Source organism: Diadema antillarum, unplaced genomic scaffold (genome assembly GCF_040938485.1).
Source record: "Diadema antillarum isolate AM-2024a unplaced genomic scaffold, OU_Dant_1.0 scf00000062, whole genome shotgun sequence".
Taxonomy (NCBI): Eukaryota; Metazoa; Echinodermata; class Echinoidea; order Diadematoida; family Diadematidae; genus Diadema; species Diadema antillarum.
In genome coordinates, this window is record NW_027270951.1 from 975,025 (window position 1) to 1,035,972 (window position 60,948).

General features: G+C 37.3%; 1 protein-coding gene across 1 annotated transcript; it reads left to right on the plus strand.

The window, feature by feature from the left end:
- The first annotated feature begins 4,089 nt into the window (after nt 1–4,089).
- On the plus strand, nt 4,090–44,482 carry LOC139716171 (phenolphthiocerol/phthiocerol polyketide synthase subunit C-like). Its single transcript, XM_071627732.1, has 5 exons — nt 4,090–4,161; nt 25,402–25,717; nt 30,728–32,187; nt 35,548–35,641; nt 38,844–44,482. The coding sequence occupies exons 1-5, from the start codon at nt 4,090–4,092 to the stop codon at nt 44,480–44,482; spliced, it is 7,581 nt and encodes a 2,526-aa protein (XP_071483833.1).
- Nucleotides 44,483–60,948: the final 16,466 nt, after the last annotated feature.

The following is a 60,948-nucleotide window of genomic DNA, read 5'->3' on the forward strand; positions in this document are numbered from 1 at the left end:
GCTCTCAGCACAGATGGTTCTGTCAAAAGATTGTTTCTTTTTATTAGTATATGTGACCCTGCACCACAAAACAAACAAAAAGTCGCCAGACATAAAATTTTAGTTAACTCTTTATGTGGCATGGTGGAAACCCCCTGTGTGCCACGTTATTCTGACACACGAAGATAGTCATGCTTAGAGAAAGAATTCTGTTTTTCAATCTGTATAACTTCTACAAATTTCTGTTTAGCTGGACATAATAGTGAGCAAAGTTAAAGAGGAATGCCAAACTTTACTTCCATATACAATGTATAACAATTATATTTTCAATTTTTCTTTTGAATTACCAGTTGCTACTTTGCTGTAAAGGAAAGACTTTTGCACATAAAAAAGTGACAGAAACTTAAAGTGTATATGCAAAATCTAGTCGGGAACACCGCCTGATAGTCATTCACAACATAGAATGCAAGCCGTATGTGAGAGGAACAAAAGCGTGAGAAACGCTTTGATTGTACCGCGGGATTAGTGATTTATCAATCGGTTTTGGCGGCTTTGTTGAGCAGAATATGCGAAGTTTGCACGCCGTCGACTGAGTCGGACGTGCGAACGTGGCACATAAAGAGTTAAGAGCATATTCTGAAAGAGCAGAATTTAAGCTTGAAAATGATGTATAACTCAAATGAAATGGACTCTCTTAACTCTAAATATTGGAAAGAAGGCACACACTCAGGAAAAGTGTGAACTGAGAAAAGAGGCTCTGAAGTACAGTGTCCATTCAAACGCGTAATATTTTACCAAGCCGTGCTGGCTGTGCAATGAATGGAACAAAAAACATAATGTAAGCCACCGGAGTAACAACAATGAAGGGATTATCAGATTAAATTAAAATTGATCATGCCTTATTAACACATTCTGTCCATAATTAATGCCAACTTTCAAAGCAGTAGCGCTACCCTATAAAAATTTATATCACTTGAAAGCGAAGAGTGTGTACAAGGTTTTTTAGAAATGAAAACGGGACTCTACAGACACACTTAATCACACTATTCTGCCAAATAACGTTCCAGAAAAACGACTAAAAAGCACACCTTCCTACCCGTTTTATGATCCCAAATGTTAGCATAATGTAGCAGAAGACTTGCTCTTTCAACAGATATGAAAAAGTCAACATCGGCTCGGTTGACCCATTTCACCTATTTTCAGTCCTCACACAAAATCAGTGTGTGCGACTTTTTGTTCGTTTTGTGGTGCACGGTCACATATGCAAGGTTGAGCATCAGGGAAAATATGTGAAGATCATTAGTGGGGCAGATATGTGAAAAAGCTGCTCACATCCGGCGGAAAGTATGAAATTTTACATATATGGGTATTTTGAGGCGCTGATTTCAAAAATTGCCGGATCCAAGAGATCTGGCTAAGGGGTCGGCCGCCATTTTGAATTCCAATACGGCCGCCGTCAAAGATCCCTATCTTCAGTTCTGAATGACATTAGCCATTGGAATTTGATACATAAAAGCATGATGATATGATGACTTCAATAACATACTTATTTGATATGTCTGACAAGCTGCACGGCAGCCAATTTGAATTTTTTACAAAGTTGCCATGTTGGAGTGTTGAAAATCTCTGTCTCGGGTTTGTAAATGAGGCTACCTGATTGAGCGCGCGTTTGTAACTTATAGAGTGCGCGCTGCTGTATTTACATTGTGACGTCAGTGAAAGGTGCATTATGCTTCCTTTTTGCTGCACTTTTTGACATGCCCGTGAATGTTAGTCGTGATGTTTGTCTTCGTAGCCACATTGGAATTCAAAATAGCAGGCATTGCGTTTGTCAGACACATCACATCAGTTAACATTTTAACTCAGTGTGTTAAAATACCTGTTTACACCTAATTTCAGCGTCACTCACCACTTAGAAATCGAGATAGGGATTTTGAATATTTCGTCGAGGGGGCCACATTGGAATGCAAAATGGAGGCCATTCGATGTTTGTCGGACACTCCAAATCAATCTGTCATCAAATTCAATGTGTCAAAACGCTCATGTGTACCAAATCTTGGTGCAACAGGTCATTCAGAACTGAAGATATCTGATAGGGATCTTTGAATTTGTCTTGTAATGGCGGCCATATTGGAATTCAAAATGGCGGCCGACCCCGTGGTCAGATCTCTTGGATCCGGCAATATTTGAAATCAGCGCCCCAAAATACACCTATAAGCAAAATGTCATACTTTCCGCCGGAAGTGAGCATTTCGACCAATTTTTGCTACATATCTGCCCTACTACATGTTCTACTTGAGAAGTCAAGTCTATGTACATAAGGAAGCGCAGGGGCCCTAGTCACTTCCTCGTGGCACACAAGCAGATAGGGTCTTGGATGTTGAAGTGCAGCCATCTTGGACAACAGACTGACGATTATTGTCCAAGAATGATGAAATCCGTCCATATTGGTATGTCTCCGTGTATGCCAAGAGATGATAATTTGGTTAAAAGGTCTTGGTGTCAAACACTGTCGAAAGCTTTCTTGATGTCTAGAGCTAATCCTGACTTCCTGTTAAGAGTCTAAGGTGTCGTCCCACCATATGGGTGATACATGAAAGCATGCCAACAGTGAATCTTTTCCCCGAACCCAAATTGTTCATCGCTCAGAAGTTGTTGTCTTTCAAAATGTTTCCGAATTTGGTCGCCAATCATGCTCTCCATTACTTTTGAGATCATAGAAAATGGGGATGTGGGTCTGTAGTTGGATAGATCTTATTTGTCCCCCGCCCCCTTTCTTTTAGGCACAGCTACAACATGAACAATTTTCCGCTCTGGAGACATGGATTTGCCGTTCTAGGATATCTCGAAGAGCTTTGAAAGGACAGGTGCGAGCTCTGGCGCGCAGTTCTTAAGTACCGTGGCTGACATACCATCTAGACCAGTCGCAGTGGATATGTCATGATCACGGAGTTTCTAGAGGAGAACCCTATAGACCATAATCTGGTGGTAGAGAATTGATGGATTCATCAGTTTTTAAGTTCAACTTGGGAGGAACTTTGCCCTTGTCATTTGACGTCAAGATGAGCATTTCTAGCGTAGGTGTTGTTCAGGGAGCTCAGCTCTGTCTTCAGGATTATTGAAGATCTGTCCGCTATCACTTTTCACTTCTTTTGTTTGGCTATCAGATATAGATTTGACCGTTTCTACCATTGTTTACTTGTTGGCACACAAAGAGGTCCTGCTCCAGGTGATGTGAGAATTGAAAACGAGTGCTGGGTATGGTTACAGCTCGTTATTCCGAAGGTTCGATATTCTGAAGGCTCTTTATTCCTAAGATTCGTTATTCTGAAGGTTCGTTGTTCCGAATTTCAATTTCGGATTGACCAATCTTCGGAATAAAGAACCTTCGGAATAACGCCACAAATTTTCGGATTAACGAACCCTTTTTCATTTTCCGATTATCGAACCTGTAGGTATAGGGAATTTGCGTTTTTCGGATTAACGACCTTTCGGAATAACGAACCTTCGGAATAGCGAACCTTCGGAATAACGAACAACACCCGCTGGGTATAGTGCGCTGACATTAAGATTTAGATTTCATGTAAAGGACAAAGAGTTCATTTGTGCGGTTCTTTTGCCACCATTTGTAAGCCTTCTGTTTGGATTTGACAGCATCATGACATCTGCAAACGTACCATTGTTTATCCGAGTACTTGTGTTTGGTAGTTCTGGATGGTATTAAAGGTTCATAACATTGCCAATGTTGTCTTTCACACTGTTCAAAGCTGCAGTATCAGCACTATGTGCCTTTGAAAGGGAGGAATCAGCTTCAGATAGAAAAGAGGGCATACCATCCCAATCAGCTTTGTCGTACAACAAGATTTAGCGCTTGCTAGGTTTGCATGTAGCTTGAAATCTGTAGTTAGCTACTGTAAATTCATAACCGCACAGTGGTCAGAAGATGGGGGTGGGGGATGGGGGAGGGACAACTGATATTACATGATTTTCAGGGGAAGTAGTTAGGGGTAGGTCCAGTTCGGAACAGCTTCCGTCCCTTCCAATTCTAGTGGGGCCATCTACAAGGTGATGGAGGTTGTTGTTTGTAGCAAAGTCGAATGCAGATTCACCATGGACATCCGTCTTTGTGTTTCCTACCAACTCTTCATGGTGGGCATTGAGGTCACCCAGAACAACGGCCAGGTAAATAAATCTTCAGGCAGATTAATTTATGATGTAAGCTTTCATATTTTGTAGGCTTTCTTGTGGCAGTAAAGGCATCATTTGAGTACATCAAATACCACCTCAACTAGAATCGTCTGGTCGGTCGCGTCTGATAAAGGAGTAAGCAGGCGCAATAAAAAGAAATAAGATCGCCATCAATCGTGCTATTTTAGAAGGCTTCTGATACACAAAAAATATGAGGTCGGGATCAAAAAGAGTTCCCAGTTTGAGCAAAGAGCACGTATATTTGTGAAACATACAGTCAATTTATTCTGTTGCTGACCTGTGTCTAGATGGATGTCTCCGCAGACAAGTGATACAATCATAAGAGAAAACATAAGAACTAGGAGTTAAAAAAACATTTCCCACTTTTAATCCTTAATAATTCAAAAACTATATATCAGATAACACTGTCATTGATATGAGTGATAGCTGAATAGTGTACAATTATGTTGGAGGTGGTTTCAATACACTCAGCAAAAAAAAGAAAGTAAACACTTTTTCGAGATTATATTTCTCATACAATATTTGGCTAAAAGTTAATGTATTATACATCATATCAAAGATAATTTAATTGGCTATCAACCCGGTAGGTCAATAAAAAGGACAACTTTACGCATGAGTGAACACCTTTGTTTTTCTCTTCCAGGGCACAAAGTAAAAATTGCAAAACTAAGCAAGTTGTCATTCATGTGTAGGCGCTCTTCCATATAACAATGAGAACAAACAAAAAATTCCACACAAAAAGCAACATGAATTAACTTGCGAAAATAAACTTATGATCTCTATGATATCTTTAAAGCCCAAAAGATCAGGCTAAAAATAATGGAGGAAAATGAAGAGTCTTCTGTCAAAACTGAATTCAAATGAAATAAGAAACGAAGCAATAATTAACAAAAATGGCAGAAATTTTAGTTGTTTCTTTTTTGAAATTAGAAAATTGTCAATAATGTTTAGTTCTTGAATTTGTGTTATGAATTCTTTAAAGAAATGAAATGAAAAAAAAATCTGTTCATTTAACCATATTTATGCATATTACTCCCTATATCATTTGAAGTTTGAGTTGACAGAAAATTCTTATTTTCCCTCTTTACTTTCCAATTTTGTTTTTGTTGGAGGTTATAAAGAGATAAAGAGAAGAAAACCTTATATTTGCTATTTTATTCATGTCTCTCATTGTGTTAAACTGGTCTTTTGTTGCCATTGTTATCGTGAGGGGCATTTGCAATTAAAAGGCAACATGTCAATTCTTGCAATTTTTACTTTTGTGCTTTGGAGGACAAAAACGAATGTTTTCACCCATGCATAAGATTTCCTTTTGTATTAATCTACTAGCTTGATAGACAATTAAATGACCTTTAATATGGTATATAATACATTGGTTTTCATCAAAATCTTCTATGAAAAATATGAACTCGAAAATGTGTTTACTTTCTTTTTTTGCTGAGTGTATGAAAGCATAAATCAGTTTCATGAAATCCAGGATTAATTTCATACTTAAGTTCCAGATTTTGTTCTATTTTCAACCCTCAGTACAAAACTTTCACTTTGCACAGGGGTCAATGGGTGTGTATGGGAGTGTGTGGTTAACACCCTGACAATGGTAATGAACAATGGCCAGGGTTTGAATGCTTCATTATTCATTCATGAGAAAGTCCACTATCGCAACTAGTCTTTATTCAGCCTCTGGAAGTATCTGTGTAAAGTCACTTCACTGAGATGTCATTCTAATGGATTTTGAAGCAATCAAAGTATCGCGAAGTGATTTAAGTCATTCAAGGGGTAGGAATATTGATGTCCTTGATGATGACGATACTGACAATGATAGTGATAATGATGATGTAAATGATAGTGACGATTATGATGATAACGATAAGAATGATAATTATAACAACGATGTTGATGAGAAATGACGGTGATGTTAATGCTGCTGCTGCTAATGATGATGATAATCATGACAGTCACAGTTATGATAATGATGATGATGATAATGATAATAACGCCGATGTTTATGATATACATTTATACCTAACTGCCATATTTTGTATAAACACATTCGAAATTTATTACAATTTTCCATAATGCCCTAGTAACCAATGACCATAATTCACCCGTACCCTACCCGTCGTTCCCATAAGTTTCATTTAAGTAATCCAAGGCTTTTACTTGCTCAAAAGTCAATTAGACATCACGGTCCGGATACATGGAACACTCTTCCTGAGGAGTTGAAAGAGTGTGCCTCCTTGTTTTCATTCAAAGCAAACTTAAGGAAACATATTTTACTACAGTACACTTCAAATACGAATTAAGCACGAATAATTTATATGACTCATGTTGGTCTCCCGATAGCAGCATCGTAAGTCGCTCTCTCTTCCAGCAAACCAATTTTATTATTCTAAATTCCAGCCTATCTGCCCCTATGCACTTTCAAGCACTTGCACGCACATTCACTATACCATCACACATCAGAGTTTATTTTCCCCTGCTATCTTCGCAGCGGAACTTGTATTGTTACGAATTTAATACGTCCCTACCTTTTCCTCGGGCCGGCCATCTTTTCAAGCAATGCTTACAATGGCGGTCCTCTGTTTTATATTGTTATTGTAATCCCAGCTGCATAGACATGCATAATGTAATATAATATGTGACCCGCTACAACAAAATGGTCCTAAAGTCGCGTACGGTCGAAGCCGTGAAAATCGAGTTTGAAGTTAGAGCATCAAAATTGGTCAAAACTTACGATTTTCTGAATTTGGCATATTATTAGGGTCTGACATGTCTTCTATCATCTGTCGAAATTTTGAAGCAAAATGATGAAAGGAAAGACCAAATAATAGCGTTTTTCTGGGCCATGTTTTTTTGGCGTTTCAACGAAGCAGAAACTGGTTCGAACATTTGGATTGAGCGCCACACATAGGCTCCGCCCCTAACAACGACCAGAGTGATCTCATTGGTCAGTGTGCTGCTTGCCGCTAACCGAAGCGTGAAGCTCGCACACTGCCCAGTCGACTGGTGCGTGCGGGCGGGTTGCGCTACGCCTAGCCGCTTCTCCTGACATCCTGGTCACTGATTGGTCGGTGAGGAGACCGCCGACGCTGTGTTTGAATGAGCATTTCGGGGGTTGCTAGGGCTTAACTTCTATTGTCCGGAGGTGAATACTGACTTGCGTGTCTCTTGTTTGTGATTGCGTCGCAAGGAGAACTTTTAGGGCGCTTTTCTCGAAACAGTGATTTCCCAGACGTCTTGATATGCTCTTTTTTAAACATTGATATCTCCGCAGCCGATTATTTTTATAAGACGTGTTATATATCAATTCAAAGCAGAAAGATTAGGGAATTGTGTCATGCAATTTTCAAATAATCGACCTCGCCCAACTTTAGGATCATTTTGTTGTAGCGGGTCACATATCATTAATTTCCTTTTATATCGTTGTTTATGCAAGTCAAACGACTCTGTTTCAAACATACTTTGTATGTTTGCCATGTTCATGATTATGTAATTTGTGTATATATTGATTTGCAGAAAATAAAGTATCTATTAAACAAACAAAAGTGGTCGACCTTGTATTAGTCGATATATCTGCGTTCCTCTTGGCAACTTTCAGCTCTAAAACATGTTGGATTCCATAAACCTTTAAGAGATATTTGCTTTGTTGTTGTTTTTTACGCTATAGTGTACTAATGATATGAGAATAAAAATCATATCATTCTGAATGTGCAATTTTACGAACCGATGCCTGGAGGATTAAACAAGATTGTGTGTGTGTGTGTGAGGGGGGGGGGGGTTATCGGTAAAAAAAAAATACACCACCACAATAACAACACATGGAATGAATGAGTTGAAACAATCCTCTCTGCTGGCAGTAAAGCAGAAACATTTCTTCTACAATAGAGCATGTTAAATACACTAGTGATGATCTTCTTTCTCAGCAAAATTAACCTATAAAACGTACTTGATATCGAGTATACAACAAGCTTTGTGGAGAACATGTTTGCATATCACTTAATACAATTGGTGTCATTTTCTTTTTATACACTTTATGAGCTTTTTTCATTGGAAACCTTCAGCTCTAAAACATATTTGATGTTGGATTCCATAAACTTTAAGAGATATTTGTTTGGGTTTTTATTTTTACGCTATGATGTACTCATGATATGAGAATAAAAATCACTTCATTTTGAATGTGCAGTTCGCCGATCAGACACCTGGAGGATTAAACAAGAGGACTGGGGAGGATGTTCTCGGTGAAAAAGAAACACACACACAACAAGAGCAAAACATGGAGCGAATGAGTTTAAACAATCCTTTCTGCCGGCAGTTTACAAAAGCAGAAACATGTCTCCTTTAATAGAGCATGTTAAATACACTAGTGATGATCCTCTTTCTCAGCCAAATGCAGCTATAAAACGTGATTGATATAGAGTAAACAACGAGCCTTGTGGAGAATATGTTTGCATATTACACAATACAATTGGTGTCATTTTCTTTTTATACACTTTATGAGCTTTTTTTTATTGGCAACCTTCAGCTCTAAAACATATTTGATGTTGGATTCCATAAACTTTAAGAAATATTTGTTTGGGTTTTTATTTTTACGCTATGATGTACTCATGATATGAGAATAAAAATCACTTCATTTTGAATGTGCAGTTCGACGATCAGACACCTGGAGGATTAAACAAGAGGATTGGGGAGGATGTTCTCGGTGAAACACACACACACACACAACAAGAGCAAAACATTCAGCGAATAAGTTTAAATAATCCTTTCTGCCGGCAGTAAAGCAGAGATGTGTCTCCTTTAATAGAGCATGTTAAATACACTAGTGATGATCCTCTTTCTCAGCCAAATGCAGCTATTAAACGTGATTGATGTAGAGTAAACAACGAGCCTTGTGGAGAATATATTTGCATTATTACACAATGTATTTTTGCAGGTAACCGTTCTGTGCTCAGACACTTATCGTTTGAATTGTCAGGCGTTTTCCTCAGTATTCTATCCAAACTTGACTTAGTTCTGTATAGAGTCAACAAGCCCACTCAGGTACCATTTCTGTGTCTCAGTCCAAAATGAAAAACGTAGTGACAAATTAAGGATTAGGATAATTAGGTTATCTCTATCCATTGACAATGAATTTCCAGACATCTGTGCCAATCAGCGAACGAAGCGTGTCGCGGTTTGATAGCATAGTTATTTCAACGCTAAGGTGGACGTCGATAGAGAATCTTGATTCAGTAAAATTTTAGCTCCACGTTTCCAAGGAATCTGAAGAGAAATAACAAAATAATTGTTATGAAACGTACTGCATTTATCCAAATATTCTGTTGGTCATAATTTATGAATGATGATCAGGTTATTATATCAAAACAAGTCAACATGCATTCTCAGTGCATATATATATTAGATGCATTTATGTTTAGTGTTTGAATTCTTCGAATATATACATTTACGTTCAAGAAAACCATTTGAAGTATTAACGACATGATGAATGAATTCGGGCACATTAAAGATGATTTTTTTTCTTCCTGGCGAAAGCGATGTCCCGATGGCATGAAAAATATTGATCGATTCTCCACATCCATTTCTACATCTTGGTTTGCTGGTTGTTTATTGCAAATGTTTGATGATAACATAAATGATAACATCATAAAAAAAAAAGAGGAACAGCGGCAGCAAAACCTTAGCGTGCATCAACTTCAAGGTTCATTTTTCTCTTTTTCTGTTTTTGCCAAACGAGGGTATTTGTGGAAGATTTCAATACAATATGGGGTTATAGTCTGGTGAGGGTCATCCATGTGGTTAATGAGGATGAATAGAATCTGCCATTTCTCCCTTATTTGTGCATCTCAATCCATGAGGAGGGATGGCGGGAACAGAAAGGGAAAAACCCATCAAGGTATTGTTCGTAATGACATCAAGCCGCCTGTGCATCAATATACGCGCATTCAGTTCTCCATTATCTGCCGCTCATTTATTTCTCCATCTCGGTGAAGGTGACTCTGAACACATATACGATATAGCGCAGGCACGATATTTAAAGGGAGAACCCCTGCTGAAACATGTTCCTCTATTCCTTGGCAATGCCTGTACTCGTGTTGCGAAATATTGCCATGGCAACATCTGTGCTTGTTTGTTTGTTACTTTGCTGTGTACTTCCTATTGCCTCTTCAAACAGCACGCTATGCTATTCTCATATTACATGTACTCTTTGTGTGTGTGTATAATGTTACCAAAACACTTATTGTATTGCAAAAAGATGAATTAAAGCTGTAGTTGTTCTGTACCATCACGCGTTTGTACGATTACTGTAAATGTAAGCTAACATAACAAGAGTCCATTAACACAATTATACTTTGAATTACTAATCCTTTGTTTCTTCATTTCTGTAAAGTCAAGAGATACAGATAGGTTACCCCTTTCAACAGTTAACTCTTTTGACATTCAGAACACTCAATCGCCGGAATAAAGACTATACTAATGTTCAATGCAACAATGAAACTGTCATCTTAAAGGTATATTTTACCATAATTTATTCCCTTGTAGACACTTTCATTGCTATTATTGATTGGTGTATACCAGCTATCACCATAATACAATACCTCTCATGCATCAAGAACGAATTCCCTTTATAGTCCCATTTAATCTTTATTGTCTTCTTTTCACATTGTTTCACTCCCTCTCTCTCTCTCTTCCTCTTTCTTCTTTTATCTCATAACTGAACTGAACTAAATTGAAATAAAATGAACTGCGCAATACATCTGAGAGCTTGGGGGGTCAACAGGAATCATGAAATATAATAAAAGGCATGGATAAAACATAAAGCACTGTACTGCGCGGTTACTTTTCGAACATAACTGACATTGTATCCCAAATTATGAATGAATGAGACCTTCGGAAGAGCATTAGAGGAAATTGCATGAGTGAAAAGGAAGAGAAAGAGAGTGAGAGGGAGGGGAGACATAGAGTGAGCAACGGGGGGGGGGGTAATTGAGAGTGGGCACTGTACGCTTTTGAACTTTTGAATTTTGCTTTGTGGCGCCCATTGTCTGCTTGGTCGTCATTCAACGATGCGTCGTCTCTTACCCACATGCGAGAGCGGTCGCATGACTACAATACAAATTAGACACGATTAATTAGCTATCTGCATACACAGTTACTCTTGCCACCTATGAAGTCGCAACACGACACCTCAGCTAATTCGCTTGTGGCGAAGGTTGATCTTGGTATCAGACCGTCCGAAGGGATGATGAGGATGATGCGAATAATAACACACACACACAAGAGACATTACAGTTTGACCCTGTAATTGAACATGTTTCTCGAAGGAAATTAAGATTTGATACTTAAAGTGCATGTGTTGTAAGTCCCAACGTAATGTTTTTGTCGTTGTTTAATTGCATACAAGTGTGACCGTGCATCACGAAACCAACGAAAGTCGCACGCACTGATTTTGTGTGAGGACTGAAAATAGGTGAGGTGGTCAACGTAGCCATTCTTGAGTTCTTCATATTTTCTGAAAGAGCAAGTCTTCTATATTATGCTAAAGTTTGGAATCTTAAAACAAACGGGAAATTGTGTTTTTAACAGGTTTTCGCGAACACCTTTTTTTTTTGTAAAATAGTGGTGTCTCCTTTTCATTTCTTATAAACCCTGCACAAACTCTTCACTTTCAATGCCTTCAGAAAAAATGATGCTACTGATTGAAAGTGGAAATTAATCATGGATCGCATGAGTTAATAAAGTATATTCAATTTCAGTTCAATCTGGTGTAATCCCGTCATTGTTTTTGCACCGATGGTTTACATAATGTTTGGGTTGTTGTTGTCGGGTTTTTTTTTTTTTTGCCCCATTCATCGCACGGATAGCACGGTTTGATCACAAGATTAAGCGTTTGAATATACCTTGTACTTTAGTGCCTATTTTCTCAGTCCACATTTTCCGGAGTGTGTGTGGTTTTTTTTTTTTTTAGCTATGCTTAGATAGGGTAGGAGAGTACATTTGAATTGAGTTATACAGTCATCATTTTGAAGCTTAGAGTCTGCTCTTTCAGAATCTGTTCTTAATTAAAAACCCATGTCTTGCGACTTTTGTCGGTTTTGTGATGCATGGTCACAAATGGAGTTGTATTATTATTTTTTTTTTATAATGTGAATTATCACTCAATTGATACAATGGCAATATCTCCTGGACTTTTGCCTACCACCCACCAGCAAAGAAAAGTCAACCAGGTAAGAGAACACTGAAAAATGTTGTGTCAGAATCTTACGTTTACAAATACATCAGCACCCATCGCTGGGGATTGGGAGCTTTGTGTGCTCAGAAATTGCTGTGTTTTGATATGATAGAAATGGTCTTGTTTTCCACCTGCAATTTCTGCAAAAATCGTTGCCGTAACAGCTATCATAGAGGGAATGTGTCTCCCGATGACCAAGATTTTGATTGCAAACAAAATCTTCAAATTCATGAAATTCTTCCGTCGAGATAATTCCATTGCAACTGATTGGCAAATTGCCCTACATCGACGTAAATAAGCACTAAATTCATGGCCTTTTCCGCATTTTTTTTTTCTAGGTGTGGGGGGGGGGATGGGGAGGCCAATGGGGGGGGGGGGGCTGGTGGGGGTGTTATGGATGAGTGAGGTCCTAACCTTTATAGTGGGGCAGACACGTAGCAAAAATTTGTCGAGATGCTCTCATTAGGAGGAATGTATGAATTTTTGCATATAGGGGTATTTTGGGGCGCTGATTTAAAAAAAAAAAATCGCCGGATCCAAGAGATCTGACCATGGGGTCAGCGCCATTTTGAGTTCCAATATGGCCGCCATCACAAAACATATTCTAAATGACTTATGGCACCAAAAATTCGTACACTAGTGCCTTATGACATGCTAAATGTGATGACAGATGAATTTAAAGTGTCTGGGAAACATAAAATGGCCGCCATTTTGAATTCCAAGATGGCCGCCGCGACGAAAAGGTCAAAATCACTATCTTAAGTTCTAAGTGATAAGTGACGCCGAAATTAGCTGCAAACAGGTATTTTAACACGATGAGTTAAAAAATAGAATAATGTGATTTGTTTGACAAACGCAACGCCCGCTATTTTAATTTCCAATTTGGCTGCCAAGACAAGCATCATGACTAACATTCACGGGCAGCGGTGAGCGATTGCCAAAAAGTGCAGCAAAAATAAAGCATAATACACCTTTCACTGACGTCACAATGTAAATACAACTTTTGGAAGCTTTTGGAAGCTTTTGGAAACTTACAAGTTCAGGCCGGGTTAATGATCCCCCTTTGCCATCATGGTCTCTTTGTGTCTTGACTAAAAGCGTTCCCTGTTGATGATTTTTCGCTCCTCGTTAGTGCGCATGCGTTGCTGTGGCAGCAGCTTTCAGTGGGAGGAGCGAAGAACACCCTGGACTCTCGCACGCCCATGGTGTACCAAAGGCTACCTTTTTCTTTTGTTTATGTTGTCCCTGCTCCGACCAATCAGAGGCTAACAACTGGCAGACAAAGTAAAACATCTGACCACATCAGATACATGGGGGGGGGGGGCAAAATGGGCGTGGAGAAATACACCGGTCATGAAGTTCTCTAAAGGGAGGGATATTTCAGATAAAAGGCAGTGCAGCATCAGTTTGAAACTCATCTTCCGTCACTTCGAAGTTTCATTTTGTCTGTGCGGGACCAGAGCTGCAGCTGCGCCTGACCGAAGGGTGAGTGTAGGCTACTTTTAGTGTCAAAGATTCATTCTTAGGTATAAACTGTTTGTTAGCCTGTAATGTTCTTCCAAGAACAAGACGAACATGAAGACAAAGAAAACCGGTTTTACGGCAGTTACCCCCTGGACAATTAGCCTAGATCCTTCCCTTGACCCTAGCTTTAATCCTAATCCTGAACCTAATAATAACCCTATCCCAAACTTTATACTCTAAAACCTAACCCTAACCCTAATCTTTACTATTAGACTAACCTTACCACTTACCAGTATTAAGTCGGGGGTAATATTGTTCTGGGGGGGGGGGGGGGGGGGAGGGGGGCTAATCACCCTGATACGAAAACACCCAACCTGTACTATTTCTGCTGCTTCGTAAATATACCTCGTAATTATTCCACATTCTGAGCAGGTTTTGCATTCGCCGTTCCATTTCTTCACGTAAATTGCCAGCTTGTGAGAATGCATTTACGAGTTATTACGAGGTAAATGAAACGAATGAATTTTGATGTAAGTTTACATCTTTCATTGCCATCTCTTAAGGTACCAAAACAGTTACGTTCTACATTGTTTTGTGTGTCTAATGTGTGGGTGTATGTCTGTGTGCATTACATACTTACTGTGGTATGTAAAAAACACATACAAACAAACACACTTTAGAGTTGTCAGCTACAGAGGGCAGCATGGCAGCACGGGTTGACGCTGGTATAGGGATGTCAGTAATCTTAAAAAAAAAAAGTGAATAATGGCAACACTTTGGGAAAAAGCAATAAAAGCTTTTAAACACGAGTCGCGGAGAGGAATCACCTGCTGGTTAGTCTATAGTTCGACAGGAGTTAGACTCACATCTGGTCATCTCTATTCAGTTCAGACTTCCATTACTAGCAGAAGATGATGCAGCAGCTGATATAAGATTAATCAGTTTCGAACGTCACTCATATATTCGATGAACATGTCCTTGCCATTATTTTAGAATTCAACGTTGGCACTTCATTTTGTCGCCCTTTGTCTTTTAATAGGGCATTCGCTCCTTCCTTATCGGTCTGCCTTGGAAGCTTCTGCGCCCTGTCGGTCATGACTGATTCAACTCTCGCAAAACTCAGCAAAGAGGGTTGCTGGTTTCTTTGAAATGTTGATCCTGTTGTTTCAGTAGACTAACCACGAACACAAGTAAGTGTCCCACACTGCTTTGCCGTCAAAGTCTCTTTTGCATTAAGTTACGTTAAAATGAGTGCAATGATGACGGCCATTGTTTGTGTGCTTGTTTGTTCGTGAATGTGTGTGCATGTATGCGTGTGTGTGAAGTGCAGTCTTCAGATATGTATCAGACGAGAGACTAAGACTGTTGCTTACATCTGAAATAAAAAAGAAAAAATGCATTCCATATATTAATCAGGAATCGTAAAGTAAGAAAAAAAAAACATGATGATAATGATAAAAATAGTAATAATAATGACAGTAATAAAAGTAGAGGATGGTGATGACATAAAGAAGAAGAACAATAATAATTATAGTGATAATAATGATAGCGATAATAATAATAGTAATAATGATAGCAATAAAAACAATAAATGTGCGGTTCATTCTAAAGTCTGACTATTCTAAAAGTCTGACATGTTGCCACTTTGTTATATGATGACCTTTGTCAGCCCTTGTATTATATGTGACCCTGCACCTCAAAACAAACAAAAAGTCGCCAGACATGAATTTTTAGTTAAGACCATATTCTGAAAGAGCAGACTTTAAGCTTTAAAATGATGTATAACTCAAATCAAATGGACTCTCCTAACCTATCTAGATATTGGAAAGAAAGCACAAACTCAGGAAAAGTGTGAACTGAGAAAAGAGGCGCTGAAGTACATTGTCTAATTAAGCGCTTAATCTTTACCAAACCGTGCTGGCTGCGCGATGAATGGGACAAAAAACAGGAAGTAAACCACCAGGGTAGCAACAATGAAGGGATTATCAGATTAAACTGAAATTAAGCATGCCTCATTAACACATTCTTTCCATAATTAATGCCAACTTTCAAAGCAGTAGCTCTATCCTTTCAAAAGTTATTAGAGTTGAAAGTGAAGATTGTGGACAAGATTTTTCAGAAATGAAAAAGGGATTCTAAAGACACACCAAATCACACTTTTCGACCAAAAAAGTTCGAGGTAAACTGCTAAAAAAACACACTTTCCTGCCCGTTTTATGATACCAAATTTTAGCATAATGTAAAAGAAGACCCGCTCTTTCAGAAAATATGAAAAAGTCAAGTTCGGCTAGGTTGACCCATTTCACTTATTTTCAGTCCTCACGCAAAATCAGTGTGTGCGACTTTATGTTCGTTTTGAGGTGCACGGTCACATATGTGACCCTGCACCACAAAGCAAACAAAAAGTCGCCAGACATGAAATTTTAGTTAAGAGCATATTCTGAAAGGGCAGACTTATAGCTTTAAAATGATGTATAACTCAAAGTAAACAGACTCTCCTAACCTATCTAAATATAGGAAAGGAAGCACACACTCAGGAAAAGTGTGAAGTGAGAAAAGTGGCTCTGAAGTACAGTGTCTATTCAAGCGCTTAATCTTTACCAAGCCGTGCTATATAGCTGTACGATGATTGGGACAAAAAACAGAATGTAAACCGCCGGAGTAACAACAATGAAGGGATTATCAGATCAAACTGAAATTAAGCATGCCTTATTAACACACTCTGTCCTTAATCAATGCAAACTTTTAAAGCAGCAACATCATCCTTTCAAAGGTTATTGGAGTTGAAAGTGGTGAGTGTGTACAAGGTTTTTAAGAAAGGAAAAGAGAACTCTGAAGACACACTTTGACAATAATCACACTATTCTGCCAAAAAAACGTTCGAGATAAAATGCTAGAAAACACACTTTCCTGCCCGTTTTATGATCCCAAATGTTAACATAATGTAGAAAAAGACGTGCTCTTCCAGAAAATATGAAAAAGTCAAAATCGGCTTGGTTGACCCATTTCACCTATTTTCAGTCCTCACACAAAATCAGTGTGTGCGACTTAATGTGTTAATGTTATATTTCATCTTTTTTAAACTGTATATGTGACCGTGCACCTCAAAACGAACATAAAGTCGCACACACTAATTTTGCGTGAGGACTGAAAATATATAAGTGAAATGGGTCAACCTAGCCGAACTTGACTTTTTCATATTTTTTGAAAGAGCGGGTCTTCTTTTACATCATGCTAAAATTTGGTATCATAAAACGGGCAGGAAAGGGTGTTTATTTTTAGCAGTTTATCTCGAACATTTTTGGTAGAATAGAGTGATTAGGTGTGTCTTTAAAATCCCTTTTTCATTACCTTTAATATTGTATATAATAAATTAGCTTTCAACTAAATGTTTTATGAAAAATGTATACTTGTAAAAGAGTTCACTTTCTTTCTTTTTTGTTGCTGAGTGTAAATATATATGAATATACATATATATGCATGTAATATATATATATATATATATATATATATATATATATTCGGAGTATAAAAAAAAGTAATCCAACGTTAAGAGCGCTACTGTTTCATAACTGTCAACTATGGAAAGCGCATTGTTGGTTGTGGAAAAAATATGTTGTTCTCTTGTTCATAAATGTTATGCATAACTGAGCACTGTAGCTTCAACGAAAACAATGACAAATTGCATTATTTTCAAGTTTGAACGTTATCACAAAGAAACACTGAATGACTTCCTGAAATGAATGAGATTTTTCAATAAAAGTGGTCAAATAAACAGGCTAGCCGTGTACGACTTTGGGTTTGTGTTTAGGGTTTTCCTTCAACCTTTTATTATCTATAACCTTTAACTAGCCGCCTGTCTGATAACCTGGTCAGTCCCACAAAGGCCAGCCAACACAATCCATTAATGTTTTCTCTGTTCATATTAAAGATATTGGTTTCGCTGCGAGTTATGTGTTGAATATGAAAAGAGAAATGGATGTCTTTAAATTTGTTACAGTGACCAGGTTATCCGACAGGTGGCCATGTTGAAGGTAATGGATCGTAAAAAAGTAAATGAAAAACCTAAACACAAACAAACCTGCAGTGCTGCAAGCTGGCCTCTTTATTTGACCACTTTCATTGACACATAATGTATCATCTCTATTAATGATTAACCCGTTCCATACTGAATTCTTAAATCTCCAAAGACTTAACACACAGGTAACCAAGTTCCCGTTGGAAATGGGTTAAGGGTGGGATATTTTAACAACATAGGAAATTGAAATTTTACGCAGTTTTTCTTTGACACCATTTTGGTAGAATGGTTGGACTATTCACGCCTAAGAGACGCCTTTAATTGTTTAACAGCCTTACACACACTTCAGTTTGAATACAAATAACTTTTGAACTTATAGTAATACGGCTTGTAGTCACGCACATACAAATTGAATGTGCCAGATTTCAATTTGATTAAAATATTCCTTTCACTGCATGCTTGCCAGCGAGTTTTACATTCTATCCTTTATAGTCCCAATCACTGCACGGAGTTCCACGTGGTGAAATGGAGTGCACTTGAATAGACCCTAAACGTCAATTCCTGTTCTCTCAATATAAAACCTTTTTTTTTGTTTTTTCGAGAATGTGTACCCTTTTTTATTCAAAAAGATAGGAAAAGTCCATTTGTATTGCGAAATATACCACTTTTAAATCTAGGAGTCTACTAATTCAGAATATGCTCTTCACACGACTAAAAAGACATGTCTGGTGACTTTTCGGTGGCATTGTGATGTAGGGTCACGATCATACAGGTCAATGACGTATACAAGTGATTCAACTTGTGTATGAAACTACCACTCTAATTGTTATTGAAGTTCCTTTAATTCCCTGATTCTTTCTTCCGTTTTCATGATAACGGATCACTTTTAAAAACATCTATTTCCAATTATACATTACTAAAATGTAATGACGAAAGATGACGATGGCGAATTAGTCACTGAATTTCGATTAAAGACGTAATCATTCTCTGAAGTCTTCTCCCCTTGCCATGGTAGCGAATTACTTTTTGAAAGAAAAATCTAATTTACGAAGTATAAATGAAATAAAATTGATTACATTTATAAATTTAGAATCACTCATCTACTTGCATGTAGACCCTCGTTATTGAATGTCATGGAAGGACATGGTAACACTAGAATTCCAGAACTATCCATTATGATCAATTCAAAACAATGTACAAGCAAAACGAATGTTTTTTTTTCTAGGGCCTACACACACATATGTGACCGTGCACCACAAAACGAACAAAAAGTCGCACACAGAGATTTCGCGTGAGGACTGAAAACAAATGAAATGGGTCAACTTAACCAATCTTGAGCTGTTCATATTTTCTGAAAGAACAAGTCTTTTTCTATATCATATCAACAGGAACTTGCGTTTTCAGCAGTTTTTCTCGAACACTTTTTGGTGGAATAGTGTCATTAGTTGTTTTTCATACAACCCTCTTCCCATTTCTAAAAAAACCCTGCCCATTCACTTCAATTTCAACTCCAATTATATTGGAGAGAATGATGCTACTGCATTGACAGTTGGCATTAATCACGTACAGAATGTGCTAATAACGAACGCTTAATTTCAACTTAAACTAGTAATCCCTTCGTTGTTGTTGCTCCAGTGGTCAACGTCCTGCGTTTTCATTTAGTTCAATTCATCCCGCAGCTCGCATATCTTGGTAAAGATTAAGCGCTTAAATGCACCCTGTACTTCAGAGCCTGTTTTCTCAGTTCACACTTTCTAGAGTGCGTCCTTTCATTCAAACATTTAGATAAGTTTGGAGAGTCCATTTGAATTGAGATATAGATTATATTAAAGCTTAGAGTCTGCTCTCTCAGAATCTACTCTAAACTAAAAATCCATGTCTGGCGACTTGTTTTTTGTTTTGAAATGCGGGGTCACATATAAACACACTAACCCACCCACACATACGCATATCATGTATTGTATATACAATATATAAGCGCGTGTGTGTATGTGTTTGGGTCAGATCATGCGAGATAAGATAGCTGCTATGGTAACGTTATCGTGGGAAACGTTTTGGTAGAAATGCTTATTGGCTTAGGAATCAATAAAAACTGCATGTGCAAAAGTATTTGTAAACGTAACCCTTCTCGGACACAATAGCATACAATGCATTCTTTGTTGCATCGAAATGGCTTTACCATGCTTATTTTGTGTGTTTGCTGGTGAAGTGGCGACAGGACAGGTAAAATTTTCAGAAATATTGCCATGTCAGTAGATCCATTCAAGGACAAGTTCACCTTCATATATATGCAAATTAAGAGAACGCAGTAAAAAAAAAAGAGAGAATGTTTGGGGAATTTGTGACTTTCCGTTCAAAAATTATGTTTGTTTATTTGTTTTTCAAGTTCCAGTGCCGCCATCGTTCGATGAGAAGACAACTATAGCTTGCGATGACACCTATGTATTAGGATATTCAAGTTGTTAATTCAATCATATTTCATTTTTTGAAAAGAACATCGACATTTCACTTACCTTGGTATCAGACAATAAGGTTTCATATTAAAGCAAACCGTAATAAAGTAATTGCGGACCTTGTAGTAATTACACGATGCCATTAAAACTGTAGTGAAGAAAAATGAAATAACAATATGCAAATTTCGAAAGAAAAACATGAATAGTGGCATTTTTTCAAGATTTTTTTTTTCTGCTTAAATTATCTTGAACTTCTTTTTTGATCTTTCTACGCATATAACATCATAATCTGTAGTCTATTTTCATCCACCAGTGATTGGGAAGAAACTTTACATATTCATAACTTTTGAACGGATTGTCTGGTTTTCCTCAAAGTTTCAGTGATGTGTTCTACTAATAGTACTGCATTCTCTCGATTCATATGTGTATGAAGGTGATCTTTCTTTCGATTATTGCAACTCTTGAAGAAAACATGTCCTCATGCAAAATTTATCAAAAACAAAAAGCATACTTCTCTACATTTTAAATTAGATTCCTTTCAGGCAAATTATTGATTGTCATACAAACTCTAGTGATCAAAGAATTAAGAGAGAGAGAGTTAAAAGTTATCAAATTTATTGAAGATTTCACATTTTATAAGGGAATTTATTATGATTTTTATTTTTTCGGCCATTTTGAATAGGCTACTTAAAAATCCTTGTAGGGATGCAAGAGATGCATCGTCCAAATGCGGATCAACCACTCACAAAATAAGGCAAACCCATATTTTTGTTTCTTTTTCAAATTCCCAGTTTATTCAAAAAGGAATGTGAGATTTTGGTTGCTATATTGGCGGTCATTTTAATAGATTCAACAGGTTCGAGGTCATCACCATCGAAATTATAGAGTTAATCCATCGTAGGCCAAGAGCATTAGGTTTAAAGGGATGGTATGGTATTGGTGGAGATGAGGATGGGGCATTTAAATGTTTGCAAGATACCTACATGTGTAGAAATCACTTATGAAAAATAATATTGAGCATTAAGAGGAATGCAAAGTTTATTTGATGAAAATTGCCTTTGGAATGACAGAGACATCCAAAAACAAAGTAAAACAAAGCGATGTAATAAAATTGATCCGTTTTGAATATCTCAGCCATTTTAAAACCAATTTTCACCAAATAAACGTTGAATTCCTTTTGAAATTACATGTTCTTTCACATTTCATTACAGGTTTCTTATTAGCTCACCTAAAAAAGCTAGAAACCTGAAGTTAGGTCTCAACCAAAACTACACGATCTTTTTGATCTGGAAATTTCTCGTTACAGGCTGTTTTTTTTTTTCTTCCTCTTCAAGAAAAACATGCGTACAATAACTTAGTGAAAATCATAGATTTGTCATGCAATAATACATCAAAGCAAAGCTTGGCATTTTCTCTACAACTTTACTCACTATTTGCCTCAGCTCAACAGAAATCTAAAGAAGTTAATGAGACTTGAAAAAACAGAGTGTTTCCTTAAAGCATGAAACCGTTAGTGTCTCAGAATAATGTGGCACAAAGGGGGTTTCCACCATAGCACATGGAGAGTTAATAAATCCTCCTTGGACATTTTTCGGATACCAACGTGGTGTTCAAAATTGTCGCCATTTCATTTTTTCTTAAAACTTTGCAAGTAGGTAACCATATTATCTGACAAAAAAAAGTCAGTTTTCGAAATGGCTAATATATATATTGAAAAGTAAAACAAATACACCCTAATAAAAGTTGGGTCCTATCTTCGATTGTAAATACTTTCATTTGGTAATCTTAGCCATTTCAAGTAATTTGAATTCCTCCTGGAATTTGTATATTCTTTCTTATTTCTTAAGAGTTTTCTCATTATCTTAAGTAATCATCATCAAAACAATTGGAAACCTGAAGCCCTTATTGCGTACATACCTCCATGAACAAGTGGACACTATTCCTTAGTACCTACCGGCAATAGGAAATATCTTTACTTTTGTGTGCCCTAACCTTCATGTTGTCTCCATTTATTTCATTTTCATTTTGTGTAACATGTACAGTACGGTGATCCTTTATTATGTTCATTCTTGTTTTTGTTTCAAGTTTGTAATGTTTATGATTACGCATCGTATATTCTTTGCCTGGTCTAATAAATGAATAAATACTTAGATAAATATGTAAATGAATAATAATATTAAAGGGGTCGAACAGTTTTGGTTGAGACCTAATTTCAGGTTTCTAACATTGTTTGGTGAGATAATGAGAAACCTCTTATGAAATATGAAAGAGCAAGTAATTATATGTAGGAATTCAACATTTATTTGATGAAAATTGGTTTTGACAAGGCTTTATTACAATCGCTTTGTTTTACTTTGTTTTTGGATGTTTCAGTCACTCCAAACCTGATTTTCATCAAATAAACTTTGAAATCCTCTTAAAATGGTATGCTCTGTACTATATCATAAGTATTTTCTTGGTATCTTGCAAAAAGTTAAAAGCCCAATTCTCATCCCCACCAATATTGTACCATCCCTTTAATAATAATGGTAATAACAGTTATAATAAAAATAACAATAATACAGATGACAATGATAATTACAACAATAATAGTAGTAGTAATACTAATAATGATAATAATAATAATAACAACAATAATAATAATAATAATAAAAATAATAAATAACAACAATAATACTAATACAGTTTGCTGATGGCCGAGAGGCAGAAGACTCCTCTCCTGGTGGCGGGGGAGGGAGAGGGTTTGGGAAAGTGCCTAAGTAAAGGAGACGTTATGAAGTTTCTGTACAATCAGAGGTTAAAAGCTTTCATGGTAGCTGGTGACATGAGCAAGTTAACTGATTCGTGTGGTTTCAAATTTGTTTATGGCACATCCTAATGAAGAGGTGTCAATTTGGGCCTAATTTCAAATTTTCATCATCTTCTTTGAGACGCCTGTTTAAATTTGTCACCTAACTTTCGCAATCAGGGGTGATGGAATAATGTAGTTGTGCAAATATGCACCTTACCCCAAATCCCCTCGGGATCCTCTGGGGACTGTATACACGCCCCCAAACTATGTTTAGAGAACAACGATAAAACCATAACATCTTAGATGAAATATACAAATACTATGAGCTAATACTTTAGTGTGTGTTCTTTCAAGTTTGTTATGTCGGATCCAGGGGTTGCACCATAAAGAGCTTCATTTCATATTTAGATATTTTCTTTGAATATGCGTTGTCGAATTTTCTGCAAACTTGGCAGGTATTATCGCCATTGTCACACAAACAGACACCATGCACTAATGGGGACCTATCTCCCACTTCCTTTGTCTATATCAAAGGGCTTTTCACTATCATCTACTGATCTAGTGCTGAATAATTCACATCTGCCTACCCAATAAAACAAAATCAACCAATATAAAACGAGTAAACTAAACAACAAATTGAAATTGGTTATGTCGATTTCAGTAGTTTTGCGAAGAACAATTTAATCTCTGAGGATATCTCACGGATGGATCAATGGTGAACAACATAGAGATGTAATGGTTGTTGCCGTTGATTATTAAATGGATCATACAAAACCATAACGAAGACAAAAAGATGAATTTCCTTAACTTGCTATATTTTTTTTTCTCTAAACCTTTAATATTCTTCATACAGTCAAGTATGTTTCAAGTATGAAGTTTGTTGATTATGTTATGTTCTCTGGAAAAAGCAAAATGATAAATTGAAGATTGATTATCCCATCTATCTTTCCTATCTTCTAATCGATGTATCAATTTTAATAGTGCACTAGTTATGTGTGCCTCTGTATTACTATCCTTTGAAAATTCGTTTTCAAATAATTTATGACACAAAAATGCTTCTCGCCCGAGAAGAGCACGCGCCAATGCTAACCTCAAATACTCGTAACCAGAACTCACAAGTTCATTGGCCCTATCTGCAAGAAGATAAAATTTTCTTCAAAAACTAATAATAATAACAAAAATTACCTCCTTGACTTAGGTAATTTAAATGATTCAAACAGCCTATGATTATTATGAGTGCTAGTGAATTATTACTTTATGACGTATCCATTGATGGTTTAACAAAATTGAAACATGACTTTTATCGTGTCTAATGAGGATGGTCATAATCATCAATGTAGTACATGATTGTCAAAATCGTTTGAAAAGTATTGCTAGAATTTCTAGGTAGCTACATCAAATCATTGAATATGAACAAGAATGACCACTAAAATGTTAATAAAGAAAGATGAAATAGAAAAGAAACAAAATCAAAAGAAAATAATACCCGTACTTCTATACTGTTGTAGGAAACCTATTGCTAGAAAAGCTTTGCTTTTTTCGGGAAAAAAAAAAAGAAGTTGAAGCATGTCATGCTCGAAACTCGACAGGTGCGAAATTGAATGGATATATTTTGTATCTAGGTGTTAATAGAATACATTTATCACAAATATGAATAAAGAAATATTGAGAAAAAAATACCTGATACACAACACTGAAATTTCTGGGCAGTTTATCTGAAGTAGGCTTATTCGAAATCCAAGTGAATAAAGCTGTTTTAACGTGAGTGATAATTGACAACATTGAATGACTTTTTTTTTCTTTGCAAATAGGGGGGGGGGGGTGGTGTACAGTATAGCGATTAGGCCTATATAATATGAGATGGTCGTGAAGATGGATTAAAACGTGGGAACCGTTAGCAGCTCACTTGACCAGTGATGATCCAATGATCCTTATTTTTCGACATGGAAACATTGCGTATTAGAAGGGTAGCATTTACAATTTTAGCTATAATTAATACAGTTGCTTACAAGTGCGAACATTATTCAAATGGCTTCGATAGATCGCTTGTGTTAATGCGGCATGACGTTTTAAGAAGGCCTACTCTTTTTTTCTTTAAGAAACTCAACGTCATCATGAGTTCTCCTTGGGTCCAGACATTCTTCGGAAAGACCTGTATGATAATCACGCACTTTAACTTAGAGCAAGAAAACATCATTAATTTCTCTCAAGCTTGATTGGATTTTTTAATATTGTCATTGTGCACTATTCAAACAGCTAGATTGCTGACATGGACGCCAGGAAACACGTGAACACCATGGACTTTCCTGCTGACCCCTCGATGCCGATCGAGGACAAAATTGCCATCGTAGGGATCGGATGTCGATTCGCCAACCGCACCAATGGCGTCTACAAATTTTGGGACACTCTGGTCAAGGGGATGGACTGCACGGCACCCATTGCTCCTGATCGCTTTGACGAGTCTTTCTTCCTCTGTCCCGGTGAAAAGCGTCCTGGAAAGATTTACAACGTTTCCGGGGGATACCTCACCGAGCACCCAGAGTTGTTTGACAGGCAGTTCTTCAAAATGACCCCAGGTATTCAGATTTAGTAGTTTCATTTAAACATAACATATATATATATATATATGTGACACTGCACCTCAAAACAAACAAAAAGTCGCAAGACATTAATTTTTAGTTAAGACCATATTCTGAAAAAGCAGACTTTAAGCTTTAAAATGATGTATAACTTAAATCAAATGGACTCTCCTAACATACCTAAATATTGGAAAGAAAGCACAAACTCAGGACAAAGTGTGAAGTGAGAAAAGAGGCTCTGAAGTACAGTGTCTATTCAAGCGCTTAATCTTTACCAAGCTGTACTGGCTGTGCAATGAATGGGACAAAAGACATGAAGTAAACCACCAGAGTAGCAACAATGAAGGGATTATCAGATTAAACTGAAATTAAGCATGCCTCATTAACACATTCTGTCCATAATTAATGCCAACTTTCAAAGCAGTAGCCTTATCCTTTCAAAAGTTATTAGAGTTGAACGTGAAGAGTGTGGACAAGGTTTTTCAGAAATGAAAAAGGGATTCTAAAGACACACCTAATCACACTATTCTACCAAAAATGTTCGAGATAAACTGCTAAAAAAAAACACACTTTCCTGCCCGTTTTATGATACCAAATTTTAGCATAATGTAAAAGAAGACCCGCTCTTTCAGAAAATATGAAAAAATCAAGTTTGGCTAGGTTGACCCATTTCACTTATTTTCAGTCCTCACGCAAAATCAGTGTGTGCGACTTTATGTTCGTTTTGAGGTGCACGGTCACATATATATATATATATATATATATATATATATATATATATGAAGAGCTTTAGTTGCAAAAGCTACTATATCCATTTTCCATCAAAATCCACTTTTTGGTCTTGATGTATTCATTTTTAGGACCTCTTTACACCTATACAAATGAAAAGCTGAATTTCCAACCAGAAAGTGTTTAAAATTACATTTAAGAATCACTTCGGTTTCAAAAGATACTACATCCATTTTAGTTGGGTTTCAAAAGGTACTACATCCACTCAAATGACATCATCGGGAAATTGACCAATCAGAGAGCAGCATTGACTTGACCCTCTACCATTGTCTGCTGACTTAATCTGTAAATGATAGAAGTTGGCATTTGGCGTTTTGGCTTTCTGTTAGAATCACCACGCAAATCTGACAAATATTTTGAAAAACTCATCACATTTTGATGAAGCAATGGAGAAAAATGAAGGACAACTCATTGACAAAACAAATCATCCCAAGAAAAGGATCAGGAATTAAAGGCAGTAGACAATTGTAAGAGCAAAGGAGAAACAGCGGAGAGAATGGAAAAAATTACGCGACTTTCATGTAGTCCCACATACTGCATTTACTGTTAGTTACGGTACTGTGCGTTACTGCATGCTAGGTTGTTGAGTTTGAACCATAAATTGTCCCCATAGTTAAGTAAAAACACTTTGTAGATATGGACTGTGCCTTATAGAAATGGATTCACAGCTAATAGGTGTGTGACAACTAGTCTGAAAGCAAAGTTACTTTGTTTAATGTATACAATGGCATTAAATTCTGGCATCCCTACCAACAGCGCTTTACCTGTGAGTATGCTGTGGTATTCTACACGTGCATAATGTAAAGTACCAGTGCTGGAAAGTACGTAATGGCATGAAGCTTTGAATACTAGATTCATATTCATTCTTGTAAAAGACACCTTTTACTTATACAATGTCACAAAGGTAAATACCAAATGTGTTTTTAGTATAGGTGGTCATATTACTCATCGATGGTCTTATTGATTTTATCAGCTTTTAGATTATCAGATTCATTTTACCAGATAAAGAACATACCAGAATGAAATTCATGTAATGAATTCAATTGCAGCGTTAAGAAAATACAGCAGATTCAGATGCTCCTTTCCATCTTTTTCCTTCGAAGTTCCATTGAAAAAAAAAATGGAAAAAAAAAACAGATAATGAATACAGTATTCCTGAGACACGTAAAGGGAAAATTCACAGAGAGAAAAATTGCCCCCAAAAAAGTCAATACAAAGAAGAAAAACAAAGAAATCAAGAAAAAAAGCACGTGAGAGAAAAGCAAAAGGAGAAAAGGGAAGAGAGAAATCACCTGGTGAGATAACTGCAACCCCTCACTATCTATAACCGTTTACATAATGGATCCCCCCCCCCCATGCTCGATGGATCCAGAATATTTGAAGCATGTGAAAATTGATGGAATGCTTATGACCTATGACAATCATTCATTCAAAAGTGGGACATTAGCTGTGCACATTGGTTTGTTATTCTTGCTGCTAAATAGGGCAGGGCATTGTCACTTATCTAGGACTCCTTGATCTCGTATCCCATCCCCATCAACACCATTGCTACAAAATATAAATCCGCGAAACATGTCATAACATCACACTGAATATATCTCTGGTATGTGAAATTTCGGTTTCAAAAGGTACTACATCCACAAAAATATTCAAAAAAAAATGATTAATTCATGAAAAATAAATGCATGGGCCTGGAGTTTCTTTAAGAGTGGTTTTAGTGTTGTATCGTATAGCAGTATAATAGGGGGCAATATCATTCCAGTCTGAGCTTGCTAGATATGATAATAAAAACATCACGTTTTACCCAGAACTTGAAATTATGGATGTAGTACCTTTTGAAACCAAACTTTTCATATATCCTCCACTTATTACTTCCAGAGACTAGTTCTATATTTGTCCATCTATCAGTATTTCACTTGGAAAATCAGTAGAGTCACTTTTTACATCCTTAGCTTATCCAGCCCGATGAACGCAATAGACCCCGCAAAATTATATTGTGTCGTGGAGTCCACAGTTCTTTGTTCGGCCGTTCACAATCGTCTTAGTCATTATGCATCTCATTTCAGTCATTTGTGTGATAGGAAATGAGATTTTTTTTCGATTTTTCATTGATAAGGCATTATATTTTAGCAAACGTAAACAGAGGAAAACTGACCGGAAATGAATATAATTTATTTTTTGAAAATGATTTTGCAATTTTAAAAAAAAAAAAAAAATCCAATGATAAATCATATTCATTCCTGGTCAGTTTTCCTCTGGTTACGTTTGTTACACACTCAAAAAGCTGCATCACTTCGGTGATCCCTCGCATTTATTCCCAAGTTCAATTATCCTTCGGGTTTATGATAGGCATAAGTGCGTGCGTGTGTGTAACACACACATTCTTTTTTTATTCATATTCGTCAAGAGAAGCACGCAGCATGCAAATCCTAACTTCAGTTTAGTAAATTGAAACTATAATTTGCTTTTCGTCAATCATTTTCAAAATCGTCAATTGTTGTTGAAATTCTCCCCCGTCGCCCATCGACTGGGGAATGTTAGGATCAATTTCGTCTACATTTCCTATTAGACAAACTAAATAGTGATGTGCGATTTCCAGCCACATAGCAATGCATATAGACAATTTTGCAGTGTGTCGAGTTTAGCCCGTTTTAGTGTAAAAATAAAATGCACTTTGTTTGTTGCTTTAACCCTTTGTGTACCACGTTTATTTCCTGCCCATTGCTTGGCGCCTGAAATTAGTGCATATTTAACTCATTGGCACAGAATTAGTTAAAAAAAAAAAAAAAAAAAAAAAAAACTACCAATATGTGCCAGGATATCGCAGATCACTGTTTTCGTTTGTATCACAGTATATAATTTATTATGTCTGTCTCTGTGTGTACTCTCATTAGGTTGTGTTTGTATGATTGCGTATGTGTGTGTGTGGGTGTGTGTGTGTGTTTGTGGTTTATGCGGGGATTATGGGTTACCCATCTGTGTATGTTACTAATAATTGTGGTACAACTAAATGGTTGCAGAGAAAATGAAATAACCGAAAAATCACAACAGAAAAGATACGCGATGAATTTGAATGAAGACCTGACGAAAATGGTCGCTTAAAGACGAAAGTTTCTTTTGACGGACGAATTTGAATTGTAAATGACGAAAATGTGTGACAAATGACTAAATTGAATAGACCTTGTTCGAAAATGATCGAGAAAAGACGAATTGGAACTTGAATTGGTAAATTCCAGATTTCTCGGAACGAAATTGAACTACAAATCTGTTAAATTGAATGAAAATGAACAGAAAAACCTATAGTAACGTTATAAAAAAGATACGCGAAATGCTTCTCACTCTGTATACTTTCTGATTACTTTTCCTGGTTGATGTAGCTCAGATACACAGAAACGTCTCGCATCTAATCAATGGAAATACATTTTTATTCGCACAACATACGTTTATGCTCTACTACTAAATTTGTATCTAGATTTCCGTGTGTTTGTGTGTGTGTGTGTGTGTGTGTGTGTGTGAGTGTGGGTTTACTTTCACTTCAGCTGATCTTTTATTATTATTATCATTTATTCGACCACGTAAAGAATATAGGATACATATCATAATAACATATCTTATTAGGGTCTCTTTGTTTCACCTTGTTTTTGGATATCTCAGCCATTTCAAAACCGATTTTCATCAAATAAACTTTCGATACCCCTTAGGATTGCATGCTCTTTGACATCTCATAGAGTGGTTTCTGAATATCTCGCAAAAGCAAGTGAAAACGTTAAAAGCTAAATCCTCACCTCAACCTCAACCGTACACAACCTTTAAGGTCTACTCCTTTACGGGAATTTTCGCATAACTGCTCTTTTTTCATTAATAACAACAACTATTGTTAACCGAATCTAATTTGATTCGATCTTTTTTGTTCATCTGCTGCATGATGCTTACGAGAGAATAAAGAACAATGGAATTTGCCTGACACACACACACACACACACACACACACACACACACATTCACATTCACAAAGAAATGATGTGGCTATTTTGCACATTTTGTATCATAATGATGTATGCACTTAAATACAAAACTGCTCATAAAATACAGCTGTAACCTGTCATTTATAGTTAAGGATGTTGAAAAGTAACAACAATGCCAACTGTTTCAAACGGATATCCGGATGAAACAACCGTCATTGCCTTACTAGTTTATGTTCTATTTTCTCTGTTACAGACGAGGCAAATCACATGGACCCACAGATCAGGCTTCTGCTTGAGGTAGTCTGGGAGACCTTGCAAGATGCAGGAATCTGCGCTCAGTCGGTGCGTGGATCGAACACAGGGGTGTACATGGGTGTGACTGCGACTGAGTATTCTGTCATGATATCACTTCCATACGACAACATCAACTCTTACTCGAATACGGGCACAAATTCATGTATGGTATCCAACAGGATATCGTACGAGTATGACTTTCATGGACCTAGCCTGACAGTGAACACCGCTTGCTCCTCGTCCTTGTATGGCATTCTTCTTGCGTGTGATGGGATAAGAAAAGGTCAATGTGACATGGCCGTTGCGGGTGGCGTGAACATCAACCTCACTCCAATTGCAAGTGTCGGTTTCTGCCAAGGTGGCGTAGTTTCACACGATGGAAAGAGCAAGACCTTCGACAAGTCTGCTGACGGATTTGCAAGGGGGGAAGGTGTTGGTGTCGTTGTTCTCAAGTCTCTGCAACGAGCCATTGAAGACGGAGACAGGATCTATTCCGTCATCCGAGGAGGTGCATTAAGCAACGACGGTCGCACATCTGGTATTGCGCGTCCAAGCTACGATGCGCAGGTTGCACTTCTTGAAAAGGCATATGATGACGCTAAGGTCAATCCGGCAGATATAACCGTTCTTGAAGCACATGGTACCGGCACTAAAGTTGGAGACACAATGGAAGCCAATGCAATCGGAGAAGTTATGGGTTCGAAGCGCTCTCCTGATCAGCATCCGTTATACGTTGGCTCTGCAAAGGCCAATTATGGGCACACAGAGGCAGCGGCAGGAGTAGCTGGTGTCATAAAGCTTTCTCTATGCTTGCAACATGAACAGATCCCAAAACAGGTCCACTTCGTATCCTGGAAGGACAACGTTGACAATGTTAACCTAAACATCCGTGTGCCAACGGAACTGACAGCATGGCCAGAAGGAGCCAAACGTTTGGTTGGATGTAGCGCATTCGGCTTTGGAGGCGCCAACGCCCATATTGTCCTAGAAGGGTACGAAAAAGCTCAAGTCGCTCAGAAAGACATAGTGGCAGAAACCTCGGCGATCCTGTTCCTTTCAGCAGCCACCAAGGATGCACTCGGGAGTTATCTCCAGGACTGGGAGAAGTTCTTGGCTGAAATGATACGAGACAATGAGGTGCTCTACAAAAACGCCTTGTACACTGCGGGTGTGCGCTCTACACATCTTGAGCACCGTATGTGTATCATCACAACTTCCCCAAGAGATGCCAAAAAGCAGATCCAGCTTAAACTCAACCAAGACGCCAAAGCAATCGCTACTGTCACAGAAGGACGTGCAAGAGATGGAAATCTGTCCGTCCATCGGTTGGTGTTCGTTTACTCCGGCATGGGATCTCAGTGGTGGGGCATGGCTCGACGTCTGATGATAGATGACTCGGGATTCAGGAAAGTTATCGAGGTATTTGCAAATTTGTTTACTTCCATCCTTGTATCTTTGCAATGTTTTGTCATTTTTTTTCACTCTCACCTGGAGTGGTTCTAACAGCATACAACATTGTAAATGGCATGCAATGTATATTTACATAATATGTGACCGTGCATTACACAATGAACAAAAAGTCGCACCTCGTGATTTTACGTGAGGACTCAAAAAAGGTGAAACAGGTCAACCGAGTCAAAATTGGGTTTTTCATATTTTCTGAAAGAGCAACCCTTCTTCTATATTATTCTTAAGTTTGGGATCATGAAATGAATGGGAAAGTGCATTTTCAGCAGTTTTTCTACAACTTGATTATTTTTTTTTTTTCAGAGTAGTGTGGTCAGGCATGTCTTAAAGGCCGCTTATTATCTCTTTCTAACCTTTTGCACACTCAAATATTCACTTTCAAGTCTAATAACTTTTGAAGGGATAATGCGACTGCTTTGAAAGTTAAGACTAATCGTGGACAGCATGTGTTATAAAGCACCTTCAATTTCAGCTTAGTCTGATAATCTCTTCATTGTTGTTTCTCCGGTGGTTTAAATTCTGTTTTTGTTCCATTGATCGCACATCTAGCACGATTTGGTAAAGATTGAGTGCTTGAATAGACCCTGTACTTCAGAGCCTCTTTTCTCAGTTCACACTTTTCCAGAGTGTGTGCTTTCTTTCCAATACTTAGATAGGTTATGAGAGTCCATTTCAATTGAGCTATATACATCTTTATAAAGCTTAGAGTCTGTTCTTTCAGAATCTGCCCTTAACTTCAAACTTATGTCTGGCGACTTTTTGTTGGTTTTGTGATGCAGGGTCACTGATAGGCACCATTTTTTTTTTTTTTTAAATTATCGACCGGTCTTCCTTCTAGCATATTGTTTCTAGAGTCGTAGGGCATTCATAGAATATGATCTATTGTACCCTGACCAATGTGAATTCAGTAAATTCAATGGTTCAATAATCTGTTCAGAGGAAAACAATACGTATTAATTTTTTATGATTCTAGCAATTTTGATTTTTTTTTTTTTTTTTGGGGGGGGAGTGAAATGTCTCAAGGTTCGATGATAGACACTTTGCTTTTTGCAACTGTGCAAGTGGTACCTCAAAATCCTTTTACTTTCTACGAAACATTCATTTTTTAGTATTTTTTTAATGACACGAATATGTTTAACGCCAACGCAGATTTACAAACTTTATTTCTCAGATTTTCAACGCAGATTGGCCCGAGCAATTTTTGTGGTTTAAATGAAATATATTATCCTTTCATTTACGGAAAACCGATTTATGAACTATTTTTTCATTTTTCATTTCTTCTTAATTTCCATCAAAACTATGTACAATAAAAACACAATCATATGAATACAAAAAACAAATAAGTTTAATATACGTCTGTACATGACATATCATCATTTGATAATAAGGCAGTGAAATCAGAAGTAAATCATGTGTGATCTTTAATGTTGTCTCATAGTAGTCAAACCACGGGTGAAGGTAGATAACTAGAAGGTAGAAGCTTGTATATAATTTAAGTCCCTTCAGAAAAAGAAATCGAATCAGGAGATGCTACTCAGGAATGAAAAGTTGTTCTGCTCCAAGCTGATTTTGCTTCAGATTGGTTATGAAATTATATCACAGGCGTATCGATCGACATAAAAATGAAAATGGACTTATTGTTTTGTTTGTGTTTTTTAAATCATTATAAAATATATAAAATTTTATTAATAATGACTCAAAAGATATCAATTTTGTTCATAGTACCAAAGGTAAGAGAGATTTTTTCAGAGCAGTAAGAGACGTTAAAGCAAAACTACAAGATGTGGTGCCAACTGTAACCAAAGAAAGAGAATACGTAGCTTCTAGGACTCTTGTACAATCAAATTGTGACATAAAACGAACATGTGCACTATATCTTTATAGACATTTCTCGTATTGTTGGCGTTCTCTGTGAATTACAACATATGTCAATGAATTGTGTAATTCCCTGATTTTGCACATTCTGCACATTTCCTACTGTAATGTAATATCGGTCATGTCAGTCACGTGTTACAAAAAAGGCTTACTCTACAAAAGGATGGTGTTAGTATGACTGTAGAAATTCTGGCTTCCACAATCACATAGATCCACTATTTGCAAAGTTAAGAACACTTAATATAACCGATATTGATTTCTTAAGGTATTTCTATTCATGTTTTACTTTAGTATTCAATTATCTACGTCCTCATTGTCAATATCTCCATTCAAACAGTATTGTCCTTGTTGTCCAAAAGGGACACCACAATATGAAGAGTTTGTTTGCAAAAACCGATAAGTCCATTTTTGAAGATTTTGAAGTACGATCTTTGTCATAAAGTACAAAATAATACCTTTTAAATGATACATTGGTCACCACATATAAAGGTACATTTTTGAAGTTACTGTCAAAAGAAGCAAATATCTTCTTATTATTATCTTTATTTTTCTTGATCTTTAATCGCAAATATCTCCATTTGGCAAATATAGACTTATCAGTTTTTTGCAAAACAAACTCTTTATATATTCACGACATAAGAAAATGACAGTTTTGAAATCTACAGGGACACGATTTGTACACTAGATATACAGGAACTATCTACCTACTGAAATTAGAACTCTATAGACCCTAGTTTTATTTGAAAGAGATGTAGTAAACACGTCTTGCTCTGTCAATATTGATGTTAGACACCTTTGATATGCAAGATGTGTACCGGGTTAGATTCGAATGAAATTACCATGTGGACGAATGACATGTCTGACCTAGCGCCAAGAAGTCGTCACACGGCAGTACTTTGTTGAGAGTTATGGAAAACGCACAATCATCAGAGTGGGTAGCGCAGCTGTTATGGAATTTCTCTACACAAACAAAAACCGCGCACTATCTTCCTGATCCAATTGTTCCACCTGCGATTGAACAAGCTTGCTCTTACGTAGGACCCATAATATTTTTCGTATCATGACCATAGCCCAACTCTAAGCAGACCTTTGTGTTTATACTGAGACACACTGCTGTACGTTACGCTAAAGTTTCATTCAGTTTATGCTTTGTATATTTTGGTTTTGCGTAATTGTATGTTTTGTGTGGTAATTGTTGTGGTAAATTGAAATGTAAATTGCAATATGACGACGAAAAATTGACAATTGAAACAAGTCAAATCAAACTCAATCAAATGTAGCATATCAAAAACTACACAGACTGTTTCGCACAAAGAACAGCTAAGAGTTAAACCTGTTGAAAGTAAATCAATATCATTATTTATCTATTTGAGCAGGTAAATAATATAGGCTTCATATCATAGATTGCTTAGTATATTCCTACTTTTCTGACAACAGAACATCGACAAAATTCTCATCAAGTGTGGAACAAAGTGGTCACTGACGCACATGCTGACGGCTGAGGAAGACCAGAAGAAAATGGAGGAAACTGGTAAATACCTATCTCTTTCGCTCTTTATGTATTATATAAAAATGCATATATATATATATATATATACATATATATGTATGTATATATATATATATATATATATATATAGTGAAATGATGCTGATATATTTACTTAACGCTTCTGTCATCTTGGGAAGAATGATATAAATTGACACAATGAAGACAGTGGATGTCGCACAATGCCGGCTGGTGGTAGACACTTTTGACCTCAGGTCTTCGTCAGCTTTATTGTCTGTTTACATGGAACAAAGGTTTTGAGAATAGCAAACCATATGGAGTAATGAACATTATACATTGAGTATGGTTTCAGCATGAGTTAACGACTTCAGAACATACTTGGCAACATATTAAGCAATTACAAAACATTCCACAATATATCACTGTAAGTGAATATATGGGTATATATTACATACAAATGATTATATCATACAATTAAAAATTATAGACAGAAATAAATGTATAATGACTGAACTTGATAATGTAGTTACCTGCTAAGCTGACGAGCGTTTTTCTTGAGTTGCGTTGTGGCTGTCTGTGGCAGAATGAGAGCGATCATGTGATATATTGAGTGGGAGGCGTATGTGTGGGGGTTGCATGTCTGGCAGGAGTAGGGTCCGATGGTATAACGAGCTAGTTTCTTTATAAAATATGTGACCCTGCACCTCAAAACAAACAAAAAGTCGCCAGACATGAATTTTTAGTTAAGACCATATTCTGAAAAAGCAGACTTTAAGCTTTAAAATGATGTATAACTCAAGTCAAATGGACTCTCCTAACCTATCTAAATATTGGAAAGAAAGCACAAACTCAGGAAAAGTGTGAAGTGAGAAAAGAGGCTCTGAAGTACAGTGTCTATTCAAGCGCTTAATCTTTACCAAACCGTGCTGGCTGTGCGATGAATGGGACAAAAACAGGAAGTAAACCACCAGAGTAACAACAATGAAGAGATTATCAGATTAAACTGAAACTAACCATGCCTCATAAACACATTCTGTCCATAATTACTGCCAACTTTCAAAGCAGTAGCACTATCCTTTCAAAAGTTATTAGAGTTGAAAGTGAAGAGTGTGGGCAAGGTTTTTCAGAAATGAAAAGGGGATTCTAAAGACACACCTAATCACACTATTCTACCAAAAATGTTCGAAATAAACTGCTAAAAAACACACTTTCCCGCCCGTTTTATGACACCAAATTTTAACATAATGTAAAAGAAGACCCGCTCTTTCAGAAAATATGAAAAAGTCAAGTTCGGCTAGCTTGACCCATTTCACTTATTTTCAGTCCTCACGCAAAATCAGTGTGTGCGACTTTATGTTCGTTTTGTGGTGCACGGTCACATATGCGAATTTTCACAATGATTGTGCACAATCATTGTGGAAATTCGCACTGTCATCCCTGATGAAGAGGAAGGATCCTGGAAAATTCGGATTATTCATTAAAATCAAGATTGGCAATTAATGCATTCCCTGCATTCCTCTGTTGTGACATTATTATTGCTATATATATATATATATATATATATATATATATTCATATATATACAGGGCTCTCCATTTGCTGCCCGGGGCCCTGTGACCCGAGACCACTAAAAAATTGGTGTTCGTACTGGGCCACGGTTCTGTTTTTTTTTTTCTTCCTTTTGGTGCCCCGATCGGACAACTGATATTCAAAATGGATTGTTACTGGAGCTTCTATTTCAGGCCATCAACATTTCAGGTTTAAAGATTGTAGTGCCCCGAACGGGAATCCAGACAAAACAATACATAACTGTATAATATATATAGATACAGTACATTGTGTATGTATATGTAAATATACATACTATTTGACCCTGCATCACAAGCCTAAGAAGTAGTCGCCAGACATAGATTTTTTACTGATACCAAGGACAGATTCTAAAAGAGTAGACTTTCACCCTAATCCCTTCGGGTTTTCACCGGGTCCCCCCCCCCCCCCCATATCATGTCTCGGTCGTGGATGGCGCGATCCTCGCGAAATTTGCACTAAGCTAGAGGCCAATGTAATCTACAAGACTGTATAATTAGATTTTTCAAATTTAGAACTATGTATTTTACATTAATTAATGTATGCTAATTTATGCGAACTATTTCTTTTTGTTTACAAATGAAAATACAAAGCTCCAAGACTTCTAATTTCAGGAGCGTGCTTAATCTCTAACGCCAGGCCGTGCTAGCTGCGTAGTGAAAGGAACAAAAAATAAAACAGTGTGCACAACACCGTTGCAAAAAAAAAAAAAGAATATTAGAATAACCTTAAATTAAGCATGCTCTATTAACATTCTATTCATTTCTAATTAACTTTTAGCGCAGTAGCATCATCTTTTAACATGTTATCACATTGGAAAGTGAGGAGTGTGTAAAGGATTTCTTCTTTATTTTTTAGAGGTATGAGAAGGAGCCTCTATAAAAAAAAAACTCTTCATAGTATTTTACAAACAAAGTGTTCTAGAAAAAAAAAAAAACTGTTAAAATCGCAATTTCCCATTCCCTGTATGATATCAAACCTTGCCTTATGGGGAAGAATAACAATGCGCTATTGATCTCTAAGAAGACATAAACAGCTCAAGTTTGAATACTTTAGCCCATTTCACCTAATCTAAGTCCTCGCGTAAAATCAGTTCGTGATCTTTCCTTAGTAGTGACTGAAGGCCGATTAACAACAACTCAGACTTCGAAATGAGAGAACCAGAGGTCATCAATGAGTGCATGTAATCAACACATAGCTGTAGCCGTTGGAGGGTATTAGTACCCTCAGTTTTGATTGGAGATAGAGACACATCTAGATACATTCCACCTATTTAGTTGTGTAGTCTTTTATTCTGTTTTGTACAATATGTCATAGGTCTTGTATGAATGATTGTCCTCTTTAAGAAACGATAACATTTGGAATGCAACGCATGTTTGGATGACTAAAATGCAATAGATCTATTTGTTTCTATTGATTTATATCACATTTACAGATATTGCACAACCCTGCCTCTGTGCTGTTCAAATTGGCCTTACCGAGTTCTTCCGGTCCCGAGGAATTACTCCCGATGCAATGTACATGTATGAATGATTGTCCTCTTTAAGAAACGATAACATTTGGAATTGCAACGCATGTTTGGATGACTAAAATGCAATAGATCTATTTGTTTCTATTGATTTATATCACATTTACAGATATTGCACAACCCTGCCTCTGTGCTGTTCAAATTGGCCTTACCGAGTTCTTCCGGTCCCGAGGAATTACTCCCGATGCAATCGTGGGACACAGTGTCGGTGAGGTGGCTGCAGCCCATGCCGCTGGCTACTTTACTCTTGAAGAGGCAGTACATCTCATCTACACTAGAGGTTGTCAGCTGAAGAAAACGAGTGGGCAAGGAACCATGGTGGCCATTCTGCATGACGTTGAAGAAGTTGAAGAACGCCTCAAAAACAGCAACTACGGAAATGAAATCGACGTGGCAGCAATCAACGGTCCGAGGCAAATTGTCGTGTCAGGAAATACAGAGGCACTCGATGCATTTACTGGACAACTGCGTGACGAAGGAGTCAGGTGTATTAAGCTGAAAGTAAACAACGCCTTTCACAGCTTCCAGCAGGAAAAGATACGCAAGCCTTTCCTAGCCAAGTTGAAGCATCTTAACTCCACTGCAGGGAAGCACAGTGCCAGGACTACACCAAAGGTTCCTCTCGTGTCCACAGTCACAGGTAAGACCTTAGACCAGAACGACGTCAGCAGTGCCTCATATTGGTGGAAGAACATAAGGTCCCCTGTTAAATTTATGGGCGCCGTCGAGAAGCTCCTACGTGATGGTTACGACTGTTTCCTTGAGATCGGCCCGCATCCAGTCTTATCTTCTTCCATTAAGGACACGGTCAGATCATCTTCCAGCAACAGTTCTGTGGTAGTCACTGGATCCCTGCAAAGACCTTCGGATACCAACACACATGCGAATGATATGCTTCATCTTCTGCGATCGATCTCAAGATTGCATGTTGAAGGCTACCCGATTGAACACATGCATCTCTTCCAAGATCCACCTTACGAGGTTGTATCAATTCCAACTTACCCATGGCAGCATGAGTTGTGTTCAGGTACAACGCAGAAAGCAGAAAAGCTATTTCTCTTTCCAGTTAAATGTCACCCTCTTCTCGGAAAACGTCTGCTTGTCTCACACCTAAGCGATGAAACGGCATTAAAGATCTGGCGTTCAGAGTACTCCCAAGTGTCACATCCATGGCTACGTGATCACAAGCTTCAAGGAACTGTCATTGTTCCAGCAGCAACTTATGTAGAAACGATGCTGGCGGCCACTAGAGAGATCTACCCTGACATGAATCTGATCACAGTTAAGGATTTGAAATTTGAGAAGTTCATCTTCGCGCCAGACAAACAGCCAATAGAAGTCAGCCTGGAATCGGGAATGAGAGAGGCATTATTCACCTTACGGAGCTTCAACTACACTGAAAATACTTGGAATGTTAATAGTTTGGCCGTAGTAGACGTTACAAGCGAGATCAGTAATTGCATTCAACCATTACAAGAGGTCTCGAAGAGCGTCCGCCTGTCAGAGGAAGCTCTCAAGAAAAAATACCCTCTCAAGGTTGGCCAGGTCGAATTCTACGACGAGCTTTGTCAACGCGGTTTTCATCTAGGCGAAGCGTTCAGAGGCATTGACAGAGTCCATTTTAGTCATGACTACAGGGAAGCCGTCGTCTACGTTTCAGTGCCGGAAGTCATCCTTCGTGACTGTCAGCACTTCAACTTCCATCCTGCTCTCTTCGATTGTATCTTCCAAGCGTTCGGGGGCTCTGAACTACTTCGACAGACAGCAATAGCGCGAGAAAGAAACACTCCTTTAACATTCCCATTCAAGGTTCCGCATAGTGTGGAAAAGATGCAAGTCATGGGCAAAGCTCCAACCAAAATGATAATCCACTTGCATACATCTGATGTGCATGGCGTCACATCCGGGGAGGCTGTTGTAGCTGACGCAGCTACCAAGCAAGTGTTTGCCCGCATTCACAACATGACGTTTGCAACAGTGAACAATGAGTCGGTGGGAAAGGTGCAGCTCTGGAGCAGGGAGTGGTGTCCAATCCCTGGTTCATCCATGGAGGAAGAAAGTAATGGATCTACAGATTCGACGTCGAATATCAATGAAGTCAAAACTGGTGTTTCTGGGTCAGTTGTTATCGTGAAAGATAAATTAGGTATTTGCGCCGAACTAATCCAACGTTTGGAGGCTGAGAAGATAATTGTCTTCGATCCATGGAACTCAGATGATCTGGAGCGAGATTTCGGAGAACTGTTGCAAACACTGACAGAACTAAATCATGTTATCATGCTTTCGGCTCTCGATGTTCACCAGTTCGACTCCATCGATTGCATCGGAAAAGACCAGTTCTCAGATGCACAACAGGCGATAGGACTATTACCAGTGAGTCTATACCGTGTTCTAGCATCACTATCTTCTGAAACAAAACCTAAGTTTTGGATTATCACCAGTGGTGCCAATTCTGTTGTTGAAGACGATCTATGTCACCCACTGATGGCACCTACTTCATCTCTCTCCCTAACAATAATGCAAGAAGATCCAGAATTCAATCTCATGACTGTTGATCTACCATCTTCACAAGACTCTACAGAAGCTGCTTTGTGGCTGTCTCAATTCATGAAAACACCAGCAATAGCAGAAAACAACGTAGCACTGCGACGAAAAAATGACCGTGAGAGCTCAGGAACTTCGATTCCATTTGACGTGCATGGACAACGAATTGAAGTTCATTCCATGTCCAACTTCACGACTCCTACAAAGTCAAGCAGATGCCGTATCAACTTGAGCAAAACAATAAGTAAGAAGCGCTTGGTTGTGGAACAAACAGAAAAGCTTCCTGATGATGCAAACGATGTTGAAATCCTTGTTAAAGTCTTGGCTTTTTGCGTTCAACAGGTAGAACATGATCCAGTCAAATGTGGTTACCTATTTGCGGGAGAAATAACAAGAAGCAATGAAAGGAGTGAGTATGGACAAGGTGAAATTGTGATCGGATCCCGTACAGACGAGTACCTGCCAACCACTATCAGTGCACGAGTATCAGAAGTAATACCCGTCCCTGTCAATATTACCCCAGTCAAGGCGGTCAACATCGTCAAGGAATACTTCCCTTGTTTTCTTGCTCTTCAAAATGCTTTGAAGTCGACTGCTAAGAGCACGGTCATTGTCTGTATTGAATCTGAACACGATCATGTTGGTATTGCAGCGACAAAAATGGCTCTAGAGAAGGGTACTAGCGTGTACGTCCACTCCAACTCGGACAAGGCAATCTTAGAACGACAAGGGTTTCTTGGGGAAAAACATGTCATTCAAGTGTCCGACGGTAATCTTGATATTCATGTCAATAATTTGTCGGCCGACGTACTCATACTCTCTGGTGAAATTCACCTTGACAGAAGAAGCTTTTCGGCACTTGCATGTAAGCTTCGCCCATTTGGAACGATCATTCAGGTCCGTGGCACAACATCAGGAGTGATGAAAATGACTCAAGTTCCTTCCAATGTTAACTTTGTTGCCTGTGACAGTCACTTTGGACAGCTAAGTGGATTAGAAGATGCAATATCTACCCTTCTCAATCTGTTCAATATTCCAAATGGCGGTGGAGTTCAGGTACAACCAGCATGCCTTTCTTCTCCTTTGTCGAAACTGTCTCAGCTGCCTGCTTCACTTGAAAATGTAACGGTCTTTATTGACGTAGACATGATTCCAGCTTCGCTTAACTTCGAAACCACCACATTCAAGGCAAATCCAGATGCTTCCTACCTTGTGACAGGTGGGTCAAAAGGTTTCGGTCTCGCGTTAGTGGAGTGGCTTGCACGTTGCGGGGCACGCCATATTTACGCTTTGTCGCGTAATAGCCCAACTGATGAAACGTCCAGGCGATATAAGGTACTGCATGACATCGGAGTCCAAATCACGCACTTGTCGGCTGACATTGGCTCGCCTCATGACGTTGAAACTGCGCTACTGACAATAAAGGAGGACGGAGACCACCAACTGGAGGGAATATTTCATGCCGCAACAAAATACAGCGACGCCTATCTGCATAATCTGACTAGGGAAATTTGGGATGATGTCATGATGTCAAAGGGATATGGTGCGTTGCTTCTTCATCAGCTGACTATGAAGCTCAACTTCCCACTGAAATACTTCGTATTGGTGTCTTCGATAGCCGAGATGATCGGAAACAGAGGGCAAGGGAATTACAGTGCTACTAACAGGTTCGTTTCGTCTCTTTGCATGATGAGACGAAACCTAGGGCTGCCCGCAACTGCACTGCTACCTGGTGTGATCAATTCCGAGGGATTCGCAGCAAGGGAGGGTCTGGTAGAAATGTGGATGAAATTGGGGCTTGTTAGTTTATCCCCTTCAGAAATCTTAGAAGTATTGGAAGGCATCCTTTCTTCTGATTACACTGTCATTGGCATAGTAGGATTATTTGACGGATTACAATTCTCCAAGGCTTTCCATGTAATGATTTCCAGTCACTTCGCCCACCCCGATGGTGCATTCTCCATTTTGAAGTCACTGGTACCACCTGAGGCCAACGCCCAACAAGGCGAACGTGATCTCGTAAGGAAAATCAAGCGGGAAAGTCCAGAGGAAGCCAAATCCTTGATCAGCACTTCTCTAGCTGCAATTCTTTCCAGCACGCTTGGCTACAGGGAAGAAATTTCCCAAGAAGCGACTCTCGTGTCTCTCGGCCTGGATTCTCATTTGTCTTCAGACTTGAGCAACGCCATCTATGAACAATTTGGCGTCACTATGAGTGCAATGGCGTTTCTGAATGACACGTTGACTTTCAGAGCTCTGACGGAGGCCACCTATACACGAATCATGTCTGCCGAAGGGAACCGGGAAGAAAATGCAATGATCAGCCCGACCCAGACTCTGCAGGATGAGTTGTGGCTTGATGTGGATGATAACGTGGATACGCCATCATCCCAGCTGATATGCTTCCCCTCTGTTGGTGAAGGTCCGACTATGTTTGCCGCATGGAGGCGCCAGCTAGCTGACCGGAATATCCAGATGATCACTGTCCAAATGCCTGGATGGGAACGTCGAGAACAAGAGAAGCCACTACAGAATCTTACAGACATCGTCAAGAAGCTTGCAGACTTGATTTTGCCAACCCTTATTCGAGGTCGCTTTGCATTCTTTGGACATAGTATCGGTGGACTCATTGCTTTTGAGCTGGCACATTACCTCAAAGAAAACTACAACCTCTCTCCCGCTCACCTCTTCGTCAGCTCGTGGTTTTCGCCAACTCTGGAATATCCCCGCCCGGATGATCTGAAGCAAAACGGCCACACCTATCGCAAGATGCAGCGCATCGTCAACAACCATGTGGATTCGTCGAGACCTCCGACTGCAAACGGCAACTCCTTCAAGTTTAGTTTCTTTGAGCCTTCCACCTTCAGTGCTGCTCGTCGGAAAAATGCTCTCATTCCAAGCATTCAAGCTGCAATTACCATGTGTAAGAAGTACCGCCATGTCCACAAGGATAAGCTCCATTGCAGCCTAACCGTGTTAGGAGGCAAGGATGATGACTTCATCTCCCCAAACCTCCTGGATGACTGGAGGAAGGAGATACATCCAAGCGCACGATTCCAAAAGATCCTACTCCCTGGAAAGCACATGTACATTCTTTCTGCTTCCAAACCAGTTCTGAAAGAGATCATGGCAGTCATGAAGAAATCAGAAAACGGCTCTCAGAATAAACAAAAGCGGCCTCTATCCCGCTTCTGGCAACAGTAATCGCACACATGTTCTGCTCCGTCTCTTACTAATCGAAATCCTCTTTATGGGATAGTCACGGCACTCTGTCTGCCATTTCCACATTATAATGTTCTACTCGCAGTCTTTGCTTTCATTTATCAATATCACACCTCAGCAGCTATCTATTGAAGAATACGTTTGCGTGACTGTCTTCAATGCACTTGTCACTTGTTTTTCTTGTGCACCATTTTGATCGTTTTCCCTATTTCTTGTTGTCTTTTTTCTTGGCTGTGCCTTTCCTTTATTCATGTGGTACGCCCTATCAATTCTATAAAGAGTAACGAGATTATTTAAGTGTTCTTCCATGAGGAAAAAAAATGTCATCTTTTGTGCAAATGATTGTTTATGGTTTGGACAGACTGTCATTCTTACATGTCATCTTGCGTTCCATGAAAATGTTTCTATGAAGTGATTGTATAAGCTGACATCCTTCGGAGTTTCCTCCTAAACACATTTATACATTTTTTGTTTGTTTACCAAAACGTGTTGTCCTTAGAAACCAACTGTTTTTTTAACAACTGTGACATGACAATTTGGGGTTAAACCTCCTTTCATATTCATTAACGCCTACTGCACATTGGTATTGTAATGATCTCGTCTGACAAAAAAAAAAAAAAAGATTGCCACACATTCATTACGTAAATATGAGTTTTCCACTGTCTAGGTGAATTATGACCTTGGCGATTTACTTCCTCAGTGTTTGTTGCAGTACTTGGTATTCAAGAAGGACGACACAAATCATGCACATACCTCCTGTTATTTCAAATGAAACAAACTGCTAATTCACATATATGCCAAACAAAATTGTGCATGTTACGTTCGTAATCAGAGCAACACATTCTATTATTGGTAGAGGTTGGGAATGATAATGGTGATGAAACAGCAATTGTAATGGTACAATAGTTTGAATTATTTTTTTGTCTTTTAGAAATTAGTGAATAATCTTTAGAAAGTATGTGTTTCAGGATGCTATTAATATTCATCTATGATAATTTCTAGTAGAAAATGCCTGAATCAACTAGAAGGTATCATGCCCTGATTGAATGTAACGCACGATTGATTTTTTTTTTACTACAGTATGCTTTCCAAGGACAGTATTAATTTACCGATACAATATCGCCTGTATCCAAGGTGTTTCTTATTTTTATGGAATATCACTACCCATACACATGATTATGGTATGGTCGACTCACATATACGTCAGCATCGAAGTGTTTGCTTGAGCCAAATCCGTTAGCCGTTTATTTTGTGAGGATTACATGTAAGTTTGTTTTCACTTTGTTGCACGTATTGCCTTATTATTCATGTATTTTTTTTTTTGTATTGGAGAATATTGTGTTCTCGTATATAACACTGCATGAGGCTACAGTTCATTTTTTTCCACAAGTAAATTAGAAGAAGATTGTACATATCCTTTTTTAACAAATTGTAATACAACTGATACATGCAACTGAACTCTTTTGCCATACAAGACAAAATGAAATTGATAATTTGTTTTCTAGGAAGTAGAAATGATATTCTACTTACATTACAGGTTCTCTGCCAAAGATCTATATGTGTTGTATGACTTTCCTGAATTACGGTACGCCCATACTTGTACCCTATATATGTTTCCTTGGATTTTGCTAAAAAGAATTACCACAAACCAAGAAATGTATGCTGATCTAAATGTCTATCATCTTCAATTAGAACAAAATAATCCTTTGTTGCTCAGATTTGGGAAAGATGTGAAAATAGCTGACCTTGCGATGAGACATTATTTTTTTTTGTATATATATATATATATATATATACGAGGATTTGATTTCATCACAGACACTTTATACGTGATTATGTGAAATTACTTCCGTTGCTGCCTTAGTCGGTATAAACTGCATTATGTCGCCATGTATAACGAAGCTCTGTTCTTAAGGTTCATGTGTATGCCATGTCGTCAGGTCCGTGCTGTTTTATACACTTTATCCTCAGAAATCTTACATAATGGTGTGTCCTCCATCTGCTAACCTCATTTGAATGTATTGTACAGTTGCAAAATACCGTCATTTATATATACAACGTTATGTACATGATTATAGATTGTATGTGACCCTGCATCACAAAACCAACAAAAAGTCGCCGGACATGGGTTTTTTAGCTAAGGGCAGATTCTTAAAGAACAGACTCTAAGCTTTAAAATGATATATAACCCAATTCAAATGGACTCCCCAACCCATCTAAATACTAGAAAGAACGCACACACTCTGTAAAAGTGTGAACTGAGAAGAGAGGCTCTGAAGTACAGAGTCCATTCAAGCGCTTAATCTTTACCAAGCCGTGCTAGCTGTGCAATGAAAGGGACAAAACACAGGATGTAAACCGCCCGAGCAGCAACAATGAAGGGATTATCAAATTAAGCTGAAATTAAGCATGTTCCATTAACACATTCTGTCCATGATTAATCCCAACTTTCAAAGCAGTAGATTTATCCTTTCAAATGTTATTAGACTTGAAAGTGAAGAATGTGTAAAGCATTTCAAGAAATGAGAAGGGGATTTTAAGACATACCCGATTTTTCTATTCTCCCCCCAAAAAGGGTTGTAGAAAACCTGCTGGAAACACACTTTCTCATCATTGTTATGATCCAAGACTAAAGAATAATGTAGAAAAAGGATAACTCTTTCAGAAAATATGAAAAACTCAATATTGACTCGGTTGACCTGTTTCACCTTTTTTGAGTCCTCACGTAAAATCAAGGGGTGCACCTTTTTGTTCGTTTGGTGATGCACGGTCTACATGCAAGATTATGTATGTCAAGGTTATGCATGTTTTCATGACGTGTGATTTTCTTATATTGTCAAAGTATAATTATTCATATAACTGACATGTATATATGTGTGTTTTTAAGAGAACCAACTTCAGAGAGTTTGTTTAAGAGGATGCAATCACTTTGCGTGTCTAATTGAAGTGAATTTTTGATATATCTGTAAATTGTATATATTCATGATTCAGTTGAAAATATCGCATTCCGGGCCCATTGGTGTGTGGGAGTGCTTTTACTCCTGTGTATATCGTGAGGAAAACCTACTTTTAAGTATATATCGACATACTGTATGTCACTGGAAATTATCACTCTGCACCAAGAGAGAAAAAACGATTACTAGGGTGTTGCACGTTCGTGATACACTAAACAAGAATAACTATTATCATGGTACAAAGTTCATTTGGGTCCCGACCTCGAATGCTAGATATGATACTAGATAAGATACTCGAATGCTAGATAATATATTACGTCACACATCCAAACTTTTTTTTTTACGACACATATAATATCATGCAAGAAAGGTAAAAGCTTCGAATGATGTTGGAATTGATGGCGTTGTAGTGGGGTAACCTTTGTGCCAATCCAAATTATATAAATTGCGAAAGCCTGCGTGCTGACGGAAAGAAGAAAATGCTGAAGTTAAACCTTCGTATCAATGAAATGTCACAAAAGAAATCTCTGCAATTATTCTTTTGTGCTGGAAAACAGAGATATTACTATAAAGAGCAACATTTTTACGTTGTGGTATAGTAACATATCGGTTAGTTGGTCGAATTTATTGATGAGGGTATGGATATTGGCTTGGTGTAAAATCTAGCCTTCCGATTTCCTGTCGTCAGCACTGTGTTGTGTGTTGTGTGTTGTAGTTTGTTTTGTTTTTTTCGTGACCAATGTACGTTAAATTCGTTTTATATTTTATCACATTTATTTGCGTTCTCAGTACAGTGCGCTTAAAGCAAAATATAGTATAGTTGTGTCTAATATTACGTTAGTCTGGAATTCGGCTATTCCATTGAATGAAGACTGCATGTTACATTGATGCATCTTTATTGTTTTTTTTTTCTGGAATTGTATTTAAGCCAATACATATATCTGAAATGATATTTCATTTCGCATAGGAGACACTTTGGGAGAAATAAGTCTGTTCCTTCCCTAGGAAGTAGAAACATATTTACTTTCATTTACATACAGGTTTCTTGATACATGAATGAATACTGACGTTATGTAGGAAACAGTGGTCCTTTGAGGTTCTTTTCCGATTTTCTGTGAACATGTGTTGTTTGCTAAATCTGTTTGTTTTCATGTTGACTCTACGTAAATTAGTTTGTTTTTTCTTATGTTACACCAGATTGCCTCATTATCTTTGAACAATAGGAAAATACCGTGTTCAACAGGCAATATTACGTTAGTCTGAAATTCCACGAGGATTTTGGAAAAAGACTGCACATTTTTTTATTGATTGTATTGACAGCTATACATGTATCCGATAGTATACTTTTGTCATACAGATATCAATAAATTGATTGTTATGAGTTTGTTTCAGAGGACACAAAATTGATATTGTATTTACATTTCAGGTTCGTAGCGTTCATCTATACATGCTGTGTGCCCTGAATTACGGTATGCCTGTTTATATCATCTACATGTTTTTTATATGATACAAATGGCATGCTTAACGAAATGCGCATTACCCGTAGTCATAACAAAATAATGTTGTGAACCGAATTGAGTAAGAGATAGAAATTGATACCCTGCTTGAAGACGCTCTTGGAGTTTATATCACCACCAAATCTATCTGCATACCTTATGACGTGGCTTAAATATGTTGATAAAATGTATCGGTGAATTTCTCTATATAGGCACGCATTATTATGTCGTGTGAAACATAGCTATGTATGCACAGTCTCTTTTATGTATTTTTATAAGCCCTGTTCTGTTTGGCATACATATATATATATATATACATATATGGTTTTCGAAGAGAACTTTAAACTACGCAAAGATGTGTACTCAATATGTTACTATGCATTTGATTAAAGCATAGTTGCAGAACATGGTTTTATTTTCCCTTGTTTTGTTTGCATAGTGTTACTCAGGTCTGCTTTACATCCTGAATATTTGAAGAGGACTACTTAAGATCTCATTTGCATGTTTAGAAAATGTTGTATGTACTGGAAATGTGTAGGGTTTTTTACAGATAGTATAATGAATTTCTGTTACTTTATTTACCAGGTGACAATTACTTTTAATGTCTGAGATGCTCTCTATGTCTTGAGTAATTTCTTGCAGTTATTCAAAGCATTTATTGTCTTTCTCTATAGTCTGCAATTATTGTTAGTGCACACATGGTATAAGAAATGGTAGAAAAAAAAATCAACAGACAAAGAAATATGCTATTTACTCCGAGATTAATTCCTTGCGAATGTACATGTTGGCAAGCACATGGAAATGAAGGGGAGATTTTAGTATCGAAACTTCTTAGGTGAAGAGTGCTACATATTTTTTTAACAACAACATGAGGATTTCTTTGATACAGAGACTTAACACATCCTCTGCATTTTGCCCAAACTGTTAAGTACGTGATTACACATGTTATGTTATTATTTGATTGTACACCTTTCTGTGTATTGATGGTTTTGATGTGATTTTCAAATCATTGTTTGCTTGATTGAAAATGTGACTGAATGATGAACAGCATTTCTTCGGCAACCAAAGGAATTTCTGCGAGTTTCTTTTTCTGATACTCTGACTTTTCTGTTGACTATACTACTCGGAGTAACTCATTATTGGTTTGTGTAAGATGCACGCTCAAGTTGCCAGAACATTCTGATATTTTTGTGTAGAAATGTGAACTTCTCCATTCTGCAAAATTGTCCATATTATATTTTCGAGTTAGTTTGTTATACTCATTCATTCACTCATTTCCACTGTGACATTCATTCAATTCTAATACACAGCTACTCGGAATAACTCTTTATCGGTTGGTGTAAGCTGCACACTCAAGGTGTTTAGAAATGTGAACTTGACAATTACTTTTAGGTATCACATCTCCTTTCTGCAAAAATTGTCCATATTATATTTTCGAGTTTGTTTGTTGTACTCATTCATCCTCTCTTTTCCACTGTGACATTCATTCTATTCTGATACTTACGAAATGGTTATTGCAATGTATTATTGATGTCACGATCTAATGAGAAATAATTCTGTAGGTTGATATGTTACGATTCGCCCATTTGTTATTTCTTTAACGTTTGACTCTGTACTGTATCTGCCCGAACGTAATATTTTGCAGTTCTCATTAACTCGGATCACTCTTCCGGTCAAATATTGCTAAGACATATGTTTGATGTATGGTATTGATGTTGTTGTGATGTAATGATAAGTTGCTCAAATCAGCGGCTCTATTGATTGGAAATGAATTAGACGCCGGATGTCATTGCCATTAATCCTCATCATCACAAATATCCATGTGTCCATGTATGCCATGATGTACCATTATTTCGTATCATTATGATACTAACATAATTATACATGTAATACATTTAATAGAGTTCTAGAGAGTTGTATTCATGTTCAGCACGTGATTGTTGTTGTTTTTCTGTTCTTTTTTTTCTTTGCTAGAATAAGCAATGCTTAATTTTCTAATGGACTTAATGGACATAAGGATTGGCTTTTAGGTAGTTTTCCCCCATAGATATGTGTAAGCACCATCTTAACTCAATAGAGACATTGCTTCCTACAGTGATTCCACCCTTCCTAATATATACTTTAGTACAGCTTAATAGTACTTTGGCTATGAAACAGTGATTTTTTTTTCAGATAGTGACATGTGTCTTACAAAAGACGATGTGGGGGTATATGAATGGATGGAAAAATACACATGTATGCGGTATCGTCACAATTGTACTTATCAATATCACAGGCTCAATGTGAGTAATGTAAGTGATCATATTTTTGGTGGTTGCTTGGTAGGGCTGCTTGTATTTGGGTTGGATGGAAATAAATATAATCCCCTATGCATTGGTATTTGGTCACTTCTATCAGTACGTCTTCCACGCTCATCTGTGTTGTTGTTGTTTTTTTTTTGGTTTTTTGGTGTGAATGTTTGAATAATACCGTATATATATATATATATATATATATATGTATATATATATATATATATATATGTATATATATATATATATATATATAAGTAACAAAGCTGCAACAAAGTTTGAAAGGAATGGTAAACTACTTGCACATATTTTGCATAACCATCAGTGTGACGATTCAGTTTGATTTAAAAAAATCGAATGTTTATATTGATCATGATAATTTCAGATTATGTAAAGATTATCTATACACTAGAATTAAAGTTAATTTATGTGTATGTTGAATTTTGAAAGAAATAATGCACTGCTTTTACATTACCACCGCAGCTGCGTATTCAGAGGAATTACTTCTGTATCAGTCGTGCCAAGTTTTTTCATGTATGCTTTATACTCATTGTAATTTCATTATGACGTAACATTGTACTGTTGCCAGGATGCGCGCTGGGTGTTAGGATGCCTAGCATGGATGCGTTAAAGCGCGCATCCTTAGTAACACGGTTGCAATATATTGTTATGGCTTAATTTTGTTATTGTTCTCTCAGTATCAACACTTGAGAAAGGGCGGCGAGACGCCCGAAAATTTGTGTGAAGAAATAAACCGTTGGTGAATACAGCATGAACTTTGTTGCAGCTTTGTTACTTATCTTTTTATCTTGCCAACACGTGGACTACCTTATCAACATATATATATATATATATATATATATATATATTTGTATTTATATATGTGCGAATGTGTGTGTGTGTATGTTTACAGATCACATATGTTGTATAATGTAAAGCATCATTCTGCAATATAAGTCAAAAATAATAAGCAATATCAAGATAATTATGCGTATATATTATGTCAATATGATAATTTCCATGATAATGTAACCCTGCATCACAAAAGCACCAGCAATAGCCAGTTATGGATCCTTAGTTGACGGCAGATTCTAGAAGAGCAGACTCTAAGCTCTAAAATGATATAGGTTTGAAAAAAAAATGGTATGACTAGTTCCTAACTAAACAATAGCAACAACGAACACTCAACAAAATTGTTTACTGAGAGAATAACCTCTAAAGTTTAAGTCTATTCAAATGCTTAAGTTTTCAATAAACAGATGAGCTTTTTTGCAATCAATGAAACATAAGAGAAGTAAATCTGCATAGCAACAAAGAAGGGACTGTAAAGACTAAGGCAAAATTAAACGGAGTAGTATAAGACATTTAATTCATGACTTATTCCATATATCAAAAGCAGTAGCACTATCCTTTAAAAAGCGATTAGAGTTGAAAGAGAAGAGTGTGTTAGGGGTTTTAAGAGACGAGAAAGAGCTCTTTATTAGGACATAGCAACTTGACTTGTCTTAACCATGTATCATACAATGTCATATATAATATATGACGCTGCATTACAAAACCAACATATTGTTGCCAGATATGAATCTCAAGTTAAGGGCAGATTTTGAGAGTGCAATCTTCAAGCTTTCAAAGCAATACCAGCAAAAGAATATACTAAAGTCTTGACGTTAAAAATTTAACGTAACAACGTACCGTCACATTGTAAAACCAGACTGTGTTATCAGTGCCATGCAATCACAACTTTGTCCACTCAACCCAACATAATTCACAAAGGAAATAATTCATTTTTGTTTTCTTTTTATTATCTATAAATTTAGTTAAACATATAGTTTTTCAAAATGCACCCACACACACACAATCACAATAATAACCATACCATACTGAATAGAAAGAATTTGACATTTTCAAATTCAAAACTTAGCATTTCATGAAAAAGATTAGATGGATTCGTTCTTGGAATGCTAGATAATGAAAAGAAGCGCACATTTCTGTTTGTCACTGTTCTCTCGCTTTACGAACTTCTTTAAAGGACAAGTCCACCTTCATTCATGTGGACTGAGTGAATGGAGCAATATCAGTAAAACACATTAGTGACAGTTTGGGAAAAATCTGACAATTTATTTAAAAAGTTATGGATTTTAAAGCATCTGCACAGTCAATGCTGGATGAGAAGAATACTATAAGTGTATGATGTCACATGCGTAGAACGCTATAAGGAAAATATAAAGAGAATTTCTCAAATGTTTATTTTTTTGGAAGAAGTGTACATTTCATCATCTTGTCACTTACGTATGTTAAGGGTAATATTCTTCCTCCTGCCATCTGAAAGAGGCAAGTCAAGTGATCTTTTCTTATGCGAGAAGAGTGAAAATATGCCCATTTTATCTTTTTACATCGTTGCACACCTGCGGCATTACAAAAAGTAGTAGTCTTCTCATCTAGCAGTGACTGAGTAGAAACTGAAATAATGCATAACTTTGGAATGGACTATCCAAATTCTCAAACTCTCAGTCTCTCACTGATAATGTTCTACCAATATCGCTGCGCTGCATTTATTTAATCCACATGTCTATGAAGGTGGACTTGTACTTTAACGCTATTTGTTTTTCTTTTCTTTTCGCTCGTTTTTATTTTAGAGTCCCAATGTGTCCATAATTGCATTAATGAAACAATACCGATCCTGTGCTGATGAAACAAGAAATGAGTTAAAGAAAATATGATAGTTACACATTTGCTAAGCATGTTGATGCTCACAAAAAAGTGTTTTTCTTTATCATTATTCACATCAACGATTAGTATTGCCACCATGTTAATAATGACGTACAGGAACTCTCTAAAAAAAATCGAGTGAAAATTTTCACTCTAAAAAGAGTGAATACAAAAAAGAGTGAATTTTGAGTGAAATTGGAGTGAATTTTGAGTGAAAATGCTCATTTTCACTCATTTTGGAGTGACGTCAGGGATCACTCGAAGATTTTGGAGTGATCCCTGACGTCACTCCAAAATGAGTGAAAATGAACATTTTCACTCAAAATTCACTCCAATTTCACTCGAAATTCACTCTTTTTTGTATTCACTCTTTTAAGAGTGAATATTTTCACTCGATTTTTTTAGAGAGAAGGTTTGAAAATATGATAAAAAAGGAATGATATTCATAGTTACACATACATACGACATAATTATGAATATGTATTATATGAATTAAGCAAATGCATGAATATTAGATAAACCCAGCACTAAAGAAAGAGTAAAATCTGAAGATTTGTTCAAAATTGCTGATGTATTTTAAGCTTTGGAGCCTCCATTGATAAGATGACTGAAGCACTAGTCAGTGATTGTAAATGTAGACAAAGGATGTATAAAAAAATACAGTGAATTTTACAATATTGTTTATTTAGTGAAAAGTACATTTTCTGCGACTTGTCACTGATTTGATGTAGTAATGTTATTCTTTCTGCTTTCTGGCGAAAAAAAAAATCCCAAATGCTCCTTTATTATGCTAGAAAAATTAAAACATGCTAAATGTACTGAACGAATTGTCCGACTTCCTCAAATTTCCCTGTACTTTTCTACTAACATTGCGACCCCTATTTCATTTATCAAATAAAGACACATATAATTCATATTTGGGTCTCATTGTCTGTTACGATATCGTTGTTAAGTCAATGACTATCCTCGGTAACTGCTTTACTTCTGGGTCGTCTTGAAGGCGGAATAAAAGAAACAAAAAAGATTTTGAGACGTTAAAAAAAAAATATATATATATACATATATATATATATATATATATATATATATATATATATATATATCCATGCCTCTTTGGAGAGTCTGCAGTGAAAACAGCTTACTCATTGGGAGAGAGAATATCGGCTAATAAGAATAAATATGATCATCGAATTCCTCGCTCTCGTTATCATCGTCACGTGACCTATAGAGGGCGTTCTCAATCATTTCCGGAACTGCGTGAAAATCGGTGTTTATGTAGCACGGAGTCGGTGTTTCTGGAGACAGAGGCACGGAATCTTTCGCTCTACCGTCTCCATTTCCATCGTCATCGCCGCCAGGCCTACCGACACGGGCAACATCTGTCTCAGCATGAAGATTATTATTTCCTTCTTGAACGTTCGTTCCAGAAGTCTCCTCTAACGCTTTAGCCCTCGCTTTGAACAATGTGTTCTCAGTCAACCCGGTGGGAACTGCGTTGAAATCACCGTTAACGTAACCAGACGTTGTTGACACGAAGGAATGCACGGACACAGCATCATCTCTGTCGGAGTGTGCCGCATTATCATGATGAGCATCCTTAGCGACTGCATCTCTTAGTCCAGCATTTTGCAGACCCGTGTCTGCTGTCTCAGATTTGGAGTAAGAGTGGCCTTCGCCAGATCCTGTGATTTTTGCGTCACCGCGTACTTGTGAATGCAGTGGAGCTGCTAGAGCAGACGCGCTGTCATTTGGAGATTCCAAGACAAAATAATATCGATCATTCGAGCGTATACCTTCCGTTCCGTGAGTACTGGGGCCTGCACCATCTGAAAATTCAGTCCTATAGGCATCACCACCACTGCCTCTTACACTCTCAGTGGTTTCGTAGTCAGACGACGGACTGATGAGTTCATCGTCGCGGAGCTCCACATCGGCATACAAATGTATGCTCGGCAACCCCCTGTTGACGTGACCATTGCCTGTAGTGGGAGGGGAACCTGCAGCTACATGTATGCCACCACCTGCCGCAGAGGGCGTGCCAATCATTTCGCTCTCAACCACACTGCCTTCGTCAATCGAGTAAACGTTTTCGGTCGAGTCGGAAACTCTGTTCAGAGCTTGAGGTTCAAGATTGTTCAGTTCAGTCTTCTCTCTTCTGCAAAGTAATTACACGAAGAAGAGTTTAATGTCTTTTCTTTTTTATGAACATTTTCACATTTTACTTCAAACTTCAACATTATCATGACAGTCGTGTCATTAATACTTGGAGCGTTTGGGAAGGTTAGTTGTGTAAGATTTCACGTCAGCATTGTGTAGCTACAGGGTGAGGGATAAACAACAACAACGACACAATGGGTGAATAAAGAAATGTTGTATCAATTTGTTAGCTTGGATTGTGGCATTTTTCATATTTGATATGATTCAGCAAAATATTGCCCATTCACGTATCATCATCTTCTATTTGGCATCAATGTATTTCTTCAATCCAGTGGTAAGTGGTCAGGAGATTAATGACGAAAGATAGATGCCATGAAATCAAGCAAATCACAAAGAGAAACAGACAACACTTTGAACACTTCAAGAAGCAAGAATCTATGGTATGTATCCATGTTTTATTTTTGTCTCCATGTTATTTTAGGATTGAAAATTTAGATAAAATTATCAAAGAAGGGATGGATGAAATAAAAAAAAGAATATTGTGATACTTTGGAGGGATAGTTAAATGCACTCAGATGTCTTTTAATACATTATTCGTAAAAGCTATTGAAAGGCTATCACATCTGATACACTATGCGCATAAATGACACCTCATTATCAAATGAGTATATGAATATAAGAACGACCCAAGTCCATTAGAGAAAATTTAGGAAAAATGGAAATTAATAAAAATGCTCTACTCCCTTAAAGGACAAGTTCACCTTTATAAACATAAGGATTGAGAGAATGTAGCAATATTAGTAGAACACATCATTGAAAGTTTGAGGAAAATCAGACAATCCGTTCAAAAGTTATGAATTTTTAAAATTTTTGTGCAGCAACCGCTGGATGAGAAGACTACTGCAGTGTATGAATAACTTGCGTACAACAATATAAGGAAAATATAAAGAGAATTTCACAAAATTCCATCTTTTGAAAAAAGTACACATTCCCCTGACTCGTTACCGACAAATGTTATGGGCAATATTATTCCCCCTGCCTTTAGAAAGAGGCAAGTCAAGAGCTCTTTTATTATGCGAAAAAAGTGAAAATATGTTGCATTTTCTTTTACATTTTCTTTATACTGTTGAACGCATATAACTCCCAAGCTGTCGTAGTCTCCTCATCCAGCGGTTCCAACACAAAGTTTTTAAAAATTCATAACTTTTGCATCGATTGTCCAATTTTCCTCAAACTTTCACTGATGTGTTCTACTGATATTGTTGCATTCTCTCAATCCTTATGTTTATGAAGGTGAACTTGTCCTTTAAGTGTTTTCGGTTATTGGGGTGTTATTAATTCAAATTTGAATATAAAACAGTCACTTGAATGATTATCTGTATTTGGATGACTACGTAAAGGGCTTTCAAACGCGATAGCCAAATTTGGACTTGGGTCGTTCTTATATTCAGGTACTAAAATGCTTGACGCATTAACATTCAGTTCAATTCATTTCTACATATCTGATAAAACACAGTGGCATTTTACATGAATTTGCACGGGCGTATGAAAATGTACAAAGCAGATGCTTTGTAGGTAAAATAATATCCAAAAAGAGGAGAAATCAGCAAAGGTTAACACCTGCCCTTCGAGATTTATCTCAAAGAACTATGTTCAATTGATAATCATATCCTATAGACACAAGATACACATCACAAAATAAGAAAACAAAAGACACTGATGCAAGGTACAGAACATCCTAAAGGCAAGAAAACAGGGTAAGTTAGCATTATGTGATAATCCTGATATGTATTTGTCAATTATGTGAAGCAGAGAAATTATAGACCTAAGAGATATTTTTGGTGTGTTTTTTCCTGAGTAAAAGTTCCGACTTTTGGCACACTGTAAAGGGGTGGCTAGTACCTGATCAGTAGGCATCAGTGGGAATGCTTGGGGATGATTGGTCCAATTCTTGTGGGATTCATTGAAGAGTACATTACAATATATCTATTGTTGTGTGACAATTATTTGCTTCAGAATGGTCTCACATTCAAGTAATGTGCAGTTTGATGTTTCCAGATTAGTATGCCTGTGACGGGGTATTAAACTGCACATTGCTCGAATATGAGACCGTTCTGAAGCAAATAATGTTCACACAACAATAGATATATAATGTACTCTTTAATGAATACCACAAGAATTTGAACAATCACCCCCCCCCCTCCCCCTCCCCCAGTTACTAGCCATCCCCTTTAAGTCAATTGGTAAAACATTTCACAAAAACTATGGACTACCATAGCAATAGTTTGTCTCGAATAATGACATCCGTAATTTGGAATGATAGAACATAATTTTGCGTATCCGCTTTATTCAAAACTTAACTTGATTGATGGTGCAACGCTTACCTTCTACGTACAAAGAGTACAACAGCGAGAGTGCAAATGACAAGAACAAGAAGAGCGGCAACCGAAATCCCGGCCACTGAACCTGCAAGAACAATTACGTTACGTTACTTAATAGTTAGTTTATAGTTGAAAAAAGGGGGCAGATTAACTAGTTGTGTAAGGTAAGAAAGGAATATCAAATATCATAAGAGAATGATATCTGAGAAAGGGACGGGTGAGATTGGTAAAGGCAGGAAGGAGATGTCAAAAAAAGGAGATACAGAGTTGTAAGGTATGAAAACCCAGAACCCCACAACAAACACATTCTTTTTTTTTTGGTTGGAACACATGCGTCACACAATTATTCATGTTTTTCTCCTTCCTTTTGAAATTGTAAATGTTATTGTAATCATTACATATATCACAATGATTGCGGGTGTTATCATACCCTGAAGAACATGACAAGGTAAACACATTGCTACATACGCCTTGTTCAAGCATAGCGTAATGTCAAAGCAGGTTGCTACAGATTTCTTTTCAAATGTTCAACTCACCAGAAGAAATACTTTGGCTTAAAGCACTCGGCCTTAAAGACGTCATCGATAGTAGTGGAGATGTTCCAGATGCAGTGGACATTGGTTGACTTGTGGTGGTAGGATTAAAAGTTGTCTGAGGAAGTATTGTAGTAGGTTGTTGCACTGACGACGGAAAAGATATGAAATAAGGACATGTGCATAATCGAATGCTGCTATCGTCGAAACATAGACTCCATGTTTAGCACACATGTTTAAGACACAAATATTGGTATTTGGAACAGAGATATTTTCTCCAAGAAATTCCACTTCCTCTACACACCCACGCACACACGCACGCACACACACACACACACACACACACACACACAACAACAACAACAACAACATCAATACACACATTCACACATACACATACAGGCACTTAAATATGAACTCCATCCAAAAAGTAAACTTCAAAAGTTGGAGAAAAACATTCCCTACAGAAAATGACAAAACTCGGATAAGAAGTAAGGAAGATATGGCATTTTGAAATTTCACATTTTTTTTTCTGAAAACATTTTTTTTTTTACTAGTCCTTAAGAATATTCTAATGAGCAAGTTGACGATGTCATGCTCTCAGGAGTTTTTATTCAATTCCCATACGAAAATGGCAAAAATCTCATAAATCAAAATAGAAAAGAGCAATGTTTACTTCGATATATCCTGGTATGAGAATATGTTTTAATTTGCATAAGCTAAAAATATTTTTTTCCCGATTCAAATGTGTAACATAATGATATGAAATAATATGAGGTATGACATCATCAACTCGCTCATTTTTTCATAAAGACTGGTCAAGAAAAAAAGAAATTTAAAGATGTCATACTTTTTATTCTCATCCGATTTTTGTCCTTTCTTTATTGTTCTGTAAGTAACATTTTCCTCTTTCATTTGAATTTTATTTATATTTTCGGGTCGGATTTCTTCTTTAAGGTACAAAGTAGGCGGAGTCTTTGCATTTTAAGGAGCTAAGGAATAAAGTTAAGTTTCCGTTTTCTTTTCTTTTCTTTTTTTTTTCATAAAAAATGTTTAAAATCAATAATCCATAATTATTTTTGTCCAATGTAGTTAGCTTAGTCACACCATGGTATTTGAAGCACTTTCTCATACTTGCTGATTTTCACATGACTCTCATGATGTATTGTTATCATTTTGATGTGTTATCAAATAACTTCATTTAATGTATTTCCCTCTTTTTTTCGGGGCACCAAAAGATGATTTGAAAAAAAAAAAGTGTCGGGCCTTCTGCATACATAAACATGTACGTGTATATTACAGACCGAATTCAAGGTTATCACAATGAGTCAACATACTATCACATTTATTCACTGGGTTATATAATAATAATAATAATAATAATAATCATAACAATAATGAAAATGACAATAACAATAACAATACTAATAATAATCATCATCATCATCATAATCATGACAATAATAATAATAATAATAATCATAGTCATAATCATAATCATAATCATAATCAAAACAATTATTCGTTTATCATGCTCGTGTTGCCCGGAACTGGCCACTGTGAACACAGGTTTGATGAGTGACATTTCAAGAATAACAACCACGACAAAAACAACAGCAGCAAAGGATTACTTACCACACAGTGGCACTGGTCTATTCCATGCCACGCCCCCGGACGATCCTGCGAGCAAGCACTGGATTTCAGCTTCCCCTCGGAGTTCGTAGCCGACATCGCAGGTGAAAGCGACGGTGTCTCCGAAGCGAAATAAATCACCAGATCGCTGTCCTTTCTCCGGGATTCCAACGTCTTCACAAACTCCCTGTCTTGCTGTATTGTTTGTGTGTGTGTGTGGGGGGGGGGGGGTGCAAAAAAAACAACACACATACACGAAAAGTAACTGATTTTTAGCATTTGTAAGTGATTACTT

What these genes read in the sequence shown, in the direction of transcription:
- LOC139716171 (XM_071627732.1), top strand. Translation starts at nt 4,090, where the DNA reads ATGGACATCCGTCTTTGTGTTTCCTACCAACTCTTCATGGTGGGCATT. An exon ending in GTTCTTCAAAATGACCCCAG is followed by an intron (nt 25,718 to 30,727) that starts GTATTCAGATTT and finishes TCTCTGTTACAG; the next exon opens with ACGAGGCAAATCACATGGAC. An exon ending in GAAGAAAATGGAGGAAACTG is followed by an intron (nt 35,642 to 38,843) that starts GTAAATACCTAT and finishes TCACATTTACAG; the next exon opens with ATATTGCACAACCCTGCCTC.